The 69,321-nt window shown below is 49.3% G+C and overlaps 7 protein-coding genes across 10 annotated transcripts; 1 reads left to right on the top strand and 6 right to left on the bottom strand.

Annotated features, from left to right (window-relative positions):
- Positions 1-7,306: 7,306 nt before the first annotated feature.
- LOC101781358 (probable leucine-rich repeat receptor-like protein kinase At1g68400) lies at positions 7,307-10,136 on the bottom strand. The gene is made up of 2 exons (XM_004967980.3): positions 8,531-10,136; positions 7,307-8,426 (listed from the first exon to the last, which is right to left on the bottom strand). Exons 1-2 carry the CDS (start codon positions 9,909-9,911, stop codon positions 7,741-7,743), a joined length of 2,067 nt encoding a protein of 688 aa, XP_004968037.1. The 5' UTR covers positions 9,912-10,136; the 3' UTR covers positions 7,307-7,740.
- An 18,072-nt stretch (positions 10,137-28,208) lies between these two features.
- Positions 28,209-29,682, bottom strand: LOC101781760. The gene is made up of 2 exons (XM_004967981.3): positions 29,098-29,682; positions 28,209-29,013 (listed from the first exon to the last, which is right to left on the bottom strand). The coding sequence occupies exons 1-2, from the start codon at positions 29,641-29,643 to the stop codon at positions 28,357-28,359; spliced, it is 1,203 nt and encodes a 400-aa protein (XP_004968038.1). The 5' UTR covers positions 29,644-29,682; the 3' UTR covers positions 28,209-28,356.
- Positions 29,683-37,072: 7,390 nt separating this feature from the next.
- Positions 37,073-39,118, bottom strand: LOC101782158. Its single transcript, XM_004967982.2, has 2 exons — positions 37,930-39,118; positions 37,073-37,810 (listed from the first exon to the last, which is right to left on the bottom strand). The coding sequence occupies exons 1-2, from the start codon at positions 38,479-38,481 to the stop codon at positions 37,148-37,150; spliced, it is 1,215 nt and encodes a 404-aa protein (XP_004968039.1). The 5' UTR covers positions 38,482-39,118; the 3' UTR covers positions 37,073-37,147.
- A 213-nt stretch (positions 39,119-39,331) lies between these two features.
- LOC101782980 lies at positions 39,332-50,708 on the bottom strand. 4 transcript variants are annotated; one of them, XR_215164.4, is made up of 13 exons: positions 50,274-50,707; positions 49,993-50,140; positions 49,772-49,923; positions 49,478-49,660; positions 48,828-48,903; positions 48,558-48,635; positions 48,068-48,153; positions 47,316-47,389; positions 41,592-41,637; positions 41,311-41,420; positions 40,774-40,948; positions 39,990-40,189; positions 39,332-39,915 (listed from the first exon to the last, which is right to left on the bottom strand). XR_215164.4 is itself a non-coding variant. In XM_022826794.1 (13 exons), exons 1-12 carry the CDS (start codon positions 50,538-50,540, stop codon positions 40,133-40,135), a joined length of 1,452 nt encoding a protein of 483 aa, XP_022682529.1. In that variant the 5' UTR covers positions 50,541-50,708; the 3' UTR covers positions 39,782-39,915; positions 40,126-40,132. The 4 variants fall into 4 exon arrangements, 3 of the variants coding, with proteins under 3 accessions (XP_004968040.1, XP_022682529.1, XP_004968041.1); XM_022826794.1 differs by having other exon boundaries at positions 39,782-39,915; positions 40,126-40,189; positions 50,274-50,708; XM_004967983.3 differs by lacking the exon at positions 39,990-40,189 and having other exon boundaries at positions 50,274-50,705.
- A 287-nt stretch (positions 50,709-50,995) lies between these two features.
- Positions 50,996-56,810, bottom strand: LOC101773959 (plastidic glucose transporter 4). Its single transcript, XM_014805308.2, has 14 exons — positions 56,628-56,810; positions 56,194-56,454; positions 55,246-55,357; positions 54,972-55,039; positions 54,417-54,549; positions 54,247-54,346; positions 53,993-54,105; positions 53,688-53,781; positions 53,438-53,591; positions 52,619-52,765; positions 52,466-52,539; positions 52,288-52,376; positions 52,082-52,196; positions 50,996-51,528 (listed from the first exon to the last, which is right to left on the bottom strand). Exons 2-14 carry the CDS (start codon positions 56,429-56,431, stop codon positions 51,346-51,348), a joined length of 1,620 nt encoding a protein of 539 aa, XP_014660794.1. The 5' UTR covers positions 56,432-56,454; positions 56,628-56,810; the 3' UTR covers positions 50,996-51,345.
- A 4,055-nt stretch (positions 56,811-60,865) lies between these two features.
- LOC101783786 lies at positions 60,866-61,917 on the top strand. Its single transcript, XM_004967985.3, has one exon. It carries the CDS (start codon positions 60,981-60,983, stop codon positions 61,614-61,616), a length of 636 nt encoding a protein of 211 aa, XP_004968042.1. The 5' UTR covers positions 60,866-60,980; the 3' UTR covers positions 61,617-61,917.
- Positions 61,918-62,387: 470 nt separating this feature from the next.
- LOC106804316 lies at positions 62,388-66,934 on the bottom strand. The gene is made up of 3 exons (XM_014805150.2): positions 64,575-66,934; positions 63,759-63,888; positions 62,388-63,392 (listed from the first exon to the last, which is right to left on the bottom strand). The coding sequence occupies exons 1-3, from the start codon at positions 66,324-66,326 to the stop codon at positions 62,737-62,739; spliced, it is 2,538 nt and encodes an 845-aa protein (XP_014660636.1). The 5' UTR covers positions 66,327-66,934; the 3' UTR covers positions 62,388-62,736.
- Positions 66,935-69,321: the final 2,387 nt, after the last annotated feature.

Raw genomic sequence — 69,321 nt, 5'->3', positions numbered from 1 at the left:
GGCCACCCATCCTGCAAAAAACCCATGACGTGAACTACTCATATGTAAAGTAACTACAAAACGCTGCTCCAACTTCCAAGCAATAACATCAAGTTAAAGTATGAACAATATACTGCAAAATTATAACTGCTAGCTAAATGACATACTAATATTCTCGTAATATACTTACATGAGTCTTTAGGGAGCATCGAAAGAATGGAGTAAACTTAGGTGGATCCCCTAAGTTAGGACGCATAAGCTTAGCAGGAACACCACACTTGCACATGGGAGGATCCCTCACACGCCTACAAGCAGCCTCCTGCTTCTCCTCATCGGTCATCCTAGGTGGGTTTGGTGGAGGAGGAACCCAACGCCTAAACTGATGGTATGGTTTAAGCTCTGTGCTATGATATGGGAATAGGCGGATCCTAGGATCATATTTGTTGGGTCCATCGATCCACTGAAAGAAATCACAAGGTGCGGCAGGCAGTGGATCAAAATTCCATTTGCATACATAGAAGGCTTTTCCGGCTGTCTTTGGATGCCTTGATTGTTTCACCTCTGCTTGCGCGCCACATCTATAAAGTGGTACCGGAAGGGCAGGAGGTACGGGACCAGCACCATTGGACTCGCCCACATAACGCACATACCATCTACGCCGTTTGTATTCACAACCAAACGACGTCATCTCACCTGGAAATCAAGTGCAATAAATTTAATACACAAATAAACTTTACACACGTAATCCATACTAGCTATATACATCATTTTGATAAAATGTAAACACTCGATCTACAAAATACAAACACTGAAACAAAAATGAGACTAATTAATTGAAGATATAAAAAAAATACATGTCATGTAAACCACACAATTGGATGAATATATACCTAAATCGAAGCATTCAACAAGTTCTACACGTCAATATCGCGGGCAGAGACTCAATTGCGTATGAACTACGTATCATCTAACACAAAACACCATTGCATTTCATTGAAATTTCAAATCACTAACCTAACCCTAAGTCACCTAAACATCCTCCGATCTACCAAATGTAACGGTAAAACACGAGAATAAGTAGGGGAATACCTTCCACACGAAGCAGGGATCGATTTTCACTACTTTCCCCCACCGAAAACGCCGGATTTTGGGTGGATTTGGGGGTGGGGCGGCGGGGGCCGGCGCTGCAAGGTGCTGCTGTGTGGTGTGTCTGGAGGAGGAAGAAAGGAGGGAGGGAGGAGGAAGGGAGCCGGCGCGTCGATCTAGTGGTGGCCCTGCCGCGCCAGGTGGGCTGGCGCGGCGAACGCCCGGCCCACGTCAGCGCCCACCTGGCGCCGCGACTCGCCGCGCCAGCGTGGCAGGGGCCGCCGCGCCAGTGCATGCGGCGCGGCAGCGTGTTCCTGCCGCGCCAGGCGGTCTGGCGCGGCCAAAAGGGTCACCCCACGCAAATTAAACTCGGGTGAGGTTATTTTTAAAAACAAAGAAAAAAAGGGTTAAAAATAAAAAAACCTCACGTACCAGTGACATGTATGCAGTAATAACCATATGTCATGTATGGATTAGCGCCCAGAGGGTGTTATACTCCACCTAGCTAGGTGGAGGAAAACTAATCATGAAATCCTCTACTCACCCCACTTCCAACTCTCCTTTAGATACACTGAAAGAAAATGGAGAAATTAAATTTGTTAGTTCCTTTTTTCTCACAAATTTGTAGTATTCAATTATTTTTTAAATATGTTTAAGTAGTCGAAATAATTGTTCCAGGTGTTAATGTGTACAATTTGTTTTTAAAGAAATATGTGCAGAAGCAAGGACATAAGGATTTATTTTAGGAAAGCTGGATATAAGGATTTTTTTTTGAGATCTGGATATAAGGATTATTAGACGGAATGTGTCGTCAATGGGCCACAATCTACTTTTAGTAGCAGTTGCATTACAATGGCCCAGTACTTTGGGCCGGACCCACTTACCCCATGTTCGATATGGGCTCTGGTCTCCCGGCCGCAAGGAGAACCAGGCCCAGAGATGCAGACAAGGCCATGCATGATGCGGCGGCAGCCTGCAGGACATTATTTTTTCTAACTAAGGTGTTGTTATATTCGTCTTCATTTGTAGATGCAAATCTGGCCGTCATCATCATCCTCTTAAGAAAACAATCTTTGCCGCCAGCCCGACTCACACAACACGTTCAATTCTTTTTTTTTTCCCATACTCTCAAAAGAAACAAAATTTCCCATCTAACCTAATTATTTCATGATGACTACTTATATCTAATTATCGCCCAAAAAGAAGGGTCCTCATCGCACCCCACCCTCTTTCAAGTTTACCACTACTCCGTAGCTTTTTCGCACCGAAAAGACAACGCTCGTCTCGGCTTGCAACACAGTGCGGCTGCGCCACCACCTCCTGTTCTCCGCGGATCCGCCCGCACTTTACCCAGCAAAAACGGAGATGCGAGAGCACCTTTCGCCGCGCACCCCGGCCGGCCACTACCGGCAGGCTGCAGCAGGTCCACCAGACCTCCTGTTCCAGCGCCAGATCGCCAGCGCGAGACCCAGACCCAGGCCCAGACCCAGCTGCCATAGCCAGCCGCGCGCAGCCTTGAGCTACAGTGGGGTTACAGGTGCAGCGGAAGGGGGACCGACGGGATCGAGACGAGGTGCGGCTCGGAAAGCGATCGGGCCATGAGCTCGCTCATGTGGAGCAACAGGGGCGCGCGTCAGTGCTCGACAGTAACCCTCGCCTCGCCGCCCGATCGCGTCGTGGATCGGTACGCAACAGTCTTACAGTTGGAGCTCATGCTTGTTTAGATGCAAGTACCCAGCAGCTTAGCTAGATGCGCGATCCAAGTCCAACCTTAACACCGCTGTCGTAGTCCGGGAGCTGGATCGATCGGCTCCCGGCCCTAGCGATGCCTGATGAGCATGACGGCTGATTTGATCGGTCGTGACGCCAGGCCCCGGTGCTGCCGCATGCGTTTGCGAGTCGACTGTTACTCCAGATGAGTCTCTGTGGACAGTTCACCCAACAAGCGGGTGAAGTAAGCCGGCCGGTGTTGGAGTCGTTTTTGCCAGACTTTGGGTCAGAAAAGGCGCCAGCGCCACGGCAGAAGGCCCGAGCTAACCACTTCACTGTATCTCTACGGATGGACCCGCCTCGCGTCGGCGTCGCATGTGCCGCTCCCAGTTGCGTGTACCGCGGCACTGCAGCGGTGTACATGCACCATGATGCCCGGGCCGACGGGGGCGGGGCACGCCAACGCCACTCATTGCCCGGCCGGCTGGCCGGCGGAGCGCGAGCGGCGGATCGACCCGAGCGCTTCGCGGTCGCAGCTGGTGACCTGGTGTGCTCGTGCTGATCTGGACACGGCAGGACCACCGGGCCGGCCGGCGATGCGATGCCATGTTGATGACTTGATGTACACCTGTGCGCGCCCCCAGCCTCGTCTCCACATCCACCTCCGTGGGGTCGGGGCGGGGCGGGACAGCAGTTACCGTAGGTCCACTGACAAGCACGTTGGTATAGAGACAGGGTAGTAAATTTCTGTACGTGTAACGGCAACAAATAAATCCATGTACCGGTCCCCGCGTATTCTTGCCTGGCGTGCACGGTGAGCGCATTCGGCGATTCTTGTTGCTAGCTACTTGCTGTTGTATGTACGCACTTCAATTGAAGGACGCTCCAGCAAAACAGTACGAAGTGAAGATCTATAACAATTAAACATGCAGATGCAGTGTCCTTCAAGTTCTAACTGCGAGATATTTACTACTGACAAGTGGACCTTTGTAACCGTACACCCATGTGGGCCTGCAGATCCAAGTCAGTAGTTCGTGAGAACAATGCTACGTACGTACGTGTAACAGAGATATACATACCTGTACACTGTTACCGGACTTAGTTAAGTTTGATAATAGATAAAGAGTAAATTGCACCCACCGTACAATAACTTATCATATCAAGTGGGTGCAGATTGATCCAACAACTTATAAAATGTTTAATCTAGTACAATATCTTGATAGGTGGGTGCATGTCGGTCCAAAAACTTATAAATTGCTAAACGTAGATCAATAACTTGATAAATTGGTGCATTCACAATCAAAATGTTATAACGAGCAACTTGATAAATTGGTGCATTCACAGTCTAAATGTTATAATGAGCAACATGTGCTAATGTTGGTCAGTATATATTCATGTCGGAACAAATTATTGAGCATTATTTGACCATTGATAGCAATACTAGAATTTTCAGTATTTAGGAAATTAATGTCATGTCATTTTTATTTTTGTACGGTTATTTAATTTTGATTATGGCTATTTAATTTCATATTTAATATTGATAAGTTTAATTCCACTATTCTTTTACATATTTGATTATGTGCACTGTTCAACTAAAAAACAATATATTTGCAGATGATATGGGTCTAGTTGTACTTGGAGCCAAGCCGAGGGTGAAGCTCCTGTTAGACAATTTTATGAGTAGTCTCTCCATTTAATTTTATCTTTTGCCCTTTTGAGCTTGAAAGCTCTATAAATCCATCTGTATATACTCCTCCTTTCTTATATTAATGAAAAAAAAATAGGTAGGACCTCCTGCTGATCCGCTCAAAAAAAATATTAACATATACTAACAATGCATTTTGGGAGTTTGGCATAAATATTTTACAAAACTTCATGTAATTGTTTAGAAAGTGAGAATGAGCTAAAATAACAGAAATAAACATGGTTCAGTGTTTTCATTGAATACATGAGAAGAAGAAAAAATCCCAATGACGTAATTTTAATTTTTTAAATTTAATTTAACTAATTAACAAATAAGTTATGTACACGGTTCGAAAAGGAACAACCTAGTCGTGATCAACAATATTCATTGACCAAAATTTAAATATTAAAAATAAAAAATTCGCATATTCATCTACTTTGCTTAATATTTGACTGTCGGTGCACCAATTTACCAAGTTATTACACTAGATTGAGAATTTTACATGTTATTTGACCAATCTGCACCCACCTATCAAATTATTGTACTACATTGAGCATTTACAAGTTGTTGTAGTAATTTGCACTCACATACGGTGGGTGTAATTTACTTATAGATAAAGCTTTCGTAAAAGAAAATTTTGCTAAGGGAAAATTATCGTGTATATTCTTTTATAATTGGATGCGGGATGGAACGGAATGGGATGGGGTTTTTTTTTATTTGTGTTTGGTTGGAGACGAGTGGGACGGAGGGAGGGAAATATTCCACTTAGATCAGTGACGCCCCCGTCCGTCAAAATCGAGCGTACGAGCTCGTCCTCGACTCCGACGTGCCCCGTCTGCCGCTCACCTGCTCCTTCGGCGGGCAGCTGCGCGAGCTCCCACCGCGAGTCGCCGCGCGAGCTCCCTGAGGGGCGGTGCCTGCTCCCCCGACGGGCAGCGGCGGGAGCTCCCCGTGGCCCAAGCACCGGCGACGCGGGGCCCCGAGCTCGCCAGGATTCAGCTGGGCGGTTGCGGACGGCGACGCGGAGGAGGTTGGGGCGGCGCTGGCAAGGGGGCGAGCTCGAGCTTCGCCATGGTGCCGGGCGGCGAGGCCAGGGCCCGAGGCCGGCGAGGGCAAGCTCCCCTGGGCGCGGCGGCCGGGGCGAGTTCCCCGGGCGGCGCGGCCAGGGCCCGAGACCGGCGGGAGCGAGCTCCCCTGGGCGGCGCGGCCGGGGCCCAGGCCGGCGTGCGGAGGATAAGCTGTGAGGATGCCGGCGGTGAGAGGATAAGGAAAAAAATAAAAGAAAAAATAATTAAAAAAAATATAAGGTGACAGGTGGGATCTTAAAGGAAGGTAACGGTGTTAAAAATATCATTCATAAAACTCATTTCAGCCCCTTCGACCAAACACACTCCGTTTAAAAAAACAAACACACTGCCCGCAACATCCACTCCAACCAGACAATGAACGGGACCGTCCATCCCACAGAACTGGACGGGATCGTTGCACCTCACCTCGTCTGTGTACGCTTTTCAGGCCATGTTTAGTTGCTCAAGTTTGGAGTGCTAAAATCACTGTACTAGCACTGTAGCGTTTCATTTGTATTTGTGAATTATTATCTAAACATTGACTAATTAGGCTTAAAAGATTCATCTCGTAAAGTACAACAAAACTGTGTAATTAGTTTTTAATTTCATCTACATTTAGTACTCATGTGTACCATAAGTTTAGTGTGATGGGGAATCTTCTTTTTGCATAGTGGTAAAGTTGGAATTTGGAGGTGAAGGCTCAGGTTAGGCGTCGTGCTTCTGCTGCGACGTACTGCTGGGCGGTGCTGCGACGCGCTGCACCCACAAATTTGCAATGATCGTTCAGGACTGTGACTGCCGGGCTGGGACCCGGAGATCTTTTATGGTGCCGAGGTGGATTGGATCGAGAGGGGGCGGCTGGGCGTGGCAGGGTGGCTGCTTTGGTGCAACCACAACTACTACTGTAACATCGAACACATCAATGCGTCCATGGCCAAGAAGCACGAGCATGGCAACTGCAGGCTCGCAGTGTTCATGGAGCAATGAGCAATGCAGACTAAGGTCCTCTTCGAGACGGATTATTTCGGCTTTGGCTTCATCTATTTTACGCAAATCGAGATACTGTAACGTGAAGTCGTTTTGTAAGCCGGGATTAAAATGAACTAGAAGCCGGATGAAGCTTTTTTTTTGACTTCACCGGCTTTGGCTTCACCGATGAAGCCGTTTTGGGATGAGCCGTGCCAAAGGGGACCTAAGCGTGCATGAGCTACTCATGTGTGGAGCGAGAAGCACGAGCAGCAGCACTTGCATCGGAGCCTGGCAAACGCCGCGGTCGCGGGCACCGGGCAGGGCCCAGGGCCCAGGGCCAGGGCACCCGTTCCTTTGCATTTTGCAACGTCTCTTGCAGGGTCGCAGCGATGAAGGCATGCAGAGCCTTCCCCTCCCTCCGGTCCTCCCCCTGGCCGAAAGCAAGGTACGGCAGTCATCGGGGCGCGGCACCGTGACCACCCGACTCACCACGTCCGATGATGCCTGCCTGTGTAGGCGCTAGGCCGTGCGTGCAGGCGCAGGCAGCCCCCATGAGAGAGAGACAAGACGAGGAGGGTGTGTCCAAATCACGTCGCAAACGGCCCGGGGGTCCCAACCCATCCCGTTGCGCCATCATCACCCGCTGCCGGACCCAACGGTCGACCTTGCTGGGCCTGCCTGCAGCCCTGGACTGGTTCTCGATGAGGCCATTATGCTTATCCAATTCCAATCACTCTTAACAGTACAGTACGGAGTACTTAAGTAATCAGCCATCTACCACAGCCACATGGTTCGTACGGCTCTCGCAAACAAGTGAACATCTGAAAGTCTGAAACCAGAAAGGCTAAACACATTAGCAGCTGAAATGCCATGAATCACTGCACTGATGCAGGCATGCAGCTACTCCTTCAAGGACATATGGTAACTAGTGCCAAAAGTCACAGCGAAAGATGCACCAAAAGACAGTGTCATGATCCACTCACACAATCACACCCTCCTCTCTCTTTTTTTTCACACAAGCCGGCGCTGCAGCTCCTCTAGGGATCTACTGCTAGTTAAAAAAAACAACAGCAAAACGATCAGAATCAGAGCCACATATACAAGCCCATCACCAGATCCAACGGCCCATGCCAATCCACCTCCTCACCCCCAAAAACCATCAGAAGAAAACAAATGCAGGCAGTAAAACCAAAGGCACGCATCACAAGGCAAATCCGAAGGACCACCCCGAGCGCGCCCCCTCGCTCACTGGCTGAGCGCGCCGCCCTCCGACACGGCGGGCGAGTCGGAGACGCCCGAGGACTCGTCCACGGACTCGTCCTGCGACGGCGACGCCTCCCCGCACGCGCGGACCTCGTCGATCATCTTCACCACGTACCCGATCTTGGGCCGCTGCTCGGGCGCCGCCACCGCGCAGCTCAGCGCCAGCTGCAGCATCGCCACCATCTCCTCCTCGATGCCCTTGTCCTTCATCAGCTCCAGGTCGAACACCTCCGAGGTCCACTCCTCCCGCACCACCGACTGCACCCACCGGGGGAGCTCCACCACCACGCCGCCGTTGGGGAGCTCGCTCCCGGGGCACCGCCCCGTCAGGAGCTCCAGGAGGACCACGCCGAACGCGTACACGTCGCCCTTGTGCGACGCCCAGGGCCGCGGCGGCGGGGGCGCCTCGGGGGCGCGGTACCCGGCGGAGCGCGCCGCGGCGGCGGCCGGGGACGAGCCCAGCTGCGCCAGGCCGCAGTCCGCCAGCCGCGCCACGCCGAACCTGTCGATGAGGATGTTGGTGCTCTTGATGTTGCCGTGCGCCAGCTTGGGCGTCCCGCTGCCCCGGCGGCCGGAGTGGTGGATGTACGCCAGCCCGCGAGCGGCGCCAGACGCGATGCGCAGGCGCGCCGCCCACTCCAGCGGCGTCCGCCCAGGGCCCCGGTTACCTGCGCCACAGCCACAGTGCACGCTTCAATTCAGCATTCAAGCCGAACAATTGATGCTGCGCGAATTCACTGTTCATTCACGAGGAGTGAGTGAGAGGACTTGCCGTGGAGCAGCGAGAAGAGGCTGCCGTTGGGCATGTACTCGTAGACCAGCAGCTTCTCGTCGCGGGCGTAGTAGTACGCGGTGAGGGGCACGATGTTGGGGTGGCGGAGCCGGCCCAGCACCGCCATGTGGTGCTCGAAGTCCTTCTTGGACGCGGCGGCCGCCGCCGTGGCGTCGCGCAGCCGCTTCACGGCCACCACGGTGCCGTCGTCGAGCACGGCCTTGTACGCCGTGCCGGACCCGCCTTTACCCAGCATCTCCGCGGACGCGCGCAGCAGCTCCTCGAGCTCGAACCGCCTCGTCCCGCCGTTGCTGCAGCTGAGGTCCTCCAGGAACACCATCTTCCCACGCTCGAACGTCGCGCCACCGGCACCGGCCGCCGCGACCACCCCGGCGGCGCCGTAAGGGCTCGAGGAGTACACTATCTTCTCCCCCTGCTGGAGCCGCTTCCCGCTACGCCGGCCGGAGAGGCGCGGCCAGAAGTAGCAGAAGAGCAGCCCGGCCACGAGCCCCACCACGGCGAAATCCCCCACCACGATTGCCACCACCGCGGCGCGGCTCATCTTCCCCTTGCCGCCGCCTCCTTGCGCCTCCGCGCCCGCTGGCGCCACCATGGCAGCCGCCGGGGGGCAGTCCCCCGCCGCGGACGCGTTCACGGCCCCCGATGCATTGGGCTGCTGCGCCTCGTCCTTGCACGGCGGTAGCGGTGCACCGCACAGACCGACGTTCCCGTCGAACGCCGCGGCCGGGAAAGCCGCTACGGCGGACGGAATCCTCCCCGACATCAAATTGTTGGAGACGTTGAACTCCTGCAGCCTCGGCAGCGCGACGGCGTCGATCCCGCCGGTGAGCCGGTTGGATTCCAGCCTCAGCGTGAGCAGCCTGTCGAGATGGCCGAGCTCGGGCGGCACGACGCCGGACAGGTTGTTGAACGATAGGTCGAGGCGGTACAGCCGGTACAGCGCCCCGAGCGACGGCGGGATCGGGCCGGACAGCGCGTTCCGGGCGAGGAACAGCAGCTTGAGCCCCGCGAGCGGCGACAGGTCGGGGATCCCGCCGGAGAAGGCGTTTCCCTTGAGGCTGAGCACGCGGAGGCCGTCGAGGCGCGCGAGCGCCGGGAGCGCTTCGGCGCTGGAGAGGCCGAGCCCTTCGAGAACCAGGCGCGTGACGCGGCCGCCGGCGCAGGTGACCCCACGCCAGGCCCCGCCGCAGGGCGTCGGGTTCGCGGACAGGTTCCAGCTCGCGAGCGCGGCACCGGACGGGCCCGCGGCGAGGCGGAAGTCGGTGAGCGCCGCGACGTCGGCGTCCAGCGAGCCGGCATTGGCGAGGGAATGCAGCAGCAGCAGCGGGGACAGTAGGAGGATGAGCAGCGGCGGCGGCATGCTCTTTTCTTTCCTTTTCTTTTGTGTTTTGGGAGCTTGCGCTTGGCTCGTCCGCGAGCGCGGGCTTGGTGGCTGCCCGCTCCGCCTCAAGTAGGAAATGGACAGCGGCGAGAGAGGCGGAGAGCGGCGGGGGGTGTTGTTGTCTGGTGCTCGTGCTGTCGTGCTTCCTCTCTCGTGCGCGGACAGTCGCTGGCTCGCTGCCCTTGGCGCTTGGAGCCTTTTGCCCTCCCGTCTTTTACAGCTTTTACTGAGCACGAGAGCAGTGGGCTACAGTGGAGTCGCTCGGCCCTTGGCCCACCACCCGGGCGCGGTGGCCTCGCGTAACTGGTTGCTCTTTGCTCCTGCCGTCCTGCGGAGCGGGGGAGAAGACGACGGGATTGTTAACGGAAGCCCCTGTACGGAGCGGCGGGGTGTCACAGCGGATGACGCCCGGGCTCCACGGCGCAGCCGTTGTTTGGGGGGCGGCATGTCGCTGTCGCTGTGGGACTTCATTACCGCTGCCTTTGAGCAAGGCGCGAGTAGTTACTGCTGCATAGATTAGGGGTGGCCTCGGGACAAGGGGTGGGCGTTAGGGTAAGTACATTGCTACACGTCAGCGGTCTCATAGGTCGTCTCATGCAGTGTCACGTAGGATTTTTGATGATGTGGAAGAGAGAGAGCGAGGAGAGAGAAAGAGGTCGTTGCTTCGCGAAACAACCACCTCATGAGCTAAATTGTAGGACTACGAGACAACTTAACAACCATTGTACGAGTTATTGTTGCCATGCAACTCATAATACTTTATTTTTCTTATGCACAAATTAAGGAATTATATACCACTACCAGACAACTTATAGGATAACCCATTGTACGGGTTGCGTGTTGAATCGTCTCAAGATTACGTGTCAATGCATGAGACCACCTATTAGACGACACCAATGTACTTGCCCTTAGGGTAACCTGAAAATTTCGAGTCGGGTTATTCGGGTTCCACGAACTGAAACCCGAGATTTGCCCGAACCCGACAACTCGAGTACCCGATGTTTCGGGTTCGGGTACTCCCGAAATGCCCAACATTCAGGGGGTGTTTGTTTTCATGCATCTTTGTCGCATCAAATGTTTAGATACTAATTTAGAGTATTAAACATATTAATTATAAAACCAATTCCACATATAGAGGTTAATTCGCGATACGAATCTATTAAGCCTAATTAGTTCATAATTAGCATCACATTGTCAAATCATGGACTAATTAGGTTTAATAGATTCTCTCGCAAATTAGACTCTATCTGCGCAATTGGTTTTATAATTAGCTCATGTTTAGTCCTCCTAATGACAGAGACTAAACTTTAGTCCGTGGAACCAAACACCCACTTATCCACGCAGGTAAAAAAAATCTCGCTTGCAGACTCAGAGCATCAACACTCCGGACGTGTTTGATCCTCGGGCTAAAGTTTAGCCCTTATCATATCGAATGTTCGGATGTTAATTAGAATGACTAAACATGAGCTAATTATAAAACTAATTGTAGAAGTCCTAGACTAATTCGCGTGACGAATCTATTAAGCCTAATTAATCCATCATTAGCAAATGGTTACTGTAGCACCACGTTCTCAAATCATGAACTAATTAGGCTTAATAGATTTGTCTCGCGAATTAGCCTCCATTTGTGTAATTAGTTTGAATAATTAATTTATATTTAATACTTTTAATTAGTATCAAACGTCCTATATGGCTAGCATCCAGACACAGGACCTCAGCTAGCATGTACTTCAATCAGACTTGGCTGAGCAGGACGGCAGATGCGGACTGGGAGAACGCCTGGACGTGGACGGGGAGGCCGCCGACGCGAAGAAGGCAGGACTCGGACGGGGAGGCCGTCGCCGCGAGGCAGGATGCGGATGGATGCGGACGCGCGCCAGATGTGGATGGGGAGGAAGCGGACACCGGGCTCGGATGGGATCAATGGGGAGGACGAGGATGGAGCGGAGGGCGTCCAAGCGGTGGGCGGCGGGCAGTCGAGCGGCGGAGGCCTTGGGGCGACGGGGATTTTTTTTTTTACGAAGAGGATACGAGGCTTTGAGTAGTGCGGCTGCTGGGGGTCGAACTTGGATATGTTTTTGTGCGGCAGTAATGACAGTGGGCTGGGCTGAGATTGAGGTCTGGTTGGCCCTACTAAAGATTAAAGTTTAGTTTCTTAACTTCAAAAAAAAGTTTAGTTTCTTAATTTCAAGAGTTTTTGTTCTTCCCCAAAAGTATGTATTAGGCTAATCCTAGTGGGAGTTTCATAGATGTTTCATGCACATTAAATACGGTGACACATCAGCATATGTGATGACATGGCATGGTAGTTATGAAGTGAGAGAGGGAAGGAGTTTCATCAGGATGAAACTGTGTATACACTGTTTCCAAGACTATGAAACCTATTGAAACTTGCATTGGGAGCTATAAAGTTTCATTTCATCTAACCATATCCAATCACATGCCTCATAATTAAATGTCATGGGCATCCTATGAAATTGTGAAATGAAACTGTGCACTGGGACTCCCTGTTTCATTCATGAGAATATACCTCATGGGATGATGTGGCATCCTTGGAAACAGTATAATGAAACCTTGCACTGGGACTAGCCTTAGGGGCTCTTCAAAAAATTTTCCCTTCGAAAACATATCAACCCAAAGCATATCGCTAATAACTAGACTTCAATATTTCAAAATAAGTCACATCATCATAATTAGGTCCAACCCGATACCTCCGTGCTCTCTCTGTGTCTTATTCTTTCTTCTTCTTCCTCTAGCAAAAAAAAGAATCCCAAAAAGACCGATGCTGGTCGCGCTGCTCTGCCTTTACCTTGAGAGACTGGAGCTGCTCAGAATCCATGGCGTGAGGGTGCCCGCCCTCCCTTCCAAGTCACTTTTGTACCTACGTCTTTCCTCGGTCATGCAGCTGGAGCGCCTCCAAGTGGCGGCCGGAAGCCTCCAGGAGATGCAAGTGTACGGGCTAAACTTTAACACCTATCACATCGAATGTTTAATACTAATTAAAAGTATTAAACATAATTTAATTATAAAATTAATTGCATAGATGGAGTCTAATTCGCAAGATGAATCTATTAAGCCTAATTAGTCCATGATTTGATAATGTGGTGCTACATTAACCATTTGCTAATGATGAATTAATTAGCCTTAATAGATTCATCTCGCGAATTAAACTCCATCTGTGCAATTAGTTTTGTAATTAACATGTCGACGGTTCTCGAGGTGCCTGCGCTGAAGAAGCTTCACTGGGAAGACCGCTACCCCAATGGTGATGCCGGCGTTAGCCTCTGCAGATTGCCTAGCTGCCTCCAGAAGCTCGTAGTCATTGAGGTCGCTCATGGTTTTCTTCTTTACGCTGGAGGCCCATCTTATTTCACAATGATGCTGCAGCATTTCCTCCGAGCTGACACTCTACGCCTTGAAATTCCTATTGCGACGGTACGTATCTACACTACATAGTACATCTTCTCTTATTATATATTGCAGTAAATGTTCGAATTATTTATCTCGAACGCCGTCAGCAGTATAAATTGAAGGCGAAACCCACGTCGCCATCCACAACAATCAGGCAAAGCGTCATAGCATAGCATCCTCCTAGCTCCAACTTCGAAGGCCTCCAATCCCACCACCAAGAGATGGCATTGCCCAAGCTCGTCGCTCTGTTCCTCGCCTTAACCGTGGCAGCGGCGGCACTGCAGCCCTCGGAAACGGCGAGGGTCCAAGCCCAGCAAGGGTTCAAGCCGGCGGCCGCAAGCCAGGTTGGCCACCCAAGATGACGGCGGCATGCCGAGTGCGCCGACCCCACTCGGCCTCCCCGCCGGCCAGCTCCCCCTGGGCGCCATCCTCGGCCTCCTCTTCCCGCCGTTGGGCGGCATCATCAGCATGATCCAGCCACGGCTCCCGCCGCTGGGGTCTCCGTCCCAGCAAGGCGGCATCCTGGGTGGCATCTTGCCGGGAACCTCGCCTTCACCGCCAGTAGGAACCTCGGAGAGGTGGAATGAACGGCCCTCCATGAGGAACGAAGCGGACACGAGATGCACGGAGGTCCGGTGGCCGTGAGTTGCAGGAAGTTTCGGGATTGGGGAAGGACGGGGTGTTGGAGGTGATTTTAACGTCCGCGTATTTTTACGGAAGGATGGGGGAGCTGTTGTAGTTAAGATTTTTTTTATTTTTCCCCTAAATAAGGTTTTGGGGCAATTTGAAGGGAGCTTTTGGAGTTGCCCTTAGTCCCTAAATTGCCAAATGGGGTGACTAAAAGTTGCTAAACTTTAGTCCCTGAAGTTTAGCCCTTTAGGTCCTGTTTGGTTCCTTTAGGGACTAAACTAAACTTTAGTCCCCCTTTAGTCCCTGACTAAAGTTTAGTCCCCCTGTTTGGTTCCACTGACTAAAGGGCATTAAATGAGTTGAACAAAGACCAAACTGCTCTTAAACATTGCCTACCCTGCCCTTTCTCGCAGCCGTCTCTTCCCAATCCGGCAGGCAAGATGAACGATCTCATAACCGATTCCTTCATCGCCGCCGTGGCCAAGGCGCAGCAGGACAGCGCGCCCGCCTCTTCCGCTGGTGGCAACACCCCGGAGCTCCGCTCGTTCCTGGCCGAGGCGGACGTGGCCAAGGCTGAGATGGTCGCGCTGCAGGACAAGCTGTCCAAGGTCGAGATTGGCTCCGGTGGTGGGCGCGCCGCCACGTAGGCCGCGCTCGTCCATCTCCTCGGCTGGTGGGCTCCGCGGCTGCGTGCACGACCTCACCGCGGCTCACGAGGGCGGCCTCCGCGGCGCTCGCCATGGCGGCGGCCACGCGACGGAGGTGGCTGCGCCGAACTCTCCGGTGGACGGTGGCGGGAGCGGCCTCCGCGGTGCCCGCCGTGGCAGTGGTAGCGCGATGGGGGTGGTAGTGCCGGACTCGCCAGCGGGCAGTGGCGTGGGCGGCCTCTGCGGTGCTCGCCGTGGCAGCGGTCGCGCGATGGAGGGTGGCGGCGGGGTTGACGGACTCAGGACGGGTGGGGTGGTGGAGGGAGGCACGGGGCATTAATGAGGGGTACAGGGTGTCCAAGGTACCTTTTAGTCCCTATAAGCAACCCCTTGGGGACTAAAGGGCTAAACTTTAGGAACTAAAGTTTAGCAACTTTTAGTCACCCTGTTTGGCAATTTAGGGACTAAAAGAGACTAAACTTTAGTCCCTAAAGTTTAGCAGGGGCAAACCAACCCTATTTGGCAATTTAGAAACTAAAAGGGACTAAAGTTTAGTCTCTAAAGTTTAGCAGGGGCAAACCAAACACGGCCTTAGTCCCAAGGGGTTGCTTATAAGGACTAAAAGGGACTAAAAGGTACCCTGAACACCCTGTACCCCTCATTGTCCGTGACTCCCCCTGCCCGCGGCACCCCACCCCACTCGCCCCACCGCCCCTGGCCACCCGCCCCGCCACCAGCCCCCATCCCGCTGCCACAGCGGGCGTCGTGGAGGCCCCCACCCATCACGGCTTCCAGCCCTCCCTAGCACCCGCCCCACCGCCCGCCTCGCCGCCAGTCCCCGCCCGCCGCCGCGTCCGTCCACCCCGCCGCCACCCTCCATCGCGCGGCCGCCACCACGGCGAGTGCCGCGGAGGTCGACACGCCCGCCAGCAAGTCCGGCGCCGCCACCTCTGACACGGAGACCTCCCGCCCGGCCACCGCCGCCGTCCTCCCTCCCCTTCGCAGAGCGGCTGCTAGATGACTTCCTCCGCCTCGCTGAGGCGCACGGCAGCTTCCAGGGCACGCTCGTGTCACTCACCGCACTCCACGCCGAGGCCCTCACCTCGTTGCGCCGGGAGGTGCCCGCCCAGCTCACGTCAGCGGCGCATGCGCTGCGTCAATCCCCGCCGACCATCTCACGAACACCGCCGCCATCGCCGCCGCGGTCGTCGATGCGGCCGCCGCCATGGCCTCGGCCTTCGCGGCGGTCTTCTTCTGGGAGGAGGGAAAAAGGGCAGGAGCAGCAATGATTAGGGGTAAGTTGGTCATTGTTCAACTCATTTAATCCCCTTTAGTCACTATAACCAAACATGGGGACTAAACTTTAGTTAAGTCCCTAAAGGAACCAAACAATGCCTAAAATCTTTTCTAGCAGCCTGCTCTGCATATGGGCTTACTAAAGAAGTTCAGGTTAATTGGGCTGTTCAGGTACCGGAGGGCAAAACCTGACCTCCCCGTATAATTTCGGATTTCTAGACTTGCAACCCGAGAATTTACTTCGGGCATCGGGTATTCAGGTAATACGAATTCGGGCTCAGGTTTTTCGGATTCGGAGTTCGGGTCTCGGGGTTTTCTGCCCACCCCTACTCGGGATGCGTGGAAATGGCGGGATAGAGAAAATCGTGCACAATCCGAAAACAATGATGGCGCCAAAGATGCCACCATGCTCGCGTATGCCAGCAGCAGAGAGCCGATGGTGGCGTGGTGGGGGCTCTCTGTTGTTTGAGGAGAAAATCACACGAAGATTTTTCTACCCTTAGGAATAGTGGAGGCATAACAGTGTACTAAGTACACAAAACAAATAGACAAAGGTTTAGGAATAGAAACTTTATTCATATATTTAATAAAATACAAATACTGGTTCCCTAATACGCATGTGCGCTCCATAGCGTGCCGTTGGGCAAATCCGACTTGGGCGATATGGTCTTCTGGTTCCCGGGGCCTTGAAAGTCTTCCCGTTAATTAGCTCTGCAAGTTTAGCTTGCAGAGCACCTCCGATTCCGCTGCTGTGGTCATCGTCTTCAGTCTTCGCTTCACGTTCTCCATGCATGTGTAGTGTTGGTGTAGATGTGGGCATCGGCGTCATCCATGACCTTATCGGTGTCCATGAGCCAGTGTAGCATAGCTGGGACATCAGCTCCGCCCGCCCGTGCTGTCCCGCCTCGTCGGTCGCAAATGGTGATGTAGTCGTAGTAGTTGAAGATGCATGGTAGGTGTAGTTGGACCGAGTAGATGTCGTGGTAGCTTGGTCGGAGCAAAATCTCGCGTGTACGTGGTCGGGCCACGGAGAAATTCTATCCGCGGAGCCCTCAGATGGCTTGTTAATCCATGGTAGTGCACATGCACTTAGTACGTGCATGCATGGCTCCTGCAGGGAACATCTTAGCTTGCCTTTGTTGGCTTGTAGTAGCATCTCCTTGCTCGTGGATGCAGGGAAGTTGATGTGCACCGATCAGCCTCCTGGCCACACTCGCATGTGTGCCTTAGCCCGTCAGCTTGAGGGGGTTGTGTGACGGTGCAACTTGGTGGCGTCATCCCTGGCAGCTCCGTCCCGTCGTCTCCAGTACCACCTTCAAACGCCCCGTGGTATCTTCGTCGTCTTGGCACCGTCTTCCTATTCCGGCAGCCCCGTGGTGTCATCGTCGTCCACCGTCTTGTCATCCCCAGCACCGCCTCTGGTAGCTTCGAGGTGTAGACGCCATCTTGTCGTCGAGGTCGTACGTGCTCCAAGAGGTGACAGGGTGCCATCGCCTCGTCCTCATCGGAAGCGTCGTCTTGTCGACTCTGGCAGCCATGCGGCATCGTCTTCGTCTCGTCGTCTTAGGGCCAGTCTTCCATGCTTGGCAACCTCGGGGTGCCATAGGCGTTCGACAGCACCGTCTTGTTGCCTCCGGGATCGTCGCCGGCAGCCACACGTCGTCATCATCGTGGGTGCCGTCTCGTCGTCTTCAGCACCACGCGATGCCGTCATCATCGGCAGCTGTTCCTGCTACTCCACGGCCAGTGAAGCGGACACTGTGGAAAAGTAAGCTTTAGTCCCGGTTGGAAAGACGAATAGGTCTTGAAAATTCAATTGGGACTAATCTTTCGAGACTAAAAAGGTTTCAAAAAAATAGCCCACCCCCAGCGTTGTACCTGCTCCTGCTGCGTCACACCAGGCCCTCGCCCGCCGGTGCCATGCCAGGTCGCGCCTGCTCACCGCCCGTGCCATGTCGGGATGCGCCGATCGTATTGGGGATAGATCCCCAGTACCCGTAAGGAAAGAAGAAGACGGACTCCTAGTGGGATTTCTCTGTAATCCTACTAGGACTTATACCATGTAATCCTACTAGAACTCCTTCTTGTAACCGACTAGTAATCCCACCCTCCTGGAGTATATAAAGGAGGGTAGGGGTCCCTAGATCGGTAGGCTAAGATCTCATAGAACATAACAGAGGACCAAATCCTTAACACCAAACGACACCCAAGCGCAGGGCGCATTGTACAACACCCCAAACAGGACGTAAGGTATTACGCTACTCTGTTGGCCCGAATCTATATAAATCTGTGTCTTTTGTCACCGCTTTTATCTTCGAGTTCCAGGTCTGACGATTCCCCACCAACCAATCTACTACCTCGGGATACCCCTCGGTAGGTTGCTGAGTATAAAACACCGACATCTGGCGCGCCAGGTAGGGGTGATCATCGAGACCATCGGGCGAGCTTGAAAGATCTTATCATCATCAATCTCCAAGATCAATCTACTCAACATCGCAGAGCAATCACTTCAAATCTCACCAGATTTCACGTTTTGCTGCTACCCGAACTGGAGTCAATTTCGCGTCGCAGTTGTAGGAAACTAACGTCGCGATGATACTTCACGGTGGCACGCGGCACCTCGTTCTGAGAAGTTGATGGGCTTCTTGTTCCAGCCAAGGCTGAGTTCGAGTCCAAGTCAAACAGGCAGCTACTGGTCAAGATCAACGGTCAAAGATTCACCTGTTAAGTACCTGCACAAGGTCAGGACGGAGCAGAGCATTGGGCTCGTGCCATGTTTGTGCGATACGTGCACCCCCAAGGCATACCAGGAGGCTATGAGCTCTTGGACAACGCATTCATGGTGTACACACTTACCAAAGGAGATCTCCGATCGCGCGGCAAACAACCAGCGACGACGACTCCACCATGGCGCTTTTCATCATAACGAACGCTGCCAACAGTAGTCTCGACTTAAAACTAGTCGGGAACAAGCTTCATATGACAAATAACTAGTTAGAATTAACTCCAACTAGTCGACTTCATCAATAACCGTCGCGGCTTCATCGACAACCGCCACAGCTTTATCGACAATGGTCCCTGAATTAAGCTAAATCACTTTTTTAATAATTATTTTTCTCTAGCTTGTTTTCAACATGGTTGGTGAATGCGCCGACTACTTATTTGTGTATGCCTCTCGACGGAATTACCCTTCAGAGCTACACTTCGCCGACTATTCTTGGAGCATGTTGATCGACAACCATGGGTTTGGTAGACCGAATTATGGAGGCTATAGCCACGATTTTGGTGCACTGAGTTCCGGAAGCTCTGGCAATAGGCTTGGTACATCGAATTTCGGAGGCTACGGGCATGGGTTTGGTACACTGAGTGCTGGAGGCTCGCAGCAGCTACACCATAATGAGCCTCAAATCCTATGCACGGCAACACGCGCTATTCTCGCTAAAAGGTAGAAAAGTCTCAATGACTATTTTACACGCAATCGCGCAGTCTTTTTGTCCCAATGTCGACTACTTATTTTAAATATCTTCTCTTAGCAGTTGTTAATCTACTTGAGCAGAACACGCCTCAATTCGTGAAAGCCTTAGATCTTCTGTCATACCTAAACGCTAGGACGCGAGACAAAGATCTTCGTAGCAGCAGTGCCAGTACGCGTACACGAGACAAAGATCTCACACACAGTGGCAATGGCTAAATAGGCACTGAGAGCCTAAATGTAACAGGCTAATACTCGGGAAAAATATGGCCAAAACAAGGGCATGACATACAACATTTACATTATATTGGTCACTGAATAAATTTCAGTAGTTCCAAATTCTCAAATATGCTACATAATGTATGCATCTCTTTTTCTAGGTCAAGCTTCGACGACGACTCTCCAGGACGCTTAGCGTACCAACAATGGCTCCGCTAGCTCGCAGGCTTGAGGGCTAAGCACCAATTACTACTCGGAATATCTCCAGTGGCTCAGTTAGCTTCCAAGCTCGAGGACTGAGTGTCAAATAACTACTCGACGTGGCTCCTACGGCGCACCTGGCGCATAAGCTCGGGGGCTGGATACCAAATGACTACTCGAAAGATGATTTTCGTGAAGACTAAAGACTCTCAGATTGATTATTTAATCATTTCAAGGCTCGGGGACTGATAAGCTACACCCAACAGTTGTTTTTTTCAAGACAAAGGCAGAAGATTCAGGATTTTATTGACCCTCAGCCTGATTCTTCGATTCAACCTAAGCCTCGGGGGCTACTCCATATGGAGTGCAACTTCCGCCACCCTCCAATTACATTCCAAAGATGAAGATTACAAAATCAAGATGATCAAGGACTTGAGCACACCATAGCCTCATGACAGCTTTGAGAAATTTTGAAAATTCAGCCATACAAAGTACTCGAAGAACACAAAAACTACTCGGCGAGGATCTGAAAAGTACTCAAAGGCTGCTACACTCGACTATGAAGCGCTCGGGGGCTTGTCAGGGATAGATCCCCAGTACCCGCAAGGAAGGAAAAAGATGGACTCCTACTAGGATTTCTCTGTAATCTTACTAGGACTCATACCATGTAATCCTACTTGCACTCCTTCTTATAACCGACTAGTAATCCCGCCCTCTGAAGTATATAAAGGAGGGCAGGTGTCCCTAGATCGGTAGGCTAAGACCTTATAGAACCACAACAGAGGACCAAATCCTTAACACCAAACAACATCCAAGCATAGGGCGCATTATACAACACCCCAAATAGGACGTAGGGTATACACTACTCTGGCGGCCCGAACCTATATAAATCTGTGTCTTGTATCCCTACTTTTACTTTCGAGTTCCAGGTCTGACGATTCCCCACCAACCAATCTACTATCTCGGGATACCTCTCGGTAGGTTGCCGGGTATAAAACACCGACAGGCCACGAGGAGCCGCGCCCCCATCGGAAGTCAGGCCACGCCGACCGCTGGGAGTCGCACCCCACCGAAGGCCTGGCCGCGCGCCGCTCCCGCCGCCCCTAGCTGGCCGACCGGGAGCCGCGCCCCCGCCGGAGGTCGGGTTGCGCTGGCTGCTGGGAGCCACGCCCCCGCTGGATGCCTGGCCGTCGTGCCACGTTAGGCAGCTCCGCCCGCCCGCGCCGCCCTCGCCCGCCTGTGTCGGGCCATCTCGCAAGGAGGGAGCTAGGAGGAGCAGGCCGGGGAGGCAGGGAGGGAGGAAGGAAGCAGAGGGAGAGGAGAAGGCGAGGAGGAAGGGAGGGAGCAGAGAGGGAGGAGCGCTAGGAGAGGAGCAGATAGGGGGGGAGAGAGGAGAGGGTCGGGTCGCGGGGAGGTGGGGAGGAAGGAAGAGGGCGAGTTGCAGATAAGGGGGAGAGAGAGGAGTCGGAGAGCTGAGATAAAGGTGGCGTCATGAATTAGTCCCGGTTGGTGGCTCCAACCGGGACTAAAAAGGGTCGTTTTAGTCCCGGTTAGAGTTATCAACTGGGACTAATTTATTTTATCCCGGCTGGTGGCTCCAACCAGGATTAAAAGCTCCATTTTTGTTCCAGTTGGAACCACCGATCGAGATTAAAAGGACTCTGACAGACTACAAAATTTAGACCCAGAGTTCCGATCCAGTGGGAGGTGATCTTGGCGCCGCATGGCAACCCATCGGGTCCTCGCAGCAGCCTGTTCCGGCCAATCGGTGCAGATGCATCTTGGCGTTGCCTCCATGGCTTCTTCGTCGCTCCTGGTAGCATGCGACGTCATCACCGACCATGGACTCCATCACCAACACAGATTCATGCTCCTCCAGTGTTCGTACGGCGTCACAGCAACACGGACGGCCGACAGCTCGAGAAGAGGACACGCATGCATGTCATCTGTAAGGAGGAGGAGAGGGAACAGGACATCAACCTGTACTGCTGAAGACGAAAAGAGGGGTCATGGACTCTTTGCTTGTGCTCGCCGGCCTCGACTTGACTCCGGCGCGCTCGTTGGCTCTAGCCGCGACGGCGGACGAAGCTTGGTGATGACGGACGTGGAGGGTGCCGTCGGCCTGGTGCGGACGCCCGGCGGCTTGAGGGCGCCAGATGGGTCGGACGACGGAAGCTCTTCTCAGCTCCTTCCCTTGGCGGCTCCTCCGTGGGAAAAATATCAGTCCCGGGACAGAGGTACGAGGGTCTTTATATAGGTTGGAGCTAGGGCATCGGGCCGCACGAGCTTATCAGCTAGCGCCGCCTCCAGCCCTCAATGTGCATGGGAATATCTCCAAGTTGTTTTTGGCTTGCCGGCCAAGATGCATGACCTTTATCCAGAGTTTGAACCTGATGAATACCCGTGAGCCGCATCGGTGACTAGATATCCAGAGTCATACGATCGACTAGGATCATGTTCATCGATTGATCGTTCCGGCTACCTCGTGGAGCTGGCCGTATCGCGTATGGCTGCTAGATACTATATTATACGTTAGCAACCTGTGGAGACATATCTGCATGCACTAGTTGCCAGGCTCGAGGTCACGTACTTGCTCCATGTTGGAGAGAGCGTATAGTTCTCGAAGATCCAACCGGAACTAAGCTTTCGAGACTAAAGGCCCCCTCTTTAGTCCTGGGTATTTCATCCGTCCTGGGACTAAAAATGTTTAAAACAAATAAAAAATGGGCCACCCACGCCGTCCTGCCTGCTCCCGCTGCTGCCCCTTGCAGCTCCACCTCGACCACCGCACCACTTCCTCGATCTCGCCCGCTAGGCCTGACTCCGCCGGCGCCACGCCGGCCGCTGGGAGCCACGCCATCTCGCCTGCCGGAGGCTGGGCCTCGCTAGCCGCCCACTCGCCCATCGGAGGCTGACCCACGCCCGCTCGCTCGCACCGGCCACTCACCTGCGCTCGCCGCCCGCCCCTGCGCCGGCCGCCTGCCCACGCTGGCCGCTCGCGTCGGAGGCCCGCCCGCCCGCCTGGAAGAAAGGGAGAGGAGGAGGAGAGAAGATAAGGAAGAAGAGCGTTGCCTACGCGAGATAAGGGAGAAAGGGAGAGGAGGAGAAGATAAGGTGGAGAGGGGGGGCGCGTGGAAAGGGATCTTTTAGTCCCGGTTGGAGCCACCAACCGGGAGTAAAGCCCTCCTTTAGTCCCGGTTGGAAATTCCAACCGGGACTAAACTGGGAAGGGGGGCTTTAGTCCCGGTTGGTGTTTTCAACCAGGACTAAACGCCTCACCAGATTCTCTCATCCCACTAGCCGTTACAACCGGGACTAAAGGAGGCTCTTTAGTCCCGGTTGATATTACCAACCGGGATTAAAGCTCCCGTCGTCAGTGGTGGCCGTTTAACCTGGGACTAAAGGTCCTTCAATCCCGAAGTCCTAAAATGATCGGGACTAAAAACGCTGGACGGAAAGTGTCCGTTAGCTTCTTTTTGTCTTTAAATATTCCCTGCCTGGCCACTTCCTATGTGCACGTCACGGAGCATGTGCCTCTCAATTTGATGCTCCCTCTCAATTTGTTCATATACGGAGACGCCATTTATAGTGCCTGCCTCATGGACTTGTTATGCTTGTTGGATCATGTTCAGTTCCATTTGCCTGAAACTAGAATAAATCTGCACGCACACTTTCAATTACTAGTTCATGATCACGTAAGTGCATGAAACACCCATGCGACTTGCTAGTTTCTGTTTCTCTGTCTCTTTAATAGCACGAACACATCGCCTCTACATGAGCTCATACAAATATACCAGGCACTATCTATTTAAAAGACTTTGTACAAAATCTCATCAAACAAATGGCCCCCACCAAGTAGAGCTCCAATGCGGAGCAAATTCGAACTCAACTTGGTGAAATAGGATTTCCAAGTGATACGACGCATCGAGTTAAACTGCAGCCTTGATGAACAGGAATTTTTCATCGTGAAGACGTGAACCTACTACCAGGCTCAAGCATTTTTCAACTTTAATTTCCATATATTTAAGGCAGATATTATTTTTCCAAACCCACATGATGTCCAAAAGCTACAACGACATATTTTGTAGGATAAAATTTAAATCCTAGAACGACTTGTTTTTTGACGGAAGGAGTAGGGTTTATTATTAGAAAATTTAGTTTTTATGTGCTATTTTTTAGAAAAATCAGGGGTGTTAATTAAAAACTTCCGCCAAATTTTAGTATCAATACTTCAACTACAACACATTTAAAAAAAAGCTTGTGGTGTTAATAATGGATAGCACCATCCATCGTAACACTACATCACACACGCAAAGGTTTTTCTTTTTTTGAAGAGTCACACTTTTTGAAAGAGTCAGAACACACACTTTTGTTGGAATTCCAGACAGCGCGCGCACACTTTCTTTTCAGTCAGTATGCACGGAGCCTCCGTTACCGGGGACCGATTGCTCCGAGTCCGTTTTTCCTTTTGAGCGAGACGCGGGAAAGATAGGTAAGCATACGGTACTATTGCTAATCTGTTGGGCTGAATATGCATGGTTATGCGTTTCGGATCTAATATTATCAAACGGCCCAGCTAGCCAGCCGCGTTACGGCCCAGCTATACCCGAACCCGGCCCTACCATATGGCCCGCCTTTTCCGCCACGGGAATCTCGCGAGAACGCGGACGAGAGCCGCCTGCGTGCTCCGCCTTCCGCGTTCCGCCCGCGTGCTCACCACGGCGCCGCGCAACTGCAACGGCGTGCCCTCGCCATGTCTCCGTGAACTTGGCCGCGAACAGGTTGCAGATGCTGTTCCTGGCACCGTTGCCGAAGCATCGGTTATTCGGTTGGCCCCTCCTCTTGGATCTCCAGCTAGCCAGCGCGGTGCCGGACATGGGTCTCCGGCGAGATGGAAATCGGACAGCGCCGCGAGGTCGATCGGCGTCCAATGAGCTGGCATTGACGAAGCAGTGCCGCCGTGGGGAGGCTTGCGTGGCACGTGCGCTTGTGCCGCTGCCGGCTGCCCCGCTGAGACGGAGCGGAGTGCGGAGCAGAGGACAGCAGCTGGTGCCCTGTTCTTTTTGCAAATAACCGGAGTTTTGTTAAAGAAAAAATTTCACCCACTATGCACCAATTTATACGATTATTTTCTTTTAGTCTGACAAGTTGCAAATTTTGCAAATGGGTATAGTTAAATATTTATGCAATCGAGGGTATTTTGAGGAAACGAAGACAAAAATGAAAAATTATCAAACAAATATTTTAGATTGATCAGCCATGTAGGGCTGGGTTCGGGTATAGCTTGTACTAATACCGCAATTTTTGACTAATACGGAGTATTAGTACATCTCTACAACTAAGAATCGGGAATAGGCGACGCTTTTTTTGGTGAAGCCGTCCGCTCGGCAGTTTTCCATCTGCCGCGGCGTCCACGACCCTCGCGAGTCACGCCCGACAGAGCCCCCACGTCTCCGCAAGTTACTCGTCTCCGCACCTTCAACGATCCAGCTCTTCGATCGCCAACGGGTGGTGCCTCAGACGGCCTGGACATCCTCGTCGCGTCGCTGGCCATCTTCCATGCCCTGGACATCGTCGCCAACGGCCTGGACGCGCCGACAACGGCAGACGCATCGGCTGCTCGGCCTCCTCCCCGTTCGCCGAAAAAACCTTCGGTCGTGCGTCGGCGCGTGCGATCTTTCCTGATTGCATCCTCCATCCAGCCATGCCATGTATCATCATCTCCTCTCATGTGCCATCAACATCAGCTGGTGCTGTCGCCGCTGCTCAGGGCAGGAACCCTAACGTGTTCGCGCTCCTACTCTCCGGGCGGCGCTCTCATGGTCAACTATCAGCCATCAACATCGAGTCCTTGAAGGTATCGAAGGGGGTAAAATAGTGCCTTTTGGATTCAATTCTGATCGCCCTCCGGTGTGAATTGGATAGGTTTTTGCGTTTGCTTCAATTCCCGTTCTTGATTTTTGCGTTTCCTTCTGACCATGGAGCTCCTCGCATCGAATCGCTGACCGTGACAGGAGAGCCTCTCCGCTGCCGCGCTCATCATCCAGGCTTTCCACCAGTTTCAGTGGTGGAACTGGAGAGAAAATAGGGGTGCTTAGACAAACATTCGCCGGTTCAAGAATTTGACAATTTGTTCCAATTTTTCATTGTCCACGCAAGCATACAAATAGCTAGTTATGACTATAGCAATTAATTATGCAACGCCAATACACAAGGAGAATCAACCTACAAATGAAAAAAAGTACTCGATGTTGTAATTTCTGGTTAAGAAACTAAGTACCAATAATATAAAATAAGAACGTACCTGTCAATCAAATGATAATCATCCACTAATAATGATCCTATGATATTATGAGACAAGAAATAAAATTGAAAATAATTTAAGAGATATACCGATATGGCTTAGGAAAATAGGGCTTGCTTACGTTGGTTTGAGTTGGAGAAAGAACATCAGAAGTAGAAGAGTCGGTCGTGATGTTACTCTCCATTGCAGCCACGCCGCCGCGATCATCGGTTTGCCCGCTGTCCATGGCGCAATGGCAGTGCAAGATTCTGGCAGTCCGCAGACCACAGGCGGTGGACAACTGGGCATCGGGCGAGGTTTTGGCAGCGTCCGCGCGTCGCGAGATTGGGATGAAACGTCGCGTGATTAGGTACGTGAACAGACACCTGACCACCTATGTGCTTACGTGCGATTGTTGGCACTGAGCAACAGTTGCCAAAATGCCAATTGGGCTTGGCTGAGTGCTGATAAGGCCTTTAGCCTGTTGAGGATCAATTGGTTTTGGCTTTAGCGGACAATTGACAAGGGGTAATAGAATTTTTTTTGTTGGGGGAAGCCATGATCGCCGCCGATCCCCTCCCCTCAGTGCCGCCACTGAGCCCACACATATGTATTTGTAATAGGTAGAATTTTTATTTATTTCGAGCTGGCGAGTTAGAGGTAAAATTTCTAGAGCTGGGTTTTATTTTGCGAACCATTGATTATATGGTTCAGTTTAATATATATCTAGAACATGAATATAGTTCAAGACAAAATGTATGCACCTATTTTTATGTTGGTATATAATTCTTATAGAGAAAATTTCTTTAAGTCCGTAGCAACGTCCTAGTCACCAAGAAATGGTGGTGTACAGAAAAATCCCCAAAACAATGAAAAGGTTTCTCTCATTCGCCGAGGCCCTCTTGGCCACAACAGCGCGCACTGCACAATTTGTCTCACTACTAGCTACTACTACTAGTGTGAATTACTGATATTCAAATTTGACACTATTTGTGCATCGTCATGGTACCAGGCCGGATAACTAAATATGTTAATTGATCTAATGTGCCCTTTAGATAATGAATTGGCCTGATCACTCTGTACTAGCTTAACTCCATCAATTCTAAATTATAGTTCACTTTAATTTTGTTTAAGTCAAATCTGTCTAATACCAAATAAATGCACTGCCAAGATATATTTCATGGTCCATTCTGATTACTTTGATGTTGTAAATATCGATATATTTTTTCTATAAGTTTGGCCATAGTTAGAGAAATTTGACTCACTATAATTTGGAACGGATCGAGTAATATTAAGTAAAGCTTTGGATTTTTATATTTATGAAGCTCATAAAATGATTTAAAAAAGGGAAGCAGCTGCATGGCCGAAACGGTATAGCGGAGTTTCGGTGGTATGTTCAGGTTGAACAGATGGCATTCGTGTATGTGGTTGTGGCGCCGGTTGCAAAAGATTATCGCCAATGCACACACGTTGGGAATTCGGAGATCCAATGGCAATATAGCCCAAATCATTTCATAGATTAGTTCAAACAAAACTTAGCACAATTTTCTTAATTTTCATAATTCTTTTACATACATACACAACATATGTGACGCACGGCTTACATTAAGCCCCATTTGCCATTTGAGCGAGACGTGGTAAAGATAGCTAAGCGATACGGTATTATTCTTAAGCTTAGAAGTCGGAGTCGTTAGTTGCACGATCCGGTATTCCTTCCTACTCCTCCGCACCCATCTAATTCGTCCAATCCGGCCCAATTAAGGAGTTTTTTAGCTAGAAGCTGTTCGTTTCAACCAGTATTGGGCCGATCTACCGAGATCCAGCCCAACAGGGGCGAAGAAACTCAAGCTCCTCATCTCCAAGCGCCCGCCTTTTCCGCCCAAATCAACGGAACCTCCCTCTCCGCCGATACCCGAGCCGAGAAGGCACGCCGCACGCAACTCACCGCCAGTCCCGGCGGCGGCGCACGAGGGCTGCGTGCTCCGCCTGCCGCCCTTGTGTTGTGCCCATCACCACGCCGCGGCCGCGCAGCCACAACGACATGCCCACGCCATGTCGCCGCGAAACCCACCCAGCCAGCAATACGCATGGCTATCGGTTGACAAACGAGGCGTTCATGATCGCAAAAATTTTCAGAGTTTATTCTGCTCTTGATACTGGACTCTCGGCCTGTGATCCCCAGCTCAACCTGGATCGATCATCGGCCACGACGCAAAAGAATACTATGGTACAATTCCTGCTCCGATCGTCGTCGTCGCCGTCTCGTCAGCCGAAGCCCATGACCTTGGGCGCCACCCGGAGCAGCGGCTCGAGCGCGTCCGGCGAAAACTTGCGCGCGAACAGGTTGCAGACCCCGTTCCACGCGCCGTTGTAGAAGCACCTCCTTCCGCCGTCCTCCCGGATCTCCCTGATCAGCTCCTCCGTCACCTCCGCCGCGCCGTGGGTGTGCGGGTGCCGGTTGACGGCGCGCTTCCAGTCGGCGTACGTGAGCGTGCGGTTGGCGTTGCGGCGGCCCCACCCCAGCACGCTCACCAGCGTCGGGAGGTAGTGCTCGTCGATGAGGCACTCGCTCCGCCCCACGCAGAAGTCCCGGAACGCCGGGAAGCAGAACTCGTCGGCGACGGACTCGAGCGCCAGGGCGCGGTCCATCTCGAACCACTGCGCGCCCTTGCGCCACCGCGCCAGCGTGATGTTGCGGGTGGCGAAGAAGGGCCGGTACCGGGATCGGCTGCCGCCGTTCTCGTAGCAGTCGACGAAGCTGGTGTTGGCGCCGGTGAGGAAGGCGTACACGGTGGGGAAGTCGTACACCGGGATGCACGCCTCCGAGAAAAGCGCGAACCGTTCGTTGCCCAGGTCCAGGAGCGCGTTCGCTAGCAGCCGCCGCTCCGCCTCCACCAGGCTCGCGTCGCCCCACTTCGTCCTCTGCAAATGTGAAACCACCGAGAATTCGGATGTGAATTTGCGTTGTTTTCAGAGTGCTCTGTCGTCTGAATTCTTGGTCGTTACCTGGCTCGGGATGTAGCGGCCGTAGAAGACGGAGTCCACCGGCGGCGAGCCGGTGTAGGAGGGGTGGGCGTGGACGTAAATGGAGTAGAGTCCTTGGTGCCCCGCGAAGAACTTCTCCCACAGAGGCCGCAGCGGCAGTTCCCCCCTGACCAGGAACAAGAAGGCGACCTTCGGGACGCGGCTGTCCGGCGCGCGGCGAACCATGGGCGCCATGGACGCTCGCCAGTACAGCTCCTCGTCGGTCATGTTGTGCATGACGCCGCTCGGCGCCGCCAGGAAGCCCGCCGACTCCGTTTGCCGGTGGTCTTGCGGCGGCGGCGGGGACGGTGTGGGCGGCGGCTGCGGCGGAGGCGAAGATGACGCCGCGGTAGTAGTAGTAGTGGAGCGTAGCGGCGGCATGAAAGGGAGGTAGAACCTGACGAACATGGCGTTGGAGGAGGTCACGCCGAGGACGAACCCCAACGAGACGAGGAGGAGCATGGACGCCACGCCGGCGAGCCTCCCGCCTAAGCGAGACCCCCGCGTGGGCTTCTTTGTGTCCTTCATGGCTTGGCTAGAGCTTAGAAGGTAGCATGCGTGAGGGAGAAATGCTCTGCCCTGGCCCCTGGCTCTACACTTGCAGCCTTATACAATGGCTGCTAGTGTTCTGCGGCCTCGTTGAGGCCGCAGCAGCGAATTCACGCGCGGCGCCGGCCGCTTTGCTTCCCCTGCACATTAACATGGCTTGCTCGTGCAAAAGCTACTACTATTCCCTGATTTACTTCACTAGCTCTTTGCCTGTTAGTAGGATGCAAGCAATCAATGGGTCGTCGTTTCGTTCATCCTTTGCTTCAATGACAAACTACCGATAATGGAGAAGTATAAACAGTTTCAGATCTGTTTGTTACATATTGCTGTGAAAAAGGATTGTAGGAAACAAAGCTGCCTCTTTTTTTTTTAAAAAAAAATAGACTGGCAGGAGAGCAACATGCTATATTAAAAAGCACAAGTGTACATGGCCAAACTCAGAAGAAGGCCCAGTAGGTCGCCGACAAAGCTGCCTCACAACATAAGAGGAACCGGTCAGTCAGCTTTCACACACACACACAATTCTGGCAGATCTCCCCATTCAACAGCATGGTTATATTAGTACATTACATACTTCACCTTGTACTATCTCGGCATAGTAGGACGCAATTTTTTTCAGCTGTGTCTCCGTGAGCTTCTACGGAAGCAACATAACAGAGCAAGGTCTTTTTAAGATTGTTCTGCAAGAACTGGACTTCTACAATAATGGCATCCTACAATGTACTACTCCCGTTGCAAATATAGGTCGCCTTAGAGATGTACACGAGGATTAGGGAGGTAGGTTCATGTTTTGCAACCACTATTGCGACTCGTTTCATTGAAGAACTTAAGGGACAGAAAAGCTGGACGAAATGATATAAATAAGGAAAAATTACATTCTGAATCATAGAACAACTTAAGCCACATTCAGTTGCAGATTGTGAAAAGTAGCTGGTACGTTGTAGATTTTGTAGAAAACTAGTGGAACACATATTGTTAGAATGTTACAGTCCGGGGACTAGACTGTTGTAATCGTAGTATTGCAATCTGTCTGTTTGTTTGAAGTTCGGATTACGCAATCACAAACTAGCAGTAGTAAGCTGAAGCAAACATTCAGATTTTATTAAAGATGACTAAAATTAAACTATATTCACAGTGGGAGTGAGTAAATATGGTTGATGTAGATATAATATTTTCTAGGTGGGAACTGAAGGATTGTCAATTGTGCATACATGACATATCTCAGCCGTCCATCCCTCCCTGGTATTCATTCATCCCTTGATGCTTCTGATCATGTTGAAGACTTGAAGTGGCTTGAGGTCTGATCCAGGGGCACGTCGGAAAGAAAGGAAACTTAGGATGGACACAAGTGTAGGCTCGGACGCTCGGTAAACGAGGATGCATAATCGTGATGCATGTTCTGATCTGTTTCTATATTCTCTCGGGTCAAACATGTTCACGGGTACTCCGTATGATCGCCAACGAGTGGATTCAGTAGCACAAGTCTATTTCAAAACGTCGACTTCGACGATCTGGTCAGCCAAAGGCCAAACCCATGACCGTACCTTGGGCGCCAAGCGGAGCAGGGGCCCGAGCGTGTCCCGGCGCGAACTTGCGCGCGAACAGGTTGCAGATCCCGTTACTGGCGCCATTGTAGAAGCAGCGGTTGCCCCCGTCTTCCCTGATCCTGACGAGCTCCTCCATCACCTCCGCCCCCTCGTGGGTGTGCGGGTGCATCCACTACGTCCGCTTCCAGCACCTTCGGGATGTAGTGCTCGTCCATGAGGCAGACCGGCACGGCGGCGCAGACGTCCAGTACTCTTGGAACGCCAGGAAGTAGGTGTCGTTGGAGACGACCTCGAGCGTGGACGCGCCGTCCATCTCGAACCATTGGAAGCCCTTGCGCCACTGCGCGAGGCTGAGGTTGTAGCGCACCTTCGCTGTCGTGGTTACCGAAACTGTCGATGAAACTGGTGCTGGAGCCGATGAGCAGCGCGTACAATCTGGTGAAGTTGCAGATGGGGATGCACGACTCGGACAGCAGCGCGAAGCGCTCGATGGCGAGGTCCAGGAGGGCGTTCGCTAGGAGTCGACACTCCGCTGCAACCAGGGTCACGTCCCCCAATTCGTTTTCTCCATTCAGTCATTCAACTGATATGTACTTGCATTTCAAACATGCAGCTAGATGGAATGTGTACCGGTAGCCACTTGACTAGAATGATTAGCAAAAAAAAGTGTACTAGATAAGAATGATGAAGTTGTTTTCAACGGAATCAAATCACGAGCGGAGACTAACTCTCACTTGTGGGAGCGGCGATTGTGTAGGTGGAGGCGATCGTGGGGATGGCGTAAGCTGCAGGGTGCAGGGGTTGAGGTGTTAATGGCACAGGTGGCAGCGGTGATATGATGGTGGCAACGGTACAGAAGAGGGCATTGGTGGAACGAAAGTGAGGTGCAACGATGTTTGGGAAGTTGGAGTCGGAGATCATGCCCAGGACAAATCCCAAGGAGAAGAGAAGCGTAGGCACCAAATTGAGGAGTTTCTTGTCTATATTTTTTTTGGCAGTTTCTTGCCTAAGTGTTACTCATGACTTACAGACCAAATCGTCTAATTTACGGGTGATCGGACGGAGGCTTCCATCCGGTTAATTCCAACACGTACGCCAGCGCATGCAACGTCGACCTCCCCCTCCACCCGCTAACAACCAAATCTCGCGGGCCCTAGCCAACTGCGCCCCGCTAGCCTAAAAAAATCAAAAAAGTTCGTTGACATATTTGGAAAAAAATATTTTGGAAGAATTTTTTGAGGAAAAATTTACAAAAAATTGAAACAATTAGGAACAAAAGTTTTTGAACAAATTTTAATGAATAAAAATTTTACACAAAATTGAAAACAATCGGGAACCGAAAGTTTTTTAAACAAAAATCGAGAAAGAAAAATCCGAACAAAAAAGTTTTGAAACACAAAAGTTTGAAGAAAAACTTGGAACAGACTTAAAAAAAATTATACATGAAAATTTTGAACAAAATCAGGAAAAAAAATATTTTTTTATTTTTCTTAATCAGAAAAATACATGAAAAAAAGGAGGTAATTTTTTTTTGATTTATGGTTAAAGAAGAAAAATAAGAAAACAAGGGTTCCGTTGAATTTTAAGTATTCAGTTTCACCAATAAGATATGAAGATTTGCTTCATATTTGGAATTACACAAAAAAGATTTTTCATTAAGTTCATCGAGGAGCTCAGCGCAGCCCGTCGTTGTGCTCCTTACTGTGCCGACTCGCGGATCCGGTCGGGCCTCGCCGCCTCGCTCCCCATGAGCTCCCTGCTGAGCCCCACCTGCACCTCACCACGGCTCGTGGGCGCAACCTCGCCGCTTCACCATGGGCGCCTGCGCGCGGGACCTCACGTGCCCCTCCGTCCCACTCCGGCTGTCATCCTCACGCGTGGAGCTCGCAACACCGCTTCGGCCTGTCCAGCTTCGCCCCGTGCGGAGGAGCTTGTCGAGGCCCGCCGCTGCCGGCTAAAGCCGAACCTATCGAGCCATCGGCCCTACTGGCACGCGCGCGTCGAGAGCTCGAGCTCCGCGCCAAGCTCTTCCGTTTGGAGCTCCGCCGTCAGCCACCCCCTCGATCCCGCACGGAGCTGCTCTGGATTGGAGATGAGAGAGAGAGGAGGAAAAGAGACGGGGAGCAAGACTGCAGAAGAGAAGTGGAAAGCAAATGCAACGACTAGTAGGACCCACCATGTGCCCGTGAGGCTGGAAACCTCCGATCGACCGCTGATTTACCTTAGCGCTTACCGACTTAGCTCAAGCTAGCATGCGTGAGAGAGAGACGCTGCTAGCCTGCTAGCTTTGGTTATACTATCGTTCACTGAACTGGTGCTATACTCTCTCACTGAGGCACCATGAATGGAAGCACGACTTGTCCAAATTAGCATGGCTTGTTTGTTAAAAAAAAAAAGTCATGGGAGTAGGATATACTCCATCCATCCCAAATACAAGGTATTTTAATTTGCCCCATTACCTCTATCTCGCACAGTGTAAGAGGGATCCTCATCAGTCGGGTAAACATAAGAAATTTAAATCAAACAATGCAATTGGTGATGGTATATGTACCTACTGAAAAATCTAAAATGATGTCCCGGTGCTTAAATTATTTATTAACAACTAGTTATTGAACTAACAACATTCTACAATTATTTTATATTTATTTCAAATAAAATAAAATCGCAAAAAAGTAAGATCATGTTTATATTGGCAGGACCAAATATCGGTGATAAGAGGCCAAGTGCGATATTACTTGCATAGTTCTGTTTCATGAGGAGCTAAATTGGTAGATACTCTGATTTTCAATCTTGTAATAAGGAAGGACATCTATTCATCGAAAATATGAAGATCTTGATTTCTCATCTTGCCATGCGAGATGACATAATGTAAAATATAAAAGCTCATTTACAACTTGTTCATATAGATACTAACTCAAATTACTTGAGAGAATCCACAAAATGGTACCATTCACTTTACGCTCGTTCATAGCTCCGGTCTCATCCTTAACTTGCATGGGATAAAGTTTTCTAACTAAGAAATGATTTAACAATTGCTCCCCAATTATATTTCTCAGATAATTAAGCCAACCATTAAAGCATTAACATTTTCAATTTGGCAATTCCCATGCCGGACCTTCTAGGCTCCTGGCATATCTACAGTCTCCAAAAGCATAGTACCGCGTGCTCACTGCATAGCTCATTGTGTGCTCTGCCTATTGCCCCCTCGCTTTGTTCTCCATCCACCAGGGGGTGAAGAGAGTGAGAGATAGGGTATAATGGATTTGGGAAATGGAGATTGGGATGTGGTGGTGCTGCACATAGCGTTATGCGTGTTCCACCCGTGCAGGGGTTCAATTTATTTATTTTATGGATTTACATGGTGAAAATTTTGAGCATGTAGCATTATGGTGGGTGGATCAATAAGCTCAGCCCCACACCCCTGCTTCTCCCTACACCCAGTCTAGTTTGACGGAAAAGCAATGTGTTTGAACTGAGCAGTCTTATCCTTCATTGACACAGATACAAACCTCAAGTCTCGACCATAAAAGTAGTGAAGAGAAATCATGTTCCATTAACCGTCTTTGCCCTACTGATGATGCTGATGCAAGATGCATCGTGGATGTTATTAGTCGCATGCACAACTATTATTCACCATGTCGTAAAATTCTTGTAAGTTGCAATGCCTAGGTGGGCCCCACGTGCTTCTCCTTCATAGCTTCATCTGCACCCTACTGCCGTTTAGGTGTTAGGAATTAGGGTTTTGGGGTTCCATGGTTGCTAGCCCTAAAGAAGGTCGACATGTTAGCGTTGGAGGCGGTCACGATGATGGTTATGCAAGGGCAGTTGGGGATGTTGATTGGGTGGGCATGGCGATGAGGGCATTTCCAACGAAATTTGCGATGGTGGAGCGATGACAAACCTACGTAGTACCGCGGTAAGTGTTGGAGGCAGGGGAGCTTTGTGCAGAGTGTGAGATGGGCTATTGGGATTATCAGCAGCGATGGTTACGCAAGGCACTAGGGCGAGGTTGGGGAGGAGAAGTTTGGCCAAAGTGGGATGAAAACGAAGTAAAAAATGGATCACAATGGAAAGAACATAGTTTCTTATTATATTACGGGCACCTGCATGCAAACATAGCTCATTCAAAATATCAAAAACGCAAATGAATATGCAAAACTTCAAGGTCTCCATACACAAACAGAGTTTGCAAGTAAATTTTGGTGGTGTTAAGAACGCGACATGTTCGGGTTTAGATCTATCTTCAGATTCTACAAGACATATATCTTTCGTCGAATGTACGGGGGCATGTCGCTAGATCAAGATTATTCTGCTGAAATTTAATCTACTAATAAATAATTGTTAGTACAAGTTGAAACAGTTCAACAACAACTTGCACAATTATGCCTTTGTGTTTCTATTATTAGTCCTTGATTTATCTGTTTATATACAAATCTTATAAATTTAAATCATCATAAGTCACTCACATCCAACAAAGTATATTTTGGATAGTTTAAGTTTGATTATATAGACGCACAATATGTTGTTCTGTGTTTATTCCTCGTATTTATCATTTTACATGGAGATCGTACTTTTGCATATTTGTGTTCCTTGATCTCTATATTTTTCACCATATTCATATATATTTGATAACATATTAATGCATAATATGAAAATATCAATTCTTTCCTTTTCAAACATTTGTTATTTTTTTTACAAACTTAATGTTGAATATTTGTTGTCAGTTTGATGATTATTTGTGATCAAGTGTGATTCTAATACACTAATGTGTGAATATATTTCTTGCAAAAACTTGCAGAGAATTTGTTAAACTGGATCCGTTTTGCTTTAAAGCTATACATAAGGCGAGTTGTTATTTGGAAGGAAAATTCTCTGATGGTTCATCATATGTAAAGTGGGTATGAATGCCAATCAAATGTATTTCACTCCGTGTGTGTTTGCCTTTTGTGCAAAAGTTCTCAAAATAGAACTGAAGGTAGCCTGTTGTGTTCCAATTCATTTTAAAGTATTGTGCAAATAAATTGTATGGTAGTATAGTTAAGTAGTTAGTTTGCTTCAAGGGCATATAGTACTAGCAAACTACTTGTCATTTTTTCCAAATTTCTCATTCCTATTTACTAAATTTCTCATGTATGTTTGCTTTGATGGTTCTATATTAAAAAGATGCATGTTTTCATAGGTTAGACACTTTAATAATAGATTGTATTCCCTTTTCAGTTTTAAGATATTTTGGGGCTTCTTGATTTTTGTGTTTGTCATCTCATCCACTTTATGAGCTTAATTTATTTATATTAATGTGCCCAGTTTCTTTCCTTTAAGGCTATGAGGCGAGACGGTGGGAATGGTGGTTTGGCGTGGACGATTCGAGCTCCAACAAAATTTGCGGCGGAGGAGAGACACAGGACTTGGATGGGAAACGATGGAGGAGTTCTAGCCGGAGTTGGAGATGGCTATTGAGATTAAACAGTGGCAGGCTTAGGGAGAGGGAGGAGGGGGTGGATAGAAGCTTAACAAGAGTGGGAGATGGAAGAAACGTGAGAACGGATCGATCGCGCTACTAATAAACTTCCTGTTATGCATGCCTAATTTTAGGGAGGAATTCATGTGAGCCCGTGCCTGTGTGCGCACGCATGCCCGCGGCCCGCCCTCAAGCGTCGGCGTCGTGCCCTGGGCTGGCGCACGGCGATCACGGGCATGCAGCACGGTGCACGCGGGTTGTTGGCGTGATTGCGTGAACCAAGAAACGTACGTGGCTATCGCTCGCCAAACGAGGTGTTCCACCACCACGTGTTCCCGTTTATGCATGCCGCTCAAATACACGTCAGTGGAAGCTTCTGATTATTCTGCTGCCGATACGTGACACGAGTACCGTAACAATTCCAAAAAAATTCCGAAAAGAAGAAGTCACAACGAGATACCATACCATCCCGATCCTCTCACCCGAACCCCATGACCTTGGGCGCCAACCGGAGCAGCGGCTGCAGCGTGTCCGGCGTGAACTTGCGCGCGAACAGGTAGCACACCCCGCTCGCCGCGTCCCTGAACGCGCTGCAGTTGACGCCGGCGCGCTCCCCTCCCCTGATCTCCCCGATGAGCCCCGCCGTCACCTCCTCCGCCCGGTGCGTGTGCGGGTGGAACCCCGTCCGCCGCCTCCGGTCCCAGTCCGCGAACGTGAGCGTCCGGCCGGCGCCCCGCGGCCACCGCAGCACGCTCATCAGCGTCGGCAGGTAGTGCTCGTCCATGAGGCAGGCCCGCCGCCCGGCGCAGTGCTCCCGGAACGTCGGGTAGTAGGTGCGGTCGGAGACCACCTCCAGCGCCAGCGACCGGTCCATCTCGAACCACTGCGCGCCCTTGCGCCACTGCGCCGCCGTGATGTTGTGGCGCTCCCCGAACAGGGGGTCGTAGCGCGCCGGGGTCACGATCACGTCCACGAAGCTGGTGTTCGTGCCGGTGAGGACGGCGTGCACGGTGGTGAAGTTGTAGATGGGAATGCACGACTCGGAGAGCAGGACGAAGCGCTCGTTGCCCAGGTCCAGGAGCGCGTTCGCCAGTAGCCGGCGCTCCGCCGCCACCAGGGTGATGTCCCCCCACATCGTTTTCTGCGTGCATTGACGGATTTATATATGTATATATAGTTAATGTTGCCTTCAAACTGCAGGGTGAGATCGGTAACGAAAAGACGTGCTCAGACTAGTGCTCCATCATCGTCTATGATTACCTGGCTAGGGATCATGCGACCGTAGAAGACGGAGTCCTCCGGCGGCGAGCCGGTGTAGGAGGGATTGGTGTGCACGTAGATGGAGTAGAGCCCTTCGTGCCCGGCGAAGAACTTCTCCCACAGCGGCCGCAGCGGCAGGTCCCCTCTCGCCAGGAACAAGAAGGCCACCTTGGGCACCCGGTGGTACGGCGAGCTCTGCACCTTCGGCGTCATGGACGCCCACCACAGCAGCTCATCGTCGGTCATGTTGTGCATGACGCTTCTCGGCTCGAGAAATCGTACCAGCCCCGTTTGTGGGTTTGTAGGTGGTGCTGGGGGCGGCGGTGGCGGCGGCGACGGAGTAGGTGGCGGTGGCGGCGACGGTGGTAGTGGAGGTGGCGGCGGTGGAGGAGAGGGCAATGGCGCAACAAACGGGAGGTAGAAGTTTGGGAACTTGGAGTTGTAGGTCATGCCGAGGACAAATCCCAGTGAGAAGAGGAGAAGCATAGGCACCGCATTGAGGAGCTTCCCGCCTATGTGAGACGCCGGCATGGCTCTGTTCGTGTCGTTCATGGCTTGGCTCAAGCTGACAGCATGAGTAACTGTGTGAGAGAAAGGCAGCTGCGTGCTCTGGTTAACCGTGCACAGTATCGCTGGTGGTCCACTGCCTCAGCCGGGTTCGAATTATACGCGCACTCCCACAGCTCCGCTTTGCTTGCTCTGCAAATTACTAGCATGGCTTCTTCCTGAAAAAGTTAGTAACGCTCACTAACTATTTTTTCATTATCTGTTGCACATTGCTCCTTTCGTCTGTTGCTTCCGATATGAATCACTGGTAGAAATGTATAGATGCAGATTCTCATATTGTTTATGCATAGACGACGTTGCTCCTTTGGGAGAAACAAATGCTGATTATTTGGATTGTCTTGTCAATCGGCTGTGCATACGCAGAAGAAATGCCGATCGGAAGGAGCAATTGAAACTAATTCCTCCACTGAAACGACACCTCTGGTGTCAATTTTCATCCAATTCAATTGCTGATTTCATCTGCATTTTTAAAGAAAAGGAAAAGGGCAGAAACTGAGTGACACGGCTATGCGTGGGAGTGACAACAGGCATCGCTTGTTGCGGCTGCACTTAGCTTTTTTATGCTTGTGCGGGTCAACGTATTCGCTGTGGCGAAACGCCGAAACGGCACCACAAGCCTGAAGATGCTCATTTTCGAGTATGCCACTTCGGTCGAGCGCAAAGATAATAAGGTTGATTAGCTGGACAGTGCCTCCTAGGTGATCAGCTGGACAGTGCCACCTAGGTGATCGTGAGCTGTGTAAGGCCAGTCTCAATTGAGGGTTTCAAGAGAATTTCATGACATTAAATTCAATCACACATCAGCAAAATTGCTAATTTTGCTAACTTAGCAAGGTAATTAAGAGGAGTTTCATCAGATAAGTTTCATCGTCATGACACTCAGCTGGCACAATTATATAGTTCTTAGTCTTGGTAACTGCAATGAGACTGGCCTAAGAACTATGTGGCCACTAAGACGTCGCAGGCCTACTTGCACCCTACTTACCCGAGGCAACATGCAACTGCTTCAGGGAATTCTAGGACTCAGTTCAAACTCGATCAAAACCCTAAGAATTAATATCCTAATCCCACACTTTACAAGCCCTAGCCTGAGCGCTTTCCTTGTGTATAGAAGTGGCAAAGTTCACCCACACAATCGTAGAACAAAAGTTTTGGCAACTAAGCATTCGACTCAGCATAGTGGTAGCAGAATCTTCATAAAAATATAATGTGCTCGTAGCTGGAATTACCGACCAACAGAGTCTATAATTACTTGCCATTGTTCCTTCTGAGAGCACAAGCAATTGCCAGACCACCAGCAAGGGCACTTGCTGCAACCGCAAGGATAGCTGGGGAGCTCCTGGATTGCACATACGCCACCGCCCAACGGAATATGAAATGCGCTCCACAGCTCGCCTTAAAATTCTCCAATGAGAAGTCCTGCATATATTCGGGTGGTTAATCTTTGCAATTTTGGGCGTAATAATGTTAACCTGGGTTCCAAATCTACATACATAACGGATTACAAGAATTGATTTCCCATGATTGCGTTATTCAGTTTCATGCACATAGTGCTAAAGATGGCAAACAGAGCAGCCGAAATGGAATGAAAACTCAAATTTTGAGAACTTGAATTTCCTTTTTTCGTACATGGCCATCAAAGGCTAGAGAAAAAATCATCACAACTCCGACTGAACATTTCCAAGGAGAAATCCTGCATGATGATTCCCAAAATATCTTGATTAAACTAGGTAACTGTAATTACGTTTGAATAATTAGTTCTAGCAAGAAGGTACATGTGAAATGAGGAAAAACGTTTTTTTTTTGTGAATGAGGAAACATAACTTGATGAATCATCTAATGGAAGCTAGCACATACTTATAGTAGTGTAAGCCACATCTTTACAGTTAAAGAGGATAGTAATTTCCAATTACACCTCTTGTGGTACTGAGCTAATTCTTTCCTATAAGGAATACCTTGTATTACAATCACAATGTGTGCTGGCTGTGGAATAACTCGCAAATAATGGGTCAGGCAAAGTTTTAAGGTTGCAAAATGCAAACCAACCCTCCTTATCTACAATGTTTGCTCTAGCCCAATCATGTGGCTCTAAATCAACAATGTTCATGTGTACAACGATTTATTTGATTAAATGATCCCGCAGTATATTCCCTACACTATATTGATCGTGTACATTTCTACAAGATCAAAGAGACAGAGTATTCAGAAATCTGATATCTCTGCTAAGGCATTCAGGGAAAAGATGGCTCTCAGCATGGAAACATTTTGAATACTCACCTTGGGTAGTTTATTTTGGGAGTTTAGATGATCAACATGAAGGCGAACATTGAAAGAAGCAGGAATCCACAACTTCCTGTCTACATCACTGTAAGTCTTTGAAACTATTTCAAACAGAGTTCGGCCCCCATTCTCTATGGATTGCAGAATGGAGGCTTCTCTAGACCTTCGATTCCTGAAAAGTAGTAAAACACAGATTGGAATCAGGATGTCTGCAGACAAACCATGCACAGTAATTAAACAAACAAGAAACAACATAGCTGTATGTACCCATATGTGCTCAACAGGTGAAAGTGCAAACATAAATACACTGGTAAATTTGGCGTTAATATAAAAATCCCTGGGAGAACTAGGAAGTGAACAGGCTGCATATGAATTGATTAGGAAAATCCAATTATTTGAACTGTAGGATTTGTAACATGCGTAGCCTGGAGAATAGCACAATCCAGGCTTCTATAGAATGCAGGGAGTAATATGGTTCCCTTTTCTTTAAAAAAAAAGTATGCATAAATTATTATTATTATTAGTTTCCCATACCTGAGGTATCCACAGAGCATATGCTTGGGCCAAAGGTTTATCCTTCCATGCATAGGAATTAAGACATGTGGTGATAGGTCTAAGAATTTGTATGTTGTTTCAAAGTAGTCCTGCATATTTCGAATCAAATCATGCTGATATAAAGCAGTAGTCTGGAGAAAAGATTGCACATAAAGAAAGAAGTGGGCACATATTCCCTTAAGTTGCAGAGAGTGCTGTAATGCAAATGCATTGCTATTATAACCTTCCAGGTTCCAGAACAAAAAAGGAATTGTCATTACCTTCATGTTGCCACCACTTCTACTGTCCAATGTTGCACTTCCATGTCTGCAAATGATTAAAAAAATAAAAAAATAATAAGCAACCAACTGAGCAAACATGACTCTTTGAAGTTTAAAGTACATAGGGTACTTCTTTTGCGAGGGAGGGAGAGTGCATAGAGTACTATGTTGGAGGTACAGAGTGTTTTCTCAGCCAGGGATAACACACCCAGGCGACACAGCCCTTTCATATATAGAGATAAGTAGCACACATTGATTACATTAATGGCTCATTAGAGCTTTAACTAAACAGCTAACTGCCTGGGTACTTGCACAGTTACTTGTGCTGCCCAAGACCTTAATAGCAGAGACATAATTAGGCACAGATACCTAAGAGATAACTGGGAGCAGGGCTTAACTTCTACAGTTCTCCCCCTAAGACCTGCTTCCCCCATCCTTGATCTTCATGATCCCAATCTTGCTTCTCATGTCTTCAAACTTGGCCTTGCCTAAGGCCTTAGTCAGAATGTCTGCCAGTTGATCATTTGTGGCGACGAACTCAGTCTTGATGCTGCCTTCTTCAACACAATCTCTGATGAAGTGTTGTTTGATCCTGATATGCTTGCTTCTGTCATGAAAGACAGGGTTCTTTGCAAGTGCTATTGCTGATTTGTTATCCACTCGCAGCTCTACTACTTCCACTTTCTTTCCCAACAATTCAGCAAGTAACCTGGACAGCCACAGAGCCTGTGTTGCAGCAGTAGTCATGGCAACATACTCTGCTTCACAGCTAGATAAGGCAACCACTCTTTGTTTAATGGACTGCCAACTGACCAGATTGTTGCCTAGGAAGAATAGACAACCTGTAGTGCTCTTGCTTGAGTCAATATCTCCAGCCAAGTCTGAGTCACAGTAGCCAATGAATCTGGCTTCACTGGATGCCTTGGTGAAGTGCAGGCCATACTCCAGACTGCCTGCCACATACCGAAGGATACGCTTCACTGCCTGCTGATGCTCTATGGTGGGCCTCTCCAGAAATCTACTCACAAACCCGACTGCAAATGCCAAGTCAGGTCGAGTATGAACCAAATATCGCAGGCTTCCAACCAGCTGCCTGTACTGTGTTGGATCAACTTCCTTGGCTGTACTTTTCTTGCTCAATCTTAGCCTTTCCTCCATAGGAGTGGCTGCAGGATTGCAGTCCACCATTCCTCCCAGCTCCAGAATTCTCTTAGCATAGTGGGTCTGTCGAAGAGTGATGCCATTGGCGCTCTGCTGTACTTCAATACCCAGATAGAAGCTTAGAAGGCCAAGATCACTCATCTCAAATGTTGCTTTCATTTCAGCCTTGAAGCCTTCAACATCCTGCTCCTTGGCCCCTGTGATGATCAAATCATCCACATACACACCGACAAGCAACAGAGAATTTCCAGAACCACGCCTGTAGATTGCAGCTTCATGGTTGCTCTGCCTGAAACCTTTCTTCTTCAATGTTGAATCAAGCTTTGCATTCCATGCTCTTGGCGCTTGCCGTAGGCCATACAGAGCTTTGCGCAAGCGATACACCTTGTCTTCTTGTCCAGCAACAGCAAAGCCAGGCGGCTGATACACATATACCTCCTCGTTGAGGTCTCCATTCAGAAATGCGGACTTGACGTCCATCTGATGAACAGACCAACCCTCCTGTGCCGCCAGAGCCAACAAGACTCGAACAGATTCCATGCGTGCGACAGGGGCGAAAGCATCATCATAATCCACGCCTTCTTGCTGGACAAAGCCACGAGCAACAAGTCTGGCTTTGTGTTTGATAACATTTCCATGTTCGTCCTTCTTCAATTTGAACACCCACTTCAGGGTGATTGGACGGTGACCAGCAGGAGGCTTCACAAGCTCCCAGGTCTTGTTTCTCTCTACTGATCGCAGTTCTTCTTTCATTGCTTCGCACCACGCTGGATCTCTCTTGGCTTCAGTATGCGAAGTTAGTTCGCCAGAGTGCGTTAGATGCAGTTCTGCGAACAGGCGAGTTGCAGGTGGTGGTGTGGGCTGCTGGCCAATAATATTGCTTACCGTTCTGTAACGAAGAGGTTCATCGTCGTGATATGCATCCAGTCGATCATCATCATCTTCCAGAGGCGTGGCATGCTCAATCTGGGGACTGGATGGTGGTGGCGTTGCGGTTGCTGCTGGAACAGAATTTGCCACTACATCGTCATCCTCTACTTCTTCAACTCCGACTGGACTGCCTGGCACGGGTGTTCTTGGTGAGTTTGGGGGCGGAGGCGATGGTGGTGTTGCAGGCTCACTCACCACCTCCGACCAGACGTACTTAACCTGGAACTCACTGCTGTTTGGCGCCGATGTCCCGGACTCCGGCGAAGACCAATCCCAACCGCGCTCTTCATCAAAAACAACATCGCGGCTGATCCTGACACGCCCGCTCACAGGCTCAAACACCCTGTATGCCTTAGCTCCCTCTGCATAACCAATGAATACGCCGGCCTCGCCGCGATCATCGAGTTTGCGCAGCTGACTAAGCTTTCTGGTATAGGCAACACATCCAAACACCTTCATATGCCCCAATGTCGGTGAGCGTCCATGCCAGGCCTCATAGGGAGTAATTCCTTTCAGCGCACGTGTCGGTGATCTGTTCAGGATGTGAACTGCTGTCATTACAGCCTCCCCCCAAAATCTGGCCGGCAATCCTCGCTGCTTGAGCAGTGCCCTTGCCATAGCCACCACTGACTGATTACGCCGCTCAACGACCCCATTCTGCTGGGGTGAGTGGGGGGCGCTGAAATGTCTCTTGATGCCTTGCTCTGCGCAGTAGGTAGCAAAATCAGCAACTGTAAACTCACCGCCATTATCTGTGCGGAGCACTCTGATCTTCTGGCCACTTTCTGCCTCTGCGCTCAGCTTGATGCGCTTGATAGCCTCTGCTGCTGCGTCCTTGCTTGGTATGAGCGCTGCCCACATGAAACGGCTAGCGTCATCGACGAGCAGCAGGAAATATCGGTTTCCTCCAGGAGTTGCAGGTGTCACTGGCCCGCAAAGATCACCGTGCACCAGCTCAAGGGGCTGCTTGGCACGGTACTGTGTCGCAGCCGGGAACGGACGCCTTCTCATCTTGGTGGTGACACAGGTGTCACACACCTGCTCAACATGATCAATCACCGGGACACCACGCGCCATCTCTTCCTTCCCAAGTCTGCGGAGTGCATCAAAATTCAAGTGCCCCATCCTCTCATGCCACTGCCACGCTACATCTCCTCTGCGTGCTGCAAGACAGAGTGGCTGGGCTGCCTGAAGTTGGAGTGTGTACAATCTGTTAGCCCCTCTCTTCACCTTGGCAATCAAACGACCAGTGTGTTCCCAGATACGCAGCACACCGTGATATATCTCCACCTTGGAACCAGTCTCGTCAAGCTGACCAAGACTGATAATTGAATTCTTCAGGGCTGGTATATAGTACACACCCTGCAGCACCCTATGCTCACCAGTTCTTCCTTCGAAAGCAATCGATCCGATGCCTTTGATGTCAACCTTGGACGCATCTCCAAATCGGACCGTGCCTCGCACGTCCGTGTTCAAATCAGAAAAGAGCTCACGCCGTCCAGTCATATGGTGTGTAGCTCCTGAATCAAGGTACCACACATCTGCCTTTTCTTCATCGCTATTGGCACCAAGGAAAGCGCGGGCTTTTGGTTCTTCCAGATTCACCTCTTGAGCAGCATAGGTGTATGCCGGCGCGCACTCATCAAGGTCAACGAGCCCATGCGCCAGAAACAGAGCCCCATCATCCTCGCATTCTGCATACTGTACACGGGCCATTGTGGCCGCCGTCACCGCCGCCTGCGCCCCCTCGGCCACCAGCGTGCTGGCCTTGATTGCCACCGCGGCCGCGCCACGACGGCCTCTGCCCCGTCGCCGCCGCGGTCACCGCCACCATCACGGTCACCATCTCTGTCTCGGCGCGGATGAGGGCAGTCCCTTGCCCAGTGGCCCTCCTGGCCACAATTGAGGCAGGTATCGCCACAGCGTCCACCACCGCGGCCGCCGCCACGGCCCCTTCCTCGCCAGCCGCCGCGACCGCGGCCACCACCGCCGCCTTGGCCGCCGCCGCGCTGATTCTTTGAGCTAGAGCCAGCAGAATCATCCCCGCCGCCCTTCTTCTCTTTCTTCCAGCGCGCGCGCCATTGCTCCTCAGTGTACAGCAGCTTGCCATTGATGGAAACAGGCTCTGTCACAGCTTGCGCTTCACGGTCATCCACCGCCTTGAGCCTTCCTGTCACCTCTTCAAGCGTGAGCGCCTCGAAGTCGAGGAACTGCTCAATGGCGACAACAATCTGCGCGTATTTGGCTGGCACTGTGCGCAGAAACTTTTCCACGACACGCGCCTCATCAATGTCTCTGTCTCCATGGAGCACAAGCTGCTGGTGCAGAGTTGACAGCCGCAGGGCAAAATCTTCCACCTGCTCGCCGGGCTTGACATCAATGTTCTCCCACTCCCGACGCAGCCGCTGCAACGTCGCTCGGCGGACCCTGTCCACACCGATTCGAGTTGCAGCGATGGCATCCCATGCCTCCTTTGCTGTCGCCTTGTCAAGGAGCGGGAGCCCCATCTCCTTAGGTACAGACGCGACAATCACCTCCAAGGCTCGCCTGTCATCGCGATACTGCACTGGACCTCCTTCAACAGCATCCCAGAGGTCGCGTGCTTGCATCCTCAACTTCATCGTCTGGCTCCACTCATAGTAGTTGGTCTTGTCCAGCATTGGCCACGTTGTGCCGCTGCCGGAGTCGCGGTAGACCACCCTGCCTTGCGGCGACTCATAGCGAGCGCCGCCACGACGCCTTCGGTCACGCAGTGGTGACTGCGAATGGCGCCTGTCCCGCGGTGGAGTCCTCTGGCTCTTGACTTCCTCCTCTTCTTTTTCTTCCTCCTCCAGCACCTCTTCTCCCTTCTCTGCAACTATCTCTGCGCGCAGCTGCTGCGCCGTCCTGGCCGCCGCCTCTGCGGCTGCTGCAGCCTGCTGAGCCGCCTGGACAGCCTGCGCCACAGCCTCCTCTGCTGCCTTCAGGCGCGCAGCCTTCTCGCCCAGCTCGGCTTCCTTGGCCTTCCTGGCCCGGCGCTCAGCAGAGGTCGACGCCATGGTAGAGAGAAGCAGAGGAGGAGTTCGAGTTGGGGAAGATGAGAAGGTGAGTGTCTAACCTAAGCTCTGGTACCATACTAGAGTTGACTAGTAACACTCTGTTTCAAACACTAACATGTTTGTATTGGCCATGTTTTAATCTGTAACCATTTTGTGATAGTGTTCCAATTAAATGACAAAGAAATGCAATATTGCTTGCCACAGCACAGGAAGATCGGTCAAATCAGCTTGCATCTTAAAGGCAGCAATTTAAGTTCCAAATATACAAAAATAAAAAGAGGAATATAGTATACTAGCCCTGCAAAATTTCAGCACTTCCAAACATAAAAAGGTTTGGTTTCCTTAAAGAAATTCTTCGTTTCAGTAAGAAAAGAGAAAGTCAGGAAAGGTGCTGCAAGGTAGTGCATAGGTATCCACTGGGCTCGTCATTTTTTCTTTTTGCCACTATGATCTTGAAATGGAGGAAGTTGTGGCCATTAAGTATTGGTTAACAAGTTAACATCTTAAAGGTCATCTCGGTATTACAGTTTGACTTCACACTGGAACATCATACAATGTCTTCTTGTGCCACCACCAATAAGCTGAATATACTTACCCTACGCAATGATCTCCAACAATTAATGTGTTGGTATTAACATGGAGAAGCCCCATATGACCATCTGTGTGACCCTAGGATTCAAATACAGTGAGGAATCAAGGACCAAAATAGAATACATAGAAATTGAATGCTATAGTATTTTCATAAATCCAAAAAAATCCCCAGAGAGTATTTCATCAAATTAATTCAACACATGATGCGGTCTAGTTGATAGGAAACAATTGCACAAAGAGCAAATTTTACATCATTTTCAAGAAAATAATTCAGTATGAAAAATGAGCCATGTAAGAACCGTCAATAACTGGAGTTAAGATCACATCAGGAAATGGCTTACCTACAAAACTGAATGAAATAACATATGTTTGTTCTGTGACTTCTCAGACCTCATAGTAAAGTTCCATACAACCAGAAGAAACATATACACATGTTAAAATTTTGTGCATGGTATGTCCTGGTTTTGCCAATATTTTTGTCTCTGAAAATTGAAAACGAAATGTTTGCTAGTAACAAAAAAATATACATGTATTACTATCAACTGGCTATATAGGTTGATGTTCTTGAGTTAGGCTGTAAAATAGATTATGCTGGGCGAATAAGTTGAGAATTCAGAAACTTTCTAATGATTGGGCAGATCTAATGCATGTGTTGAGAGCTCCATGGAGGGTTTTTTTTATCTGCAAGTACATAGGTATCAAATTTTGTTGGCATAATAATGGGAAAAAAATTCCCCAAGCAAGACATTGACTTACAGGAGCAAAAACAACTTGTAGTTCTTGGTCACCTATGCATATCTTTTCACCACCAGTTACTGAAGTGTACTCAATCTGCCAATTCCCTATACATCATGGCATCACACGTGTTAAGATGAATAAGAGATGGGTATGGATAACACTAATAGTCCAAGAAAATACTATGTTTAAGCTAAATTAGACACACGAGCGTGCATGGTAAACACAGCTTAAGTTAGTGAAATCACAGTGACAGTCTAAGTTGACAATGCAACACTATGACCTATAGCCTGCTAAGCATTTAGATGTAGCAACAAATGATTCCCCAATATTCCCAGCAAGGTGTATGGGCAATTTGACATTTTTTAACTCGCAAGATGCCTATTCAGTTTTTCATGTATCATGCTTCCCACCTGATTTCAGAACTTAAAAAATAGGAAATGAATACATTTCCGCCACGATGATAAGTTTACAATATTGCAAAACAAGATGAGTAGATGTAGGTTATCACCTTTCCCGATACGATTCATTGTGTTTTGGTGTGTCAGAAGAACAGCATCAGGATTGCATCTCTGAACAACAGAAAGACCTACAATTTTGAACCAAAATGGATTGAGTTTTGTTTATGATGGACAGATAGGCCTGGCGGCTGGTGGTAATGAGTATAACAGGCACTATCACAGCACTATTACATGATAATATTTCCAGCTTGGTTTGATACTCCCACATATACAATATTAAAGAACTAACAAAATGCTGGCTAAAACATTTCTCATCATACCCTCAATGTGATCATGATGATGATGTGTGACGAGGACTAACAACTTTTTTGGAAGGGAATTGACAAGATCTGCAAGCTGAAGATGATAAGGATGTAATTATTCAATAGAATGGGAGAACCAGAACCTGAAAATGGATGGCTTCTACTCAAAACAGAATTCTAATAAACACACATGTTGCAGACCTACAAGTTACAACTATGCAGGTAGTGTTATCTACAAAAGCAACTGGTACACTTTGAAAAGCTAATGTTCTAGCATGAATTCCCCTAATGAATTTGGCCCTGGTGTCATCCTTCTTTTTTTTGGTTAATTCTACTGTGATAATACAGAAATAATCAGGCACAAGCGCTTTCCTTATAAAGCCAAGGGCAGGTATTGAGGCCTTAAGGAAATATGTGTACATGAAGAAGATGATGTCAATAGTGAGTAATACGAAGTAGTGTGAAAGGAGCTGAAGCAAGAGGAAAGCCCCCTCTAAAAATCTACAGCAATCTACTAGAATAACTAAAGCAAACTAGTCCAGGTAAGAAAACTAGTTTCACAAGATAAATGATATTTCATGAAAACTAGTTTCACAAGATAAATGATATTTCATGAATATCCATTTATTTTCTTTTACAAGAACACAGTCTGATGAAATTTCTTTTACCTCCGCATGAACCTGAGAGCTGCATCCAGGATCTAAAAGTAGAGCATCCCCACAAGCAAAAAAATCAGAACATGTAGATCCACCAGCACCATTGGTTGCTCGTATTACCACAAGATTAGTTGTGCGGAATGGATGTAATGTCTTGCTCTTCATTGGTACAAGAATTATTCCAGGTGGGTACTCCTATTCAAAAATCATTTCAGAAACAGGGAAAGTGGGGAACCATCTCACTTCTGGTGTCATAGTTATCTCTATTCTCTATGAACGCAGTGAAGGAAGCAGAGCGGAAGATACCTGGGAGGGCAAAGCAGGGACAGCCGTGCTGTTTGATGGCAGCTCCGAATTCAGAAGTCCAATATATGCATTCGACCCTATGCGATCACTACCAGGCTTCACTTCAGAAAGCAGCCCCAATGCACAATCCTTGGTCATCCATTTACACGACTCTGCAACGCACAACACATGACGGTTAAGCAATTCAGAGTCAGAAAACACTAAAATATTAAGTATATGACCTTGTAGAGCATCCAATTTTGACTCCAGTGACCCGATGATGAACACGGTGTTAACTCCAGCATCTGGGCCAAACTCTGCTTCCTCCACGTACTTCAGGAGCCGCCACTCCCCACGCATTCCATCCGGCAAGCCAAATTGATAAAAAATCTGACAAGAAGCAGAAGTTATGCTTGCCAAAATTGATGCAATGACAGGCAGCCTCCGAAATTTTACCGGTCGAACAGAAGAGCCACCTGGAGAAAAAGCAGCTGCTACTTAGGCTAATGGGTAGGTAGCTCACCTGATCGAGGGCGGCGGACACGTCGAGGCGTGAGAGGTCGAGGCGGGTGACGGAATCCGCGCCGGAGACGGCCACCTCCGACCGGGGCTCCCCCGCGAGGGGCTTGAGAGGCGCGGACGGGAGGTCGTAGAGGTCGCTGTCGACGAAGCGCCGGTAGTCCTCGTCCTCCGCGGGCGGGGACGGCGGGCGCGGCTGCCGGACGACGAGGAACTCGCCGGTCGAGGGGACCGTGATCGCCGCCGCGAGCCGGTAGGACGGGGAGCCCATCTCCTCCGCGCCGCGCTGCCTTGCTGTGAGGTGGTTACTGGCGGCCAGCACAGGAAGGAAGGGTAGTTGAGGAGCGGGCAGGTGTTTACTACAGGAGACTAGGCGAGCTGCCTAGCTTCATCCGCTTTCCAAAACGAGGCGGACGGGGCGAGCGATGGCAGATCGCAGCAGACAAGGACCTGCGCGCTCGGCTGGCGTTCCGTGCGAGCGAGTAATGTCGCTCGTACGAAGGGCCATCAAGAGCAATTTCAGGCTCGCATCAACATCTGCAACAAGAACTGGAATTTGCGTCCACATCAAGAGCTACATATATGTGTCCGAAAAGGGCCTTTCTACCATTTTGTTTTTCAAAAAACATGCTCGATCTGTGCATAGCAGCATCAGCATTCGACACTATCAGAATTATGTCCAACAGAGACGGAACACTTCAGTCTAGAAATGGCACACCGGAAGGCTTGATTCTCGAAGGATTGACTTTTATTTCCAGGAAACAAGAGTTCATCTATACACCAAAAGAAACAATGAAATTTAAGAACCAAAAACTTATCTCCAGAAACATCGACGGTTCCTTTCAAAAAAAAAGAAACATCGACGGGTTCATTGATTCTGACAGGTGACAGGAAGCGCAGCTAAACTTGCTGCTCGAACACAACCCCTCACTGCACAACACCGAGCCACCAACGATTGGCACTCTTGCCGCTCGCTTATTTCTGAAGCTACATGGAACTAGAAACAGGGTCTCCAGGTCCAAGGACGCTCGGTTCTGTGCTTGGTTGCATTCTCAGCCACCAAAATGGTGAGTACATCAATCTACTACACTTAGTTCCCGTTCAATCTCTTCCAGGGACCGCCCTTTGGTTTCCACCACGTTCCCAGCTATGTAAAGAACTGCAAGAGCACACACTGACGCGAACCCCAGATACACCGTGCTGATGCCAAACTTGTTGACGACACTCAAGAAGTACAGGCCGATAAAGAAGTTGGATACCTGCAGAGAAAAAAAGAGGGTAATGATTCACTTATGTAGGTAGGCAAAGCCTGTTGACCATCTTGGCTATTAAAAAAGAATTCCATAGACTTTAGAAATTCAAATAAATGTAAGTGCAAGAGCTTCAAAGGATTATATATTGACTAATATACAGAAAAGGAAATGTAACTTTTTTTAATGGAGCAAGATGAGGAAGAAGCTGAAGCATTTATGAGCAATGCCTTCAGACTGAAAACCTATCTACCAGAGCAGTCAATATTAACTATAAAAAGCCCTCAAAAAAATATTAACTATAAAAAACAACTTATCATGCCCAAGCATCCAAATACAATCAATCTTCATACACCAACATAACAGACTTACATTGTATTTTGCAAAATCATGTGTGGTAAATTATGTTTTTTAGATGATGTGTGGTAAATTATGTAATAGTAACAGAGTGACAATTCCAGAAGAAAATAAGATATAGCAATAAATAAAACAAAATGCAATTGGTATAGACGGATATCTTCATATGGTTTCATAAGTGCATATATGAACAGTTATGACTCACCCAGTGCATGCCTAGAGATAATGCGACAGCCTTGGCCCTTATTCTGGAGGCAAATATTTCAGGAAGAAGTAGAGCTGGAACAGGGCCAGCTCCAAGAGCAAAAGACAGCACATACCTGCATAAAGTTACATTCCAGTTAAATGTTCAGTTTCATACAGACAACCAATATATCAATCAGCTAAGGCCAACCAAGTTAAACAACTTACAGAACAGTGCCAACAACAGCAAGAGTCCCAGAATAAGGCGCCAGAGCTTTCCAGGTGAAGGACAAAGCTAGGAGCAGCATTGAAGCACCCTTCAAGGGGTAAAAAGGTGAACATGTAAGAAACCCTGCTGATTGAGAGATAAAATAAACATTTGATTTGTTGAACACAAGGGCATTACCATTCCAGAAAAGCTTGTTATCAGAAGGCTTTTCCTGCCTTGCTTGTCCATTAGAGAAGATGCAATCATGGTGCCTACAAGTAAATATATACCCCCATCAGAAATAACATTCTGAAATTAATATCGAAATGTTATTAACAAAAGTAAACTTACCAAAAACATTGGCCGCCCCAACAAGAGCACTAGCAGCAACATCAGATGCAATGCCTGCACTGCGGAACACCGATGTAGAATAATATACAACAGCATTTATACCAGCAAGCTGTTGGAACAAAAACAGTGCTGCCCCCACACTCACAACTGCAGTTGAGAAATATATCAGGATGCATGTAGATGTAGCGTTTCCTAATATTAATAATTACTTAAGGTTGTGGGTTGTGTGCAGTCAATATATCAAATCTTTGGTCCTCAATTACCGAACATTAACAAATGATATATTATACAATTTTGCTATTTTCAATGCTATATGGTACAAATTAGTAGTCAAAGGTTTTGTTTTCAGGGAACGATATCCAGAACATCACTTTTTTGCGACTGGAGGGAGTATCACACAGGTCCTAATGAAGCTACCAAGAGAACAATCATTGGCTACACAAATAAATTAGCTTGTTCAGAAGCAATTTATAAATAGGACACTTGTGCATGGAATCCAAGGCCATTGTAAATGTAATAACATAAAACCCAATAACATAAATATCAGCCCGATAAGTAATGAATATGCATTTTGTTTTCATATATTTAACATGAATATATGTTAGCAATTGCTATGCACCAAACCACTTTCATCCCAATAAGAATCTTTGGAGTTCTAAGACCCATCATAATTTGCTATTCGCCAAGTCATTGACTTCATTAGATGTCGGATGATGATACCAATAGAATGGCATGAAACAAAATAACCAGAGAATATTTTTCCACACAATTGGTAGGGAACCAAATTTGCCAATTCTGAGACTGTCAAAACAAAACTACCTTTCCAATAGCGGTTGCTGAAGAGATCAAACCAGCCAGCTTCTGGCTCTGAAGAACTTTGGCCACTAGCTCTTAGATCATACATAACTTCCGTAACCTTTTCTTTTCCATACAGTCTTTTTACAGCTGATTCTGCTTGGATAACCTTTCCTTGCTGCAGTTAATGTGAGAAAATTAAATCTTGAGTTTTGTGCCACATCTTGGGAGGCCCAGAGTAGATAATACGGTCAAAGAATTTGCAAACAGAAACCTGGAACAGCCAACGAGGACTTTCAGGTGAAAAGGCCATTCCTACAGCCAGTAAAATGGATGGAACTACAGCAATCCCAAACATTGTCCTCCACCTGATTAAAATAGTTACGAATGACAAAAGCATGAATATCATCCATGTATCATACAAAGTTTGTTGGCATATGCATATCTAGATCTACTTTAAGATTAGAAAGGCTCAGAGCATATGTTGATTTCTTATACTGTCCTTAGAATACCATTGCTTTCAGTAATCAAGAAGTAGAATGTAGCAGAAACAAAAGAATGAGCAAATGGAAAACTCACCAGGCAGGATTTCCTGCCAAAGGCAATCCAGCTAACAAAGCTGCAAGAATTCCAATGCAGATAAATAGTTGATTAACAGAGCCAAGTGTTCCACGGATTTCAGTTGGTGAGATCTGCAAGGTACAAGAAGTTCATTTGTTGGAAATGTTCATTAACACAGGCAGTGGCTATTGAACAAAGGTAATAGTGACTGTAACATTGCACAATAGCATTAGGTTCTGAACAAAGCAAAAATCATTTCAACTGATCACAACCTCAGATATGTAAAGGGGAACAAGAGCAGATGAGATCCCGATACCAATTCCAGCAAGCAATCGACCAACAATCATCGTGCGGACATCTTGAGCTGTTGCACTGCAAATGTTTGTGTCAGTTTCACATAAGATAACAGTGTATATTTACATCTAAATAGCTCAAAACATACCTCAAGAATGCACCTAGAGCAAGCGGGACTGCATCCAGGATGAATGTTCTTGTTCGGCCAAATTTATCAGCCAACGACCCTCCCGTAAAAGAACCTACTGTTGCACCAGCCAGGGATGTGCTAACCACCCATCCTGAGTAAGAAACAGATGTCTGGTGAAGCATATAGCAAAAGGATATCTCATATAAGCAACTAATATCATTGAGCGATTCTAGCCATCTATCTGCTACTTAAAAAACATGCCAATTGCATTTATTGGCAGTGGCATAGCTAGAATTTTTCAATTGGGAGTGCATGTTATATAGGAGTATTAGACCATACATGATTTAGGCCTCCACTGACATTTGCAAAATCTGGGTGTGCCCAGGCACACCAGGACACCTACCTGGCTAAACCACTGTTTCTTGGCAAAGAAAGCATTTGGGCACAACCGATCCAAGTTTCAGAGGTTCCCTTACAAATACTGAGAAAAAGGCCATGCTAAAAGGTGCTTACAACTACAATAAGGAAACCAGGGAAGTATGAGTAAGCTGGGCATGTAAAAGTATGACATACCTTGTAAGACAGCATTTTCAGCGATCCCAAGATCCTTGGCAAGATATTCAAGTGCGCCATTGACCACACTGCAGTCCAAATACATTCATGAAATGGAACCAAGTTATTATCTAACAGTGTATGTGTTTCAAAAGAATAGTGCACAAAAGATGGAATTATTCTACTCCAGCTTGTTATTCATTTTCATCGATTAAAATTCAGATTATAAGTAGACTATGATTTATGCAGTTGTCATGAAAAATAAGTCAACTAGTAGAAGCGACAACGTACGTACCCAAGATGGTAACCAAACAAAATAGCCCCCAAGCAAGCAACACCGACATATGGCAGAACATGTCCTGAGGATTTGACTTGAACGTTCTCCAATGGAACATCTTCAGGATCAACTATATAAGATAATAAAAATAAGTAGAGAGGTTAATGGGGATTAAACACCATCTGCAGTTTAAACACGCAGCAGCAAAGCTAAGGGCACATGGCACATGAGCAACATCTAGGAGGTCACACAAGATACGTGGACTCTTTTATCATGCAGATTTCTTTTCTGCAAGTATTCTTATCCACTTCCTCTACTCGCTAATAAGTGTTTAAGCTTAATTCTGCGGCAATGCTACTGCCTTTCATTAATAGCCAAAAAAGTATCATGAAACTGATACAGAAAGTTTCATGCATATGAATTTCATAGAATATCACAAAATCCTGATACGCGCAAATCAACTCCCTTGCATTTGAAACTCAGTCAGCACTATCACTAGTGGAACATAAGCATAATTTTTTTCTGTTCACGGTTGAGGGCAAAAGTAATTCAACTAAACATGAACATTCTCACATGACGGAGCCTAAGGACCATGCTAAATCCATATATTCAGACGTCTCCAGACCTGGATTGAACAATAAGTAGGGCAGGTCCCCAACCAACCAACCACACAGGACGATCACATCAGCTTATTTTGACAGTGAAATGCATCATGTTTCCATGAATCCCCAATGCAATTCACGGAAAAATTGCTGAGCATAAAACATCATGCACTAGGGAATCCATCGACCTCCAAATCCAAAACCACGATCCCCTGGCGCAGAATATAACTGCAGTCAGTACCTACAGTACCCCCTGTGTCCCATAACCGGCTCCAGTGCCGCAACCGTGACACCAACCCCAACCCCAACCGCGAAAGCATCGATCCGCGATTCCAACGCAACAATCCGGTAGCCCGAGACGCACCTGCGGCCGTGGCTTGCAAGCGCCCGTAGCGCGGGCTCGAGCGGAAGAGGCCCCCGACGCCGCCGCGGAGGCTGCCCATCTCGAGGCCCGCGAGATCCGCGGCCCGCGACCGCAGGCCGGAGCAGCACCCGCCGTTGCCCGTCGGCATCCTCACGCTGGAGGGGCTGACCGCCGGCGACCTCCGATCGCCGCCCCACGAAGTGACGCACCCGCCGCCCTTGAGAGCGCAGCGCATCATCCTCTTAACGGAGGTGACTGTTCCTGCGATCGCACACCACCACCACCACAGAAAATTACTCCTCTGTACATATAAAAATAGAAAGGGAAGGTAAAAGAAGTCGCCGTAATTTGGCGTTGACTAGTGCAGACTGGTACTAGTACTAGCTTGCAGATTGGGAAAACGACTTCAATTAATCCGAGAGCTCGCGGCGTACCTTCGAGTTGAAGTTGAAGCTCTGGAGAGTGGCGAGGTCGCGGTTTGGGACGACGACGAGGATGATGCCTCTTCGCAAGATCCGATAGTTGCGAGGCAAGCAGCGGATGAGGCCGAGCCTACCGAATCCTCCCCACCTTTTCAAGTATCTTTTGGCACGGCGGTGGCTGGCTAACACGATTACGCCCACGCGACGCGAGGGGTCGAGGTGGAGTTGCCGTGCTACGTGGACGCGTGCGCCGGATAAGAAGCGTGCGAAAATCGAAAACGGCATTGTCAGTGACGACGGACCCCCACCATCGCCAGGTGACAGATGGGCCGTTTGCAGTGAGCGAAACCGAAACTGGCCTGTCTTAGATAGATAGATATGGGCCGTGCTACAACTTGGCCCAATCTAAAAACTACAGTCAACTAGGTAGGCCCACCTTAGCTGAACTATAAGCTCGGCCCGGGACTATTCTTTACTCAGGCCTGCAACTCTGTGGCTCTGTGCTACGTTCTAGGCTCAGCAGCTACTTATTTTATTTCATCTAACAAAATTAGTACTTATTTTATTTGCTTTTTTTAATTCACAAAGGGCCCTGTTTTCTGAGTCTGCTCCATTTGCTGCTGCGTGCTAAGGGACCTTCATTCTGCAGCAGTGCATAGTGCCACTGCCAAAGCAAATGGAGCCAGACCTCAGAAGTGTCCATGCCTCCATGGTACCCCCTACATGTGGTTCCGTTCAAAAAAAAAACTCAGGAGGGAGGTACTGTGAATTAAAAGAGCTCAATTTTTCAAGTCTGCAAAGCCAGGACGGGACATAATCCTGCAGTAGTTTGACTCGGCACAGAGATATGTCACACATTTCTGGTGGGAAGAAGACAAGAGGCGCCGATGTGCCAAATTAAATAGTGGATGTTGCAGTATGTTTCCAGGATGATAACTTAAAATTTAGTCCTGTCGCTGCAATCGCTGATGATGTTCCTCCGAAGGATTGTTGCTCTAGTGCTTTTGTTTTTTAGAACTGTTGTTCTAGTGCTTGCCACTGCACACATGCACTCTTTTTCCTAGGGATGCTCGTACAGTCGTCGGTCAAATTCTGCTAGTCAAATGAACAACTGTACAACTTCCCTCAGTTTTTTTTAATAAGAGGAGAACAAGAAGAGTGACGCACGAATTCGGAGGCCAAGAATAAAAGAGCTTCGTGTGCTTGTTTAGTTGTCTTTTGCATTAGTAAGTATAAAATTTAAGTAATAAGAGCAATACATTGGTATTGTCTATAATATACGATTCGATACATTAACACGTAATCTTGAGAGTTGAGACGACTTAACAAACAATCTATAAATATTATCATTTTAGATTGTCTCATAGTAATTGTATTTCCTTAATTAGTGTATAGAAAAAAATATTCATGGCAACCACAACTCGATAAATGGTGGAGTAGTCGTCTCATAGTTCTAAAATCTAACCTATGAGGTCATTATTTCGTGAAACAACGGCCCCTCTCTCTCCTCCACATCAACAAAAATTCTACGTGACACTACATAAGACGACCTATGAGACTGCTGACTTATAGCAATGTACCTACTACTTAAACTTATCCCTCAATGTGTAGTCCATTTATCCTTAATACGTACATTTACCTATAAACTTGTTAAGCAGGTCATACGAGGTTCAAATCAAACCACCCTAATACATATACGGCACTGTAGTATGGAGATCGAGATATCCCAGGCCCATGCTCTAATACATGCTTATGGCTGTCGCCACATGTATAGTGCATATCAGGTGCCATGTTTACATGACACATAGACCAAACCTGTGTTCATCGTAGTGATTTGGATCTCAAGTAGCATACTTAACATTTAACAAATATAGAGATCAAGACGTGCATTTTAAAAGTTTAGGTGCCTTGACGTTACGTACCGTGGGCAATTTTATGTTTAAGAACCATCATTGTATTTAACTCTAAAACTTTTCCAAATTGGGAGCACTACCCACACTGACGAGGACTCGCTCGAGGAGTAAGCCATGTTTTGCAACGGCATGGATCGGCCGCTGCATCACTTTTTTGCGATGCAAATTGCACTATCTAGCCCATGTACGCTCGCGAGTAGGCAGCTGTCAAACTCGTCGTGATGCAGCCCACGCCGTATTCCGATTCTCGTCATTAGATGCAAATCCAGACGCCTTGCTGGCGAACCAACTTGTTCGCACGTACGCACTGCAGGCGCCTGCCGGGGTCTCAAACGAGCTAACTACTGCTTCTCGAACGTTATTAATCCGAGGTCCAAGCGAGTATAACCGGCCAAGGGCCAAAGCACGGAGCCAACCACCACCGTGGACTGAAAATGAATGCCGAATCTACCAAACCGCTGGGAAAAAGGAATATTACTGTACTGGCCGGATAATGGCGTCAGGTGGCCGCGTCGGCTCACGGCTGGCGCTGGGAAGAAAAACACTGTGAAAACACTCGTCCGCTCACGCGCCAGAGCCCCTGCGCAGTGCCAGCGCGTCGCCAACAGTGGAGGCTCTGCGTGCGTCGCGGGGGAACCGGGGGAAGGGACGTGACGCCGGCGCGAGTGCGTGGCATGGGCGTGCTTGAGCCTTGGAAAGGGAAGAGCAGCAACAGGCTACAGGAGCCAAGGGAAGGCAACGGGCCAACGGCTAGCTCGGTTTGAAGTTGGAAAAGGGCCCCGGCCGCCAGCTCAGAGCACGGGCACGGACGGCTCGGACTCGCCACTGATCCGACAAGACCACCGACCTCGGCGAGCGCTTTCCAGCTGCGAACCCCACCACGCCCACCACGCACCACCAGTCCTCCACCAACGCCAAGTCAGTCGAGCGCGCGGGCCGCGGGGTGGCGCGGCACACCGCCCGGCCGCCCGCGCGCCCCTGGCCTACCTCCCCGATCCAGTCGGTCGCCATCGGTGCGATTTGCTCGTCGGCTACCCGTGGCCAGGCCCGGCCGCGCCCACAGCGCGGTCAGTACGCCACCACGGTTTGTTGGTTCCTGCTACTACTTGTTCCGGCTACGTGCTCCGTGTAACAATAATCATGCGGATCAACGATTTTATCACCCGTGTGCTGATCACGGACCGGGGGTCAAGGGCCGGCGGAAAGGCCGACGCGGTATACGAGCGCGGTGTTGAAGCCGCTTGATCGGAGCTACGAACGCGTACGCCGTGGCAATCGGAGGGCAGTTGCGGTGCGCTACACACCGGAGTGGGTAGATCAGTGCTTGGGAAGAAATATGAATGCCGCGAGCCTACGAGCGAGAGTACTCCGATCCCTGATTAAAAAGGGAAGGCATAAGAATCGCGATCGGATACCCAGGTACACCGATGGTATACCAAAACGCCATGGGCGTACATAGCTAGCAGATACTGTACCGGGAAAACAGATTTCTTGTGGTCGTTTGCTTATCACTGCTCAGTGTCTGAGCCAACAAACAGCAAGAGTAGGTTAAAAAAACAAAACAAAAACAGCAAGAGTAGTGAAGTAGAAGTCGTATACTTGGTACAGTCCATCAATTTCCTCTTCGAATCAGACCAGTAGCACATCGAGATCATGTTTGGATCCATCAGCTAAATTTTAGCTGGCTAAATTTAGCTGCTATAGATCCAAACAAGACCCAACTAAAATTTAGCTGGCTAAAGATTCTTTTAGCTAGCTAAATTTAGCTGCTATAGATCCAAACAAGACCTAACTAAAATTTAGCTGGCTAAAGATTCTTTTAGCTAGTTGAACTTAGCTAAACTCAGCTAAACTGATAAAGATTGAATTGCTCCTCCACCTTTATTAAAAAAAAGTTTCTAATGTGGAAGGGAGCGGTAGGACTATCTAGCTAGTGGATCCAAACACCCTAGCTAAACTTTAGCTAGCTAAAAAAAATTTCTAAACTTCTAGCTAAACTTTAGTTGGGTGGATCCAAACAGATCGTAATCCCTAAATTTACCTATAATCATGAACCATATCCGGGATCCAACGAAAACTCATTCAAATGCGAATTTACCCCGATCCCGGTAGCTATTACTAGCGAGTTGATAAATCGAAAAGGAGTACCGCTAAAAGGCGCACCACGATACTCCTACATTACTCTTCTTCTGCCTACAACTTTCGTGTACGCACACACGATCCAGCGGCAGGGCAGCGGCTGCACAGGAGCCGTGCCGCTGCCGCTGCACCCGAAGCCCCACCACCACTACCACCATAAAACCCCCCACCACCCGCAGCAACCAAACCAACCCGATCGCCTTCGCATCCCCCTCCCCTGCCCATTTGAATGTGAGAAAGAGAGGGAAACCGCCCACCCAAGCCAAAGCCGGCGACCGGCGAATACCCCCAACTATCCGCCGCCGGCCCGGCCATGCCGAGATCCTCCTCCACGTCCACCCCCGGCTCCGGCGACAAGCCGACGCTGGGCAGGGCGATGGCCACCATCCTGGCGCTGCCGCTGACCCCGATCTCCAAGGCCAAGGGCGGCCTGCTCCTCTTCAAGAAGCGCGCCTCCGCCGCCGCCAGGCGCCGCTGCTCCTACAAGCCGTTCCGCCACTACAACTACGCGTACGTGGGGGAGTACCAGTTCTCCCCCTCACGCTCGCCGCTCCTCCCGGGCCCGCCCCCAGGCGTCACAGCCTGGCGGAGGGCCGCCGCCAAGAAGCGCCGGAGCAGGGCCAGGATGATCCTCGCCTCGCTCTTCTGCGGCGGCGACGAGGTCGACGTCGCCGTGCTCGACGGACTGGCCCGTCGAGCCGACAGCGGCGACGTGCGATCGGATAGGGAGCAGCTCGTGCTCGCCCCGGCTCTGGAGTGGGGGCGCGAGCGCGGCGACGACGACGACGACGATGCGTACAACTACGACGATGAGGAGCAGGAGCAGGAGGTGGATTACGGGGAAGACGGGGACGAGGAGGTCGACGGCCGCGCCGAGCGCTTCATCGAGCGGTTCTACGCCGAGATGAGGCTGCAGAGGCAGAGGTCTCTGGTCCAGCGCCTCCTCTAGACGACCCCCTCGTTTTCATCGATAGCTGCTACTTCCTTCTCCATCGGGTAGAATCAATTGATCGTCGCGGCTATCTTAGCTGCAGTTCGGTTAATCTCTTCGTTTCGTGGATCGTTCTTGTTACCGTTGTTTTGTCAGGTGTGAGTTGTTGTTGGAGTCGTCTGGGGGGAGAGATTCGTCTCCCCTGCTGTAGTTTTACTTTCACCTGTAATCCATGTGTTGTAATTTTCGTTTCTGTAGTGTTTTTGAGTTTGTACAATTACAAAACAAGCGTTCTAGTATCTGTTTTGGTTCGCACGAATGTTGATCTCAGCTTCAAATTTGTGTTCATGGGTTCTTGATTTCGGAATCGGAAAGGAGCGGCCAGAGTAGGTGCCAGAGCAAATCATGGAGAAAGATCAATCAGCATATATAATGTGGGAACTGAAGGTCAAGTGCCTTGTATCCTGGATAAATTAAGCTGATCGAGGACGGCCTTTTGACAAAATACTGCTTCGAGAACTGGCGCTGATTTGTTCTCTAATTCTTGCCTGTTTCCTGCCAAGTTATACTCCACTTGACCGGAAACATGACAGTTGACAAGCTCTACAAGCCCAGGAAGGTGGGGCATTCGGATTTCGAATTCCCTTGGTTTAACTGAGATTCATTTGCGGTTCAATCAGTGGTAGACTGGTGTTTCATTTGCAAATCACCATGCAAAAACGTGGAGCATTTGGATCTTGGTTCTACTGAAATTCAGAGAGGGATCCTAGAGAAGAACATGTACTAACATTGACAAACCAACGGTCACCCAAATCATGATTAACTAGATCCAGCAAAAGGTGTTTTTTTCGCCCACACACAACAAAATGTACCCTGGCGGACAATGCCATCAGTTGGGTAAAAAGGGGGCAACGAAAAGGCCACAAAGAGAAAAAAGTATGAGACACTTTTAAGCTTTAGCACGCTTCCATTAGAAACAGGGGGAAAACAACCGGGGGTTCCTTCAAACCTTACATGACTCTGTACAAAATTTACCGCAGAGGATTACAAACATATCTGCAGTATCTTATTTATCCATAATCATGCGAGCAGAAGTCCGAACATGTCAATATCTCACATATAAAGCAGTCAATACGCTTCACCATAGGTCGAGTGCAAACTCACCAACAAGCGCCTCAATAATGTCATTCTCGATCGCAATGCTGACATCAAATGCTTCAACCTGATTTGCATCCCACCTGGCAGTCATTTGGTCCACTTCTTTGTCAGAAACTTGTCTTAGAGCAGTCCCACTTGATTCCCTCCAATTGCTGATATCTTCCAATACCTGGCACTTCAACAGATCTCCGCTCAAACTGAGTGGCAACTTCAGCCAAGCCTTGTATCCACATTTGCCAAAATTGCAGAATTTCGAATCCAATGATTCTACAATGCAGTCAAACAGGAAGTTGGTGTGTTGATATTTCTTATCTTCGGTAAGATCAGAATACTCTCCACCAAACATGTCCATAGTATTTTCCAGCATTTCGATGATGAAAGGATGGAGGCTACTGCCCAAAAGTAGTTCAGCATTTGAAATAGATACTTCTCCAATGCTGTGGAGCCTGGACTCTAAGAATTTGGAATCATGTGCAAGAAAATTCTGTGAACATGATAACTTGTCGTTGTCATAAAGTGTTTCTTCAGCATCAGTTTTCTTTGTATCAATTGACATTGCTAAATTAACAATATCAGACTCCAAATTAAACAGATCTTCCATCTTGTTCTCAGTTGACACAAATAAGTCTTTACCTTCTGAAAGAAATGAAAAGAGAGTTCATCAAAACACCACAGGTGCTATAAATTGCACAAACAAAGCTCATACAATACATGCCCAAAATTTACATGCTCAATCCGTTCTGCCACTCAAAATAACAATCTGACTAAAAACAACTAAGCATTCACCCCTTGGCATGGTTGCATGTTAATTTTCTTAATTGTTTAGCATTGGCAATCATGGCAATGAGTTGGTATTACAGCATTCATACACTAGTCAGTTTTGTGCTAGGCAGAATTTGGTTTCTCATTGAGATTTCAGCAGAACATTTGATAACTCCAAGCACTGAGCAAACATATAACACAACTATCTAATACAAAAGTCAAGGCAAGAGAAATGTTTACCATTCTTTTCAACTGGACTTCCTAAAGAAGAGGCATCATTTGAGAAGGATGCTTCAAGTACTGACGTTGGACTCGGCTGATTGGGCTCGTTGTTCAATGATGTAGCAGAAGAATCAACATCTTGTTCACTCTGTACATAGAATGAAAGACTAATAGTCAATACATCAACTTTGTACAAAAATGTTCTTGATGTTACCAATTTAGTAAGTAGTTAATTCAGTAAAATTTAATGGCTCTCTAAACCAAACACAACCTTGTTGATGAAAGGAAGCATGAAAAACTGTGGACTTCGATAAAAGTAAGCCATGTATGTGGATGTAGATGAATAATTCATTTCCACAAAATGATTTCCAATGCATTTGACAACAGTCAAAGATACATCAAAGAGTGGTTCATAATGATGACAGATTTCAGCATAAGAAATATTTTGATATAATCTTTAGTACAAGATCGAAAAACTTCAATGTCAATTATTGCACAAGAATGCATGCCGAACAGTTGTTTAATAAACTGTATAAATAGATGCATGCACTGATAATGGTAGTACCTTACCACGTATGAATATCACATAGTACATGTTACTAGAGCAATATTAACCATCATACAAGGTAGTACATGTAACACTACGCGCACCAAAACTACACCATGCATTTACTAACCAAATTGGACAAAATATTATATGAATAAAAAGACAAGTATATGAATATTATATGCATCATGATCGACCAAAGTAGCATTCATTACAGGAACAACAAATCAGAAGCTCTGAAATAGGAAGTAGTGACAATAAAGAAAGATCCTAGCATCCAAACTGACCTGATAACGCTTCTGAAAATCAGGAGATTGATCATTGGAGAATACATAACATGATGGATCGATACAGTCAATATTTCTGTTGCAACTTGAGGGTACTGATGCATCAGAGTAGTTGCTACTTTGAGAGATTGAAGTGCTCATGTCATTTGTAAGAGCAGAAATGAGCTCTTGCAGAACAGGTGCAGTCAATTTTCCTGAAGGCTCATCACTTGATGTAAACTCAATCCTGTCAAACAAGCCAAGCTCATTCATTTTTACTTTCAACAGCCTGTTAAAATCATCTTTCTCAGAAGTAGCCATAACAGAATGTGAAGCTCCCATATATTTGATATCCGGAGCTGGCATTCGAGCGTGAGTTGTATCATGTGCTAGTCTACTTGGGCACCCACTCTTCAACACTTTGCTGGGTGACGAAGCTCTGGCCACCGGCTTTGGGGCTGATCTAGAAGTAAATGCAACTGCATTTCTGTCATCCCTGTTATTGGCTACTGCATCACGACCCACCTTCCGTGATCCCTTTTTTGGCCCCGATCCAGTGCTTGAAATCCTGCTTGTAGATGCCAAATCACTTCGGTTGATCACATCTCTGCCAGTGGTTCTCCCTTGTCCAGCGATTGAACGCCCAACTGATTCTCTTCTTGGACCAGAACCACTTTGTGCTACTCTCCTACCAGCAGATGCTGATTCACGAGAACACCCAACTGGGCGCATCGAATCTGCCAAGCTTCCAGAGCTGACACTCCCTGAAATATCCGGCCGAGTGGGTGTTGCTCGTTTGCGCAACCTCTCAGCTCCAGTTTGAACGGCAGCACCACTCGATCTAACCCTGGCACAAGTGCGCATTACCTCATTTCTTACTCTACTACTCTCCTTGTGCTTGGCATCCAGAGCAAAGCTGCTACTGATGTTTCCATCAGCAAAATCCATTCTAGGCAACACTACAGTACTGGTACTGATATCTGCATTGGCATTGTCAATGGAGCGCTGCTCGTGCCTGCGCGAGACAGCAGCGCTGTCACAACCTGTCTCCGCCGGAACAACAGGAGGCTGTACCTGTACCCGAGTAGAAGGCGTCAACAGGCTCTCGGAGCGAGACAGGAAATCGTCGGCCACGCCCGAGCCCTGAAGCAAGGCGCCGGAGTGATCATCCTTGCGGTGCTGCGGGGAGGAGCAGGCGTACGCGAGGGCCAGCCTCCGCGAGCTGGCGCGCGCTCCCGGCTCCAGCAGCTTCGCCGCCGCCGCGTGCACGAGCCGGGTCCGCCTCGGACTCCGCGCCGGCAGGTCGGCTCCGTGGTGACTCCTCGCCGTCGTCGGTGCGGGCGCAGGCGCAGGCGCGGGAGGGCGCCGACTCCTGCTAGTAGGCAGCACCAGCACCACCGCGGAGTCGTCGCGGTCGTCCGCCGGGCGCGGCGCCTCCACCTTCCTCTGTTTCTGCGGCCTCGGCGGCGCGGCGGTGGCGGGCCAGGACTCGAGGCCCATGAGGCGCGCGACGACGCCCGGGGCGGCCCCATCGGCCGCGCCGGGCGACGGGCGCGGCAATGCGAGCGGCGGTGGCGGGGCCGGAGGCGGGCACGGGAGCCTGCGCGGGGCGGAGCGGAGAGACGAGGGGAGGAGGCGGCGCGGGGAGAAGAGCCTGCGCTTGCGCGCGAGGCGGCGGTGCCAGTCCAGGAGGTGGAAGAGCACGCCGCCCGCGCAGCCGCCGCCGGGGAACGGCGACGGCCGCTTCTCCACTATGGCGAGGCTGCTGCTCATCCCTCCTCTCCTCAGTCCTCGCCTGCTGCTGCCAACTCGGTCCCCTGGTCTCCGTGCCAGGCCGTGCCGCTCCGGGCCCCCGTCCTTTTACCGACCCGTGCTTCGATCGGGGAGTTGAAAGGTGTTGTAGCTGGCACGCAACGGCAGCTAGCTCCCCTCCACCTCGGCACGCGCCGCGAGGAGGAAGGTCCAGCGAGGCAGCAGGATCGAAGCGTGGGCACCGTTTGTCAGTGAGCAGGGGCAGTAGATGACAGGTGGGCTCCGGCTAGCGCGGACCCATAGTGTCAGCGAGAGGAGGTACTTCGGGCGTGTCGCCGAAGGGAAGAACGCGTCGCGAGGAAGCCAAGTGAGCAAGCAGGCGTGCAGGTCAGCACGGCAAGCGAGACGGTGGAAGGAAGAAGGAAGGACCGGGCGGTCCTGACCTCCTGGGTCTGGGAGGACGAGGACGATGGCCGATGGGCATGGAAATATAGGTCAGGGAACGGAAGGGTCGTGTGCGCAGCGCAGCCGAGTATACAACACAGAATTGGTGGCGGCTGGTTGGGCGTGCAATAGCTGACAGGTCGGGCTTTCAGGCCTCGTGCAAAAGGTGGGAGATCAGTGGAGGGCTGGAGGCAGTGGACTTCACCGCACGCCACCGGACGATGCAAATGGCAGCCTTCCCCGTCCGCAGCTGCTGGCCTTCTTTGTGCCGGCGGGAGGAGCGGCGGCGGTCGTCTACTGCTTAAAAACTGCCAATAAGGGGGTGTTTGGATAGCAGGAGCTAAATTTAGCACCTATCACATCGGATGTTTGGACACTAATTAGGAGTATTAAACATAGTCTAATTACAAAACTAATTGCACAACCCCCAGGCTAAATCGCGAGACGAATCTATTAAGTCTAATTAATCCATCATTAGCGAATGGTTACTGTAGCACCACATTGTCAAATCATGGACTAATTAGGTTTAATAGATTCGTATGGCGGCTACCTAGTGGAGAAATTTCTGGCTTTTCCATTTCCTCTTTCGAAATTTTCTCAGCAAGTTAGTGGCAGGTCAAAAGCTCCGAAAACATACTAATTCCGCAAAGCAACAAAAGTAGAGGGGGAGCGAAAAACAGACCCATCAATGGGCGGAAAAGGTCCGTGTTAGACCACCGACAGCTGCGAAAAAATCTCGTCGGTCTCTCCATGGCTATCACGACAGAGTCGTAAGAGAGTGTTTGATCCTTTAGTTAAAGTTTAACCGGGTGATGATCCTAATTAGTATTAAATATATGCTAATGATAAAAATAATTGCATAAATGAGGGTTAATTCAATCTATTAAACCTAATTAGTTCATGAATAGCACATGTGGTGCTACAGTAAATATGTGTTAATTATGAATTAATTAGGATTAATAGATTCGTCCCACGAATTGTCCTCATTTATGCAATTATTTTTTATCATAAATCTATATTTAATACTCCTAATTAGCATTCAAACCTCCGATATGATCCGATGTAAATTTTAGCCAAGACCAAACACCTCCTAAAATTCTGAATCAAGCACTGTGTTTTCCATGCGCGACGAGACAAAGGACGTAATGGCGACGGGATGCATGCGGACACCGGGAGAACAGGCGTCGGGTCGAGACGAGCTCCCTCCTCCGCGTGTGCATGGCCGACGAATCTCTTTCTCTTCTCTTCTCTTCATGCGAGTCTGCGAGATCGACGAGACCGATCAGGTGATCACAGGTTCACAAAACAGCATAGGTGATGGGCGATGGTAGGTAGCCAGATGGGAAAAGGGGGAAAGGTGCGAGCAGACAAGTCGGGCAGGTGACAACACACGCTAGCGCGTCCTTTTCCGCGGCCTCTGACACTCGTGTCCGCGTCGCTAGCAGGCAGGGGCACTGGTCCCTGCCGCGTGGATTAGTCAAAGGGAGGGCGCTCGTCGAGGCGACTCCGTGATGCGGACGCCGGCTGGGACACGGGCCAACAGTGCCGGTGGGCAAGTGCAACAGCCGGATCCGCACGCCGCACCGCACCGACGCCGTGTCGCCGACACCGGCGGCACTCCCAGCTCTCGCAGGTCGCCGCGATGTGTGTGTTCTTCTGATCTTCTCACAGCAGTCATCAGGCAGTCACCACCCCCAGCCCGGGCCGGCGCTCCCCAGCAAAGCAGCCTGGCATGGGAGCCTTGGCCATTGTTACGGTTTGCTGCTTCGGCAAGCAAATGTTCCGCGGTGCTTCCTGTGCTCCCAGCTCGGGATGCGAGTGACTGTCTGGGAATATGCGGTCGCAGTGACTAGTTTTTTCGTGGTGTGTACTTCCATTACCTCATCTCATCATATTCTCATGTCTCCAATCTCAGTCCAAACATGGCTACAGTCACAGTCCACAGACAAGCAGTACTAGGATGAGTGATGATTAGGCACCCTGTGCTGCGCTGCTAGCGCTTTCCTCGAAACGGATCCATGATGCGCGCGTCATGGTCTGCAAACCATTCTTTTCCCGGAACCAAGGTCTGGTTTGGTTGGTTTGCTTATTTTTAAGCACCCGTCACATCAAATGTTTAGATACTAATTAGGAGTATTAAACGTAGACTATTTACAAAATCCACTACATAAGTGGAGGCTAAACGGCGAGACGAATCTATTAAGCCTAATTAGTCCATGATTTGACAATGTGTTGCTACAGTAAACATTTGCTAATGATGGATTAATTAGGCTTAATAGGTTTGTCTCACTGTTTAGCCTCCACTTATGTAATGGGTTTTGTAAATAGCCTACATTTAATACTCCTAATTAGTATCTAAACATTGATGTGACACTTGCTTAAAAATAAGCAAAGGGAACCAAACACCCCCCAAATCATCTCTGCTCTGAGTGGCACCGCCACCCACCAACCAGCAACCACGGCTGCTCCCGCTATCATGAGACTTCGATGCCGTCGCGACCTTTTTGATCTACTACATACCGGGGGCCAGTGTTACTGCATCGTTTTGTTTTTCAATGCCATCGTTCATAAC

The sequence above is a fragment of the Setaria italica genome, chromosome V (genome assembly GCF_000263155.2).
Source record: "Setaria italica strain Yugu1 chromosome V, Setaria_italica_v2.0, whole genome shotgun sequence".
Lineage (NCBI taxonomy): Eukaryota > Viridiplantae > Streptophyta > Magnoliopsida > Poales > Poaceae > Setaria > Setaria italica.
The sequence above is the reverse complement of the archived record's forward strand: the minus strand, read 5'-3'. Positions and strand labels throughout refer to the sequence as shown.

Coding starts and splice junctions, on each gene's coding strand:
- LOC101781358 (XM_004967980.3), bottom strand. CDS start 9,911: ATGCCGCCGCCGCTGCTCATCCTCCTACTGTCCCCGCTGCTGCTGCTG. Junction 8,427..8,530: donor CCTCTTCTCGCTGCTCCACG/GCAAGTCCTCTC, acceptor GCTGTGGCGCAG/GTAACCGGGGCCCTGGGCGG.
- LOC101781760 (XM_004967981.3), bottom strand. CDS start 29,643: ATGAAGGACACAAAGAAGCCCACGCGGGGGTCTCGCTTAGGCGGGAGG. Junction 29,014..29,097: donor GCCGCTACATCCCGAGCCAG/GTAACGACCAAG, acceptor TCACATTTGCAG/AGGACGAAGTGGGGCGACGC.
- LOC101782158 (XM_004967982.2), bottom strand. CDS start 38,481: ATGAACGACACGAACAGAGCCATGCCGGCGTCTCACATAGGCGGGAAG. Junction 37,811..37,929: donor GTCGCATGATCCCTAGCCAG/GTAATCATAGAC, acceptor CAATGCACGCAG/AAAACGATGTGGGGGGACAT.
- LOC101782980 (XM_004967983.3), bottom strand. CDS start 50,540: ATGGGCTCCCCGTCCTACCGGCTCGCGGCGGCGATCACGGTCCCCTCG. Junction 49,661..49,771: donor TCCCTGCTTTGCCCTCCCAG/GTATCTTCCGCT, acceptor ATTTTTGAATAG/GAGTACCCACCTGGAATAAT. Junction 41,421..41,591: donor GAAGTGGTGGCAACATGAAG/GTAATGACAATT, acceptor CGAAATATGCAG/GACTACTTTGAAACAACATA.
- LOC101773959 (XM_014805308.2), bottom strand. CDS start 56,431: ATGATGCGCTGCGCTCTCAAGGGCGGCGGGTGCGTCACTTCGTGGGGC. Junction 54,347..54,416: donor GCTCTAGGTGCATTCTTGAG/GTATGTTTTGAG, acceptor AAACATTTGCAG/TGCAACAGCTCAAGATGTCC. Junction 52,377..52,465: donor TAACAAGCTTTTCTGGAATG/GTAATGCCCTTG, acceptor TACCCCTTGAAG/GGTGCTTCAATGCTGCTCCT.
- LOC101783786 (XM_004967985.3), top strand. CDS start 60,981: ATGCCGAGATCCTCCTCCACGTCCACCCCCGGCTCCGGCGACAAGCCG.
- LOC106804316 (XM_014805150.2), bottom strand. CDS start 66,326: ATGAGCAGCAGCCTCGCCATAGTGGAGAAGCGGCCGTCGCCGTTCCCC. Junction 63,889..64,574: donor ATTTTCAGAAGCGTTATCAG/GTCAGTTTGGAT, acceptor TTCTATGTACAG/AGTGAACAAGATGTTGATTC. Junction 63,393..63,758: donor AAGTCCAGTTGAAAAGAATG/GTAAACATTTCT, acceptor CATTTCTTTCAG/AAGGTAAAGACTTATTTGTG.